A 72089-nucleotide genomic window follows, 5' to 3' on the forward strand; every position below is an offset into this window, starting at 1 on the left:
AGTCAGACCCTCCATCTACAGACCGAATATCATCTGCAACATAGTCTGTGAGAGGGTCCCTCACAGTCAGACCCTCCATCTACAGACAGAATAACATATCCAACATAGTCTGTGAGAGGGTCCCCCACAGTCAGACCCTCCATCTACAGACAAAATATCATCTGCAACATAGTCTTGAGGACAGGCCACACAGTCAGACTCTCCATCTACAGACTGAATATCATCTGCAACATAGTCTGTGAGAGGGTCCCTCACAGTCAGACCCTCCATCTACAGACTGAATATAATCTGCAACATATTCTGTGAGAAGGTCCCTCACAGTCAGACCCTCCATCTACAGACAGAATATCATCTCCATCATAGTCTGTGAGAGGGTCCCTCACAGTGAGACCCTCCATCTACAGACAGAATATCATCTGCAACACAGTCTGTGAGAGGGTCCACAAAGTCAGACCGTCTATCTACAGAGTGAATATCATCTCCATCATAGTCTGTGAGAGGGTCCACAAAGTCAAACCCTCAATCTACAGACTGAATATCATCTCCAACATTGTCTGTGAGAGGGTCCACAAAGTCAGACCCTCCATCTACAGACTGAATATCCTCTGCAACATAGTCTGTGAGAGGGTCCCTCACAGTCAGACCCTCCATCTACAGACAGAATGTCATCTGCAACATAGTCTGTGAGACAGTCCACACAGTCAGACCCTCCATCTACAGACTGAATATCATCTGCAACATAGTCTGTGAGAGGGTCCCTCACTGTCGGACCCTCCATCTACAGACAAAATATCATCTCCATCATAGTCTGTGAGACAGTCCCTCACAGTCAGACCCTCCATCTACAGACTGAATATCATCTCCAACATAGTCTGTGAGAGGGTCCCTCACAGTCAGACCCTCCATCTACAGACAGAATATCATCTGCAACATAGTCTGTGAGAGGGTCCACAGAGTCAGACCCTCCATCTACAGACCAAATATCATCTCCAACATAATCTGTGAGAGGGTCCCACACAGTCAGACCCTCCATCTACAGACAAAATATCATCTCCAACATACTCTGTGAGAGGGTCCCTCACAGTCAGACCCTCAATCTACAGACTGAATATCATCTCCAACATAGTCTGCGAGAAAGTCCCTCACAGTCAGACCCTCCATCTACAGACAGAATATCATCTGCAACATAGTCTGTGAGAGGGTCCCTCACAGTCAGACCCTCCATCTACAGACCGAATATCATCTGCAACATAGTCTGTGATAGGGTCCCTCACAGTCAGACCCTCCATCTACAGACAGAATATCATCTGCAATATAGTCTGTGAGACAGTCCACACAGTCAGACCCTCCATCTGCAGACTGAATATCATCAGCAACATAGTCTGTGAGAGGGTCCACACAGTCAGACCCTCCATCTACAGACTGAATTTCATCAGCAACATAGTCTGTGAGAGGGTCCCTCACAGTCTGAACCTCCATCTACAGACAGAATATCATCTCCATCATAGACTGTGAGAGGGTCCCTCACAGTCAGACCCTCCAACTACAGACTGAATATCATCTGCAACATAGTCTGTGAGAGGGTCCCTCACATTCAGACCCTCCATCGACAGACAGAATATCATCTCCATCATAGTCTGTGAGAGGGTCCCTCACAGTCAGACCCTCCATCTACAGACAAAATATCATCTCCAACATAGTCTGTGAGAGGGTCACTCACAGTCAGACCCTCCATCTACAGACAGAATATCATCTCCAACATAGTCTGTGAGAGGGTCCCTCACAGTTAGTCCATCTACGGACAAAATATCATCTCAAAACATAGTCTGTGAGAGGGTCCCTCACAGTCAGACCTTACATCTACAGACAGAATATCATCTCCAACATAGTCTGTGAGAGGGTCACTCACAGTCAGACCCTCCATCTACAGACATAATACCATGTCCAACATATTCTTTGATAGGGTCCCTCACAGTCAGACCCTCCATCTACAGACCGAATATCATCTGCAACATAGTCTGTGAGAGGGTCCCTCACAGTCAGACCCTCCATCTACAGACAGAATAACATATCCAACATAGTCTGTGAGAGGGTCCCCCACAGTCAGACCCTCCATCTACAGACAAAATATCATCTGCAACATAGTCTTGAGGACAGGCCACACAGTCAGACTCTCCATCTACAGACTGAATATCATCTGCAACATAGTCTGTCAGAGGGTCCCTCACAGTCAGACCCTCCATCTACAGACTGAATATAATCTGCAACATATTCAGTGAGAAGGTCCCTCACAGTCAGACCCTCCATCTACAGACAGAATATCATCTCCATCATAGTCTGTGAGAGGGTCCCTCACAGTGAGACCCTCCATCTACAGACAGAATATCATCTGCAACACAGTCTGTGAGAGGGTCCACAAAGTCAGACCGTCTATCTACAGAGTGAATATCATCTCCATCATAGTCTGTGAGAGGGTCCACAAAGTCAAACCCTCCATCTACAGACTGAATATCATCTCCAACATTGTCTGTGAGAGGGTCCACAAAGTCAGACCCTCCATCTACAGACTGAATATCATCTGCAACATAGTCTGTGAGAGGGTCCCTCACAGTCAGACCCTCCATCTACAGACAGAATGTCATCTGCAACATAGTCTGTGAGACAGTCCACACAGTCAGACCCTCCATCTACAGACTGAATATCATCTGCAACATAGTCTGTGAGAGGGTCCCTCACAGTCAGACATTCCATCTACAGACTGAATATCATCTGCAACATAGTCTGTGAGAGGGTCCCTCACAGTCAGACCCTCCATCTACAGACAGAATATCATCTGCAACATAGTCTGTGAGACAGTCCACACAGTCAGACCCTCCACCTACAGACTGAATATCATCTGCAACATAGTCTGTGAGAGGGTCCCTCACAGTCAGACCCTCCATCTGCAGACAGAATATCATCTGCAACATAGTCTGTGAGAGGGTCCACACAGTCAGACCCTCCATCTACAGACTGAATATCATCTGCAACATAGTCTGTGAGAGGGTCCCTCACAGTCAGACACTCCATCTACAGACAGAATATCATATCCAACATAGTCTGTGAGAGGGTCCCTCACAGTCTGAACCTCCATCTACAGACAGAATATCATCTGCAACATAATCTGTGAGACAGTCCACACAGTCAGACCCTCCATCTACAGACAGAATATCATCTGCAACATAGTCTGTGAGAGGGTCCCTCACAGTCAGACCCTCCATCTACAGACTGAATATCATCTGCAACATAGTCTGTGAGAGGGTCCCTCACAGTCAGACCTTCCATCTACAGACAAAATATCATCTCCATCATAGTCTGTGAGAGGGTCCCTCACAGTCAGACCCTCCATCTACAGACTGAATATCATCTGCAACATAGTCTGTGAGAGGGTCCCTCACATTCAGACCCTCCATCGACAGACAGAATATCATCTCCATCATAGTCTGTGAGAGGGTCCCTCACAGTCAGACCCTCCATCTACAGACAAAATATCATCTCCAACATAGTCTGTGAGAGGGTCACTCACAGTCAGACCCTCCATCTACAGACAGAATATCATTGCCAACATAGTCTGTGAGAGGGTCCCTCACAGTTAGAGCATCTACGGACAAAATATCATCTCAAAACATAGTCTGTGAGAGGGTCCCTCACAGTCAGACCTTACATCTACAGACAGAATATCATCTCCAACATAGTCTGTGAGAGGGTCACTCACAGTCAGACCCTCCATCTACAGACATAATATCATGTCCAACATATTCTGTGATAGGGTCCCTCACAGTCAGACCCTCAATCTACAGACTGAATATCATCTGCAACATAGTGTGTGAGAGGGTCCCTCACAGTCAGACCCTCCATCTACAGACTGAATATCATCTGCAACATAGTCTGTGAGAGGGTCCCTCACAGTCAGACACTCCATCTACAGACAGAATATCATCTGCAACATAGTCTGTGAGAGGGTCCCTCACAGTCAGACCCTCCATCTACAGACTGAATATCATCTGCAACATAGTCTGTGAGAGGGTCCCTCACAGTCAGACCCTCCATCTACAGACAAAATATCATCTCCATCATAGTCTGTGAGAGGGTCCCTCACAGTCAGACCCTCCATCTACAGACTGAATATCATCTGCAACATAGTCTGTGAGAGGGTCCCTCACATTCAGACCCTCCATCGACAGACAGAATATCATCTCCATCATAGTCTGTGAGAGGGTCCCTCACAGTCAGACCCTCCATCTACATACAAAATATCATATCCAACATAGTCTGTGAGAGGGTCACTCACAGTCAGACCCTCCATCTACAGACAGAATATCATCGCCAACATAGTCTGTGAGAGGGTCCCTCACAGTTAGAGCATCTACGGACAAAATATCATCTCAAAACATAGTCTGTGAGAGGGTCCCTCACAGTCAGACCTTACATCTACAGACAGAATATCATCTCCAACATAGTCTGTGAGAGGGTCACTCACAGTCAGACCCTCCATCTACAGACATAATATCATGTCCAACATATTCTGTGATAGGGTCCCTCACAGTCAGACCCTCCATCTACAGACTGAATATCATCTCCAACATAGTCTGTGAGAGGGTCCCCCACAGTCAGACCCTCCATCTACAGACAGAATATCATCTCCAACATACTCTGTGAGAGGGTCCCTCACAGTCAGACCCTCAATCTACAGACTGAATATCATCTCCAACATAGTCTGTGAGACAGTCCCTCACAGTCAGACCCTCCATCTGCAGACAGAATATCATCTGCAACATAGTCTGTGAGAGGGTCCCTCACAGTCAGACCCTCCATCTACAGACCGAATATCATCTGCAACATAGTCTGTGAGAGGGTCCCTCACAGTCAGACCCTCCATCTACAGACAGAATATCATATCCAACATAGTCTGTGAGAGGGTCCCTCACAGTGAGACCCTCCATCTACAGACAGAATATCATCTGCAACATAGTCTGTGAGACAGTCCACACAGTCAGACCCTCCATCTACAGACTGAATATCATCTGCAACATAGTCTGTGAGAGGGTCCCTCACAGTCAGACCCTCCATCTACAGACTGAATATCATCTGCAACATAGTCTGTGAGAGGGTCCCTCACAGTCAGACCCTCCATCTACAGACAGAATATCATCTGCAACATAGTCTGTGAGACAGTCCACACAGTCAGACCCTCCACCTACAGACTGAATATCATCTGCAACATAGTCTGTGAGAGGGTCCCTCACAGTCAGACCCTCCATCTGCAGACTGAATATCATCTGCAACATAGTCTGTGAGAGGGTCCACACAGTCAGACCCTCCATCTACAGACTGAATATCATCTGCAACATAGTCTGTGAGACAGTCCACACAGTCAGACCCTCCATCTACAGACTGAATATCATCTGCAACATAGTCTGTGAGACAGTCCACACAGTCAGACCCTCCACCTACAGACTGAATATCATCTGCAACATAGTCTGTGAGAGGGTCCCTCACAGTCAGACCCTCCATCTACAGACAGAATATCATCTGCAACATAGTCTGTGAGACAGTCCACACAGTCAGACCCTCCACCTACAGACTGAATATCATCTGCAACATAGTCTGTGAGAGGGTCCCTCACAGTCAGACACTCCATCTACAGACAGAATATCATATCCAACATAGTCTGTGAGAGGGTCCCTCACAGTCTGAACCTCCATCTACAGACAGAATATCATCTGCAACATAGTCTGTGAGACAGTCCACACAGTCAGACCCTCCATCTACAGACTGAATATCATCTGCAACATAGTCTGTGAGAGGGTCCCTCACAGTCAGACACTCCATCTACAGACAGAATATCATATCCAACATAGTCTGTGAGAGGGTCCCTCACAGTCTGAACCTCCATCTACAGACAGAATATCATCTGCAACATAATCTGTGAGACAGTCCACACAGTCAGACCCTCCATCTACAGACAGAATATCATCTGCAACATTGTCTGTGAGTGGGTCCCTCACAGTCAGACCCTCCATCTACAGACTGAATATCATCTGCAACATAGTCTGTGAGAGGGTCCCTCACAGTCAGACCTTCCAGCTACAGACAAAATATCATCTCCATCATAGTCTGTGAGAGGGTGCCTCACAGTCAGACCCTCCATCTACAGACTGAATATCATCTGCAACATAGTCTGTGAGAGGGTCCCTCACATTCAGACCCTCCATCGACAGACAGAATATCATCTCCATCATAGTCTGTGAGAGGGTCCCTCACAGTCAGACCCTGCATCTACAGACAAAATATCAGCTCCAACATAGTCTGTGAGAGGGTCACTCACAGTCAGACCCTCCATCTACAGACAGAATATCATCGCCAACATAGTCTGTGAGAGGGTCCCTCACAGTTAGAGCATCTACGGACAAAATACCATCTCAAAACATAGTCTGTGAGAGGGTGCCTCACAGTCAGACCTTACATCTACAGACAGAATATCATCTCCAACATAGTCTGTGAGAGGGTCACTCACAGTCAGACCCTCCATCTACAGACATAATATCATGTCCAACATATTCTGTGATAGGGTCCCTCACAGTCAGACCCTCCATCTACAGACTGAATATCATCTGCAACATAGTCTGTGAGAGGGTCCCTCACAGTCAGACCCTCCATCTACAGACTGAATATCATCTGCAACATAGTCTGTGAGAGGGTCCCTCACAGTCAGACCCTCCATCTACAGACAGAATATCATCTGCAACATAGTCTGTGAGAGGGTCCCTCACAGTCAGACCCTCCATCTACAGACTGAATATCATCTGCAACATAGTCTGTGAGAGGGTCCCTCACAGACAGACCCTCCATCTACAGACAAAATATCATCTCCATCATAGTCTGTGAGAGGGTCCCTCACAGTCAGACCCTCCATCTACAGACTGAATATCATCTGCAACATAGTCTGTGAGAGGGTCCCTCACAATCAGACCCTCCATCGACAGACAGAATATCATCTCCATCATAGTCTGTGAGAGGGTCCCTCACAGTCAGACCCTCCATCTACATACAAAATATCATATCCAACATAGTCTGTGAGAGGGTCACTCACAGTCAGACCCTCCATCTACAGACTGAATATCATCTGCAACATAGTCTGTGAGAGGGTCCACACAGTCAGACCCTCCATCTACAGACTGAATATCATCTCCAACATAGTCTGTGAGAGGGTCCCCCACAGTCAGACCCTCCATCTACAGACAGAATATCATCTCCAACATACTCTGTGAGAGGGTCCCTCACAGTCAGACCCTCAATCTACAGACTGAATATCATCTCCAACATAGTCTGTGAGACAGTCCCTCACAGTCAGACCCTCCATCTACAGACAGAATATCATCTGCAACATAGTCTGTGAGACAGTCCACACAGTCAGACCCTCCATCTACAGACTGAATATCATCTGCAACATAGTCTGTGAGAGGGTCCCTCACAGTCAGACCCTCCATCTACAGACTGAATATCATCTGCAACATAGTCTGTGAGAGGGTCCCTCACAGTCAGACCCTCCATCTACAGACAGAATATCATCTGCAACATAGTCTGTGAGACAGTCCACACAGTCAGACCCTCCACCTACAGACTGAATATCATCTGCAACATAGTCTGTGAGAGGGTCCCTCACAGTCAGACCCTCCATCTGCAGACTGAATATCATCTGCAACATAGTCTGTGAGAGGGTCCACACAGTCAGACCCTCCATCTACAGACTGAATATCATCTGCAACATAGTCTGTGAGAGGGTCCCTCACAGTCAGACACTCCATCTACAGACAGAATATCATATCCAACATAGTCTGTGAGAGGGTCCCTCACAGTCTGAACCTCCATCTACAGACAGAATATCATCTGCAACATAATCTGTGAGACAGTCCACACAGTCAGACCCTCCATCTACAGACAGAATATCATCTGCAACATTGTCTGTGAGAGGGTCCCTCACAGTCAGACCCTCCATCTACAGACTGAATATCATCTGCAACATAGTCTGTGAGAGGGTCCCTCACAGTCAGACCTTCCATCTACAGACAAAATATCATCTCCATCATAGTCTGTGAGAGGGTGCCTCACAGTCAGACCCTCCATCTACAGACTGAATATCATCTGCAACATAGTCTGTGAGAGGGTCCCTCACATTCAGACCCTCCATCGACAGACAGAATATCATCTCCATCATAGTCTGTGAGAGGGTCCCTCACAGTCAGACCCTCCATCTACAGACAAAATATCATCTCCAACATAGTCTGTGAGAGGGTCACTCACAGTCAGACCCTCCATCTACAGACAGAATATCATCGCCAACATAGTCTGTGAGAGGGTCCCTCACAGTTAGAGCATCTACGGACAAAATATCATCTCAAAACATAGTCTGTGAGAGGGTGCCTCACAGTCAGACCTTACATCTACAGACAGAATATCATCTCCAACATAGTCTGTGAGAGGGTCACTCACAGTCAGACCCTCCATCTACAGACATAATATCATGTCCAACATATTCTGTGAGAGGGTCCCTCACAGTCAGACCCTCCATCTACAGACTGAATATCATCTGCAACATAGTCTGTGAGAGGGTCCCTCACAGTCAGACCTTCCATCTACAGACAGAATATCATCTCCAGCATAGTCTGTGAGAGGGTCCCTCACAGTCAGAACCTCCATCTACAGACAAAATATCATTTCCAACATAGTCTGTGAGAGGGTCCCTCACAGTCAGTCCCTCCATCTACAGATGGAATATATTCTCCAACATAGTCTGTGAGAGGGACCCGCACAGTCAGACCCTCCATCTACAGAAATAATATTATCTGCAACATAGTCTGTGAGAGGGTCCCTCACAGTCAGACCCTCCATCTACAGACAGAATATCATCTCCAACATAGTCTGTGAGAGGGTCCCTCACAGTCAGACCCACCATCTACAGACAGAATATCATCTCCAACATAGTCTGTGAGAGGGTCCACACAGTCAGACCCTCCATCTACAGACAGAATATCATCTCCAACATAGTCTGTGAGAGGGTCCCTCACAGTCAGTCCCTGCATCTACAGACTGAATATTATCTCCAACATAGTCTGTGAGAGGGTCCCTCACAGTCAGACCCTCCATCTACAGACAGAATATCATCTCCAACATAGTCTGTGAGAGGGTCCCTGACAGTCAGACCCTCCATCTACAGACTGAATATCATCTGCAACATAGTCTGTGAGAGGGTCCTTCACAGTCAGACCCTCCACGTACAGACAAAATATCATCTCCATCATAGTCTGTGAGAGGGTCCACAAAGTCAGACCCTCCATCTACAGACGGAATATCATCTCCAACATAGTCTGTGAGAGGGTCCCTCACAGTCAAACCCTCCATCTACAGACAGAATAACATCTCCAACATAGTGTGTGAGAGGGTCCCTCACAGTCAGACCCTCCATATACAGACAGAATATCATCTCTAACATAGTCTGTGAGAGGGTCCCTCACAGTCAGACCCTCCATCTACAGACAGAATATCATCTCCAACATAGTCTGTGAGAGGGTCCACAAAGTCAGACCCTCCATCTACAGACTGAATATCATCTCCAACATAGTCTGTGAGAGGGTCCACAAAGTCAGACCCTCCATCTACAGACTGAATATCATCTCCAACATAGTCTGTGAGAGGGTCCACAAAGTCAGACCCTCCATCTACAGACTGAATATCATCTCCAACATAGTCTGTGAGAGGGTCCCTGACAGTCAGACCCTCCATCTACAGACAGAATATCATCTCCAACATAGTCTGTGAGACAGTCCACACAGTCAGACCTTACATCTACAGACAGAATATCATCTCCAACATAGTCTGTGAGACAGTCCACACAGTCAGACCTTACATCTACAGACAGAATATCATCTCCAACATAGGCTGTGAGAGGGTCCCTCACAGTCAGACCCTCCATCTACAGACAGAATATCATCTCCAATATAGTCTGTGAGAGGGTCCCTCACAGTCAGACCCTCCATCTATAGACAGAATATGATCTCCAACATAGTCTGTGAGAGGGTGCACACATTCAGACCCTCCATCTACAGACAGAATATCATCTCCAACATAGTCAGTGAGGGTGTCCACACAGTCAGACCCTCCATCTACAGACAGAATATCATCTCCAACGTAGTCTGTGAGAGGGTCCCTCACAGTCAGACCCTCCATCTACAGACAGAATATCATCTCCAACATAGTCTGTGAGAGGGTCCCTCACAGTCAGACCCTCCATCTACAGACTGAATTTCATCTCCAACATAGTCTGTGAGAGGGTCCCTCACAGTCAGACCCTCCATCTACAGACAGAATATCATCTCCAACATAGTCTGTGAGAGGGTCCCTCACAGTCAGACCCTCCATCTACAGACAGAATATCATCTCCAACATAGTCTGTGAGAGGGTCCCTCACAGTCAGACCCTCCATCTACAGACAAAATATCATCTTCTTCATAGTCTGTGAGAGGCTCTATTATGACTTTTCAACATATTAATGGGGCAAGTACTATCCTTAGCTTTCAAGAACTGGTATCTCGATATAATATTGATAAACACTCTCTTTTCTTCTACTTTATAGTAAGTTCAGCTTGTAAAGCCTAGTGTTCCCTGGGGGTCAGATTTAAAGGACCATCCCATTTTAAGTTGGGTACAGTTTGCTCCAAGACAGATAGTGTCATATATCTATGATAAATTAAACTCCCAGAAATATATGGATACATCAGGAATGAAAGCCTGGGATAGAAACAGATCTGAATTGGGAGAAGACTTAGACTGGGGTGCGATTTGGGTTAATGCTGCCAATGCTTCAAAAAACCCAAATCATCGGTATATACACTTGAGATTTTGTCATAGAGCATATCTAACAGTGAGAATTGGACATCTAATGGGATTGGCTCCTGACCCATATTGCTCATTTTGCCGCCACGGAACCGTTGGCTCTTTTATACATGTTGTATGGGAATGTCCAGGGGTTTTTGGTTTGTGGGGGAAGGTTATCAGTACTCTTACAGAACTAATGGGGGTATAATTACCAATGGACCCCGCTATACATCTTCTAAGTGATGACTCCCACCTTTCCCTCATGGAAAAAAACACACAAATTTCGGCTGGCAGGCTTGACTGCAGCTGAGAAGATTGTAGTCCAGTGTTGGAAACCTCCTCATGATATTTCATGTACTCACTGGCTTCCGAGCTTTTTGGCCATTTCTTACCTGGACTTATCATCAGCAAGAGCAAATGCTGCATGACCAAACACAATCTTAATGTGGACAAATTTGATACCTAACTTAAAAGATCTTCTGTTAAAATAGGAATGCTCTGTCTGTGTATGCACTACTATTCAGTTTGTTGGTGGAGGGCAGAGAGAGGGGTGGAGAGGGAGATAGGGATGATGGTTGGGGGGTGGCTGGGTTACACAGTCAAAATGTAATCGGTAACTGGTTGTATTGAATGTAATTTGTTGGTGTTGCAATAAAAATTAGTGATAAAATTAAAAAACAGTCTGTAAGAGGGGTTCTTCCAATCAGACCCTCCATCTACAGACAGAATATCATTTCCAACATAGTCTGTGAGAGAGTCCCTCACAGTCAGACCCTCCATCTACAGACAGAATATCATCTGCAACATAGTCTGTGAGAGGGTCCACACAGTCAGACCCTCCATCTACAGACTGAATATCATCTCCAACATAGTCTGAGAGGGTCCACACAGTCAGATCCTCCATCTACAGACTGAATATCATCTGCAACATAGTCTGTGAGAGGGTCCACAAAGTCAGACCCTCCATCTACAGACAGAATAACATCTCCAATATAGTCTGTGAGAGGGTCCCTCACAGTCGGACCCTCCATCTACCGACAAAATATCATCTCCATCATAGTCTGTGAGACGGTCCCTCACAGTCAGACCCTCCATCTACAGACTGAATATCATCTCCAACATAATCTGTGAGAGGGTCCACAAAGTCAGACCCTCCATCTACAGACTGAATATCATCTCCAACATAGTCTGTGAGAGCGTCCCTCACAGTCAGACCCTCCATCTACCGACAAAATATCATCTCCATCATAGTCTGTCAGAGAGTCCCTCAGAATCAGACCCTCCATCTACAGAGAGAATATCATGTCCAACATAGTCTGTGAGAGAGTCCCTCACAGTCAGACCCTCCATCTACAGACAGAATATCATCTGCAACATAGTCTGTGAGAGGGTCCCTCACAGTCAGACCCTCCATCTACAGACAGAATATCATCTGCAACATAGTCTGTGAGAGGGTCCCTCACAGTCAGACCCTCCAACTACAGACTGAATATCATCTGCAACATAGTCTGTGAGAGGGTCCCTCTCAGTCAGACCCTCCTTCTACAGACAGAATATCATCTCCAACATAGTCTGTGAGAGGGTCCCTCACAGTCAGACCCTCCATCTACAGGCAGAATATCATCTACAACATAGTCTGTGAGTGGGTCCCTCACAGTCAGACCCACCATCTACAGACAGAATATCCTCCAACATAGTCTGTGAGAGGGTCCACACAGTCAGACCCTCCATCTACAGACGGAATATCATCTCCAACATAGACTGTGAGAGGGTCCCTCACAGTCAGACCCTCCATCTACAGACAAAATATCATCTCCAACATTCTCTGTGAGAGGGTCCCTCACAGTCAGACCCTCCATCTACAGACTGAATATCATCTCCAACATAGTCTGTGAGAGGGTCCCTCACTGTCAGACCCTCCATCTACATACAGAATATCATCTCCAACATAGTCTGTGAGAGGGTCCCTCACAGTCAGACCCTCCATCTGCAGACTGAACATCATCTGCAACATAGTCTGTAAGAGGGTCCTTCACAGTCAGACCCTACATCTACAGACAAAATATCATCTCCATCATAGTCTGTGAGAGAGTCCCTCACAGTCACACCCTCCATCTACAGACAGAATATCATCTCCAACATAGTCTGTGAGAGGTTCCCTCACAGTCAGACCCTCCATCTACAGACTGAATATCATCTCCAACATAGTCTGTGAGAGGGTCCCTCACAGTCAGACCCTCCATCTACAGACAGAATATCATTTCCAACATAGTCTGTGAGAGAGTCCCTCACAGTCAGACCCTCCATCTACAGACAGAATATCATCTGCAACATAGTCTGTGAGAGGGTCCACACAGTCAGACCCTCCATCTACAGACTGAATATCATCTCCAACATAGTCTGAGAGGGTCCACACAGTCAGATCCTCCATCTACAGACTGAATATCATCTGCAACATAGTCTGTGAGAGGGTCCCTAACAGTCAGACCCACCATCTACAGAGAGAATATCATCTCCAACATAGTCTGTGAGAGGTCCCTCACAGTCAGACCCTCCATCTACAGACAGAATATCATTTCCAACATAGTCTGTGAGAGAGTCCCTCACAGTCAGACCCTCCATCTACAGACAGAATATCATCTGCAACATAGTCTGTGAGAGGGTCCACACAGTCAGACCCTCCATCTACAGACTGAATATCATCTCCAACATAGTCTGAGAGGGTCCACACAGTCAGATCCTCCATCTACAGACTGAATATCATCTGCAACATAGTCTGTGAGAGGGTCCACAAAGTCAGACCCTCCATCTACAGACAGAATAACATCTCCAATATAGTCTGTGAGAGGGTCCCTCACAGTCGGACCCTCCATCTACAGACAAAATATCATCTCCATCATAGTCTGTGAGACGGTCCCTCACAGTCAGACCCTCCATCTACAGACTGAATATCATCTCCAACATAATCTGTGTGAGGGTCCACAAAGTCAGACCCTCCATCTACAGACTGAATATCATCTCCAACATAGTCTGTGAGAGCGTCCCTCACAGTCAGACCCTCCATCTACCGACAAAATATCATCTCCATCATAGTCTGTCAGAGAGTCCCTCAGAATCAGACCCTCCATCTACAGAGAGAATATCATGTCCAACATAGTCTGTGAGAGAGTCCCTCACAGTCAGACCCTCCATCTACAGACAGAATATCATCTGCAACATAGTCTGTGAGAGGGTCCCTCACAGTCAGACCCTCCATCTACAGACAGAATATCATCTGCAACATAGTCTGTGAGAGGGTCCCTCACAGTCAGACCCTCCAACTACAGACTGAATATCATCTGCAACATAGTCTGTGAGAGGGTCCCTCTCAGTCAGACCCTCCTTCTACAGACAGAATATCATCTCCAACATAGTCTGTGAGAGGGTCCCTCACAGTCAGACCCTCCATCTACAGGCAGAATATCATCTACAACATAGTCTGTGAGTGGGTCCCTCACAGTCAGACCCACCATCTACAGACAGAATATCCTCCAACATAGTCTGTGAGAGGGTCCACACAGTCAGACCCTCCATCTACAGACGGAATATCATCTCCAACATAGACTGTGAGAGGGTCCCTCACAGTCAGACCCTCCATCTACAGACAAAATATCATCTCCAACATTCTCTGTGAGAGGGTCCCTCACAGTCAGACCCTCCATCTACAGACTGAATATCATCTCCAACATAGTCTGTGAGAGGGTCCCTCACTGTCAGACCCTCCATCTACATACAGAATATCATCTCCAACATAGTCTGTGAGAGGGTCCCTCACAGTCAGACCCTCCATCTGCAGACTGAACATCATCTGCAACATAGTCTGTAAGAGGGTCCTTCACAGTCAGACCCTACATCTACAGACAAAATATCATCTCCATCATAGTCTGTGAGAGAGTCCCTCACAGTCACACCCTCCATCTACAGACAGAATATCATCTCCAACATAGTCTGTGAGAGGTTCCCTCACAGTCAGACCCTCCATCTACAGACTGAATATCATCTCCAACATAGTCTGTGAGAGGGTCCCTCACAGTCAGACCCTCCATCTACAGACAGAATATCATTTCCAACATAGTCTGTGAGAGAGTCCCTCACAGTCAGACCCTCCATCTACAGACAGAATATCATCTGCAACATAGTCTGTGAGAGGGTCCCTCACAGTCAGACCCTCCAACTACAGAGTGAATATCATCTGCAACATAGTCTGTGAGAGGGTCCCTCACAGTCAGACCCTCCATCTACAGGCAGAATATCATCTACAACATAGTCTGTGAGAGGGTCCCTCACAGTGAGACCCACCATCTACAGACAGAATATCATCTCCAACATAGTCTGTGAGAGTGTCCTCACAGTCAGACCCTCCATCTACAGACAGACTATTATCTCTAACATAGTCTGTGAGAGGGTCCCTCACAGTCAGACACTCCATCTACAGACAGAATATCATCTCCAACATAGTCTGTGAGAGGGTCCCTCACAGTCAGACACTCCATCTACAGACAGAATATCATCTCCAACATAGTCTGTGAGAGGGTCCACACAGCCAGACCCTACATCTACAGACAGAATATCATCTCCAACATAGTCTGAGAGGGTCCACACAGTCAGACCCTCCATCTACAGACTGAATATCATCTGCAACATAGTCTGTGAGAGGGTCCACACAGTCAGACCCTCCACCTACAGACAGAATATCATCTCCAACATAGTCTGTGAGAGAGTCCCTCACAGTCAGACCCTCCATCTACAGACAGAATATCATCTGCAACATAGTCTGTGAGAGGGTCCCTCACAGTCAGACCCTCCATCTACAGACAGAATATCATCTGCAACATAGTCTGTGAGAGGGTCCCTCACAGTCAGACCCTCCAACTACAGACTGAATATCATCTGCAACATAGTCTGTGAGAGGGTCCCTCTCAGTCAGACCCTCCTTCTACAGACAGAATATCATCTCCAACATAGTCTGTGAGAGGGTCCCTCACAGTCAGACCCTCCATCTACAGGCAGAATATCATCTACAACATAGTCTGTGAGTGGGTCCCTCACAGTCAGATCCACCATCTACAGACAGAATATCCTCCAACATAGTCTGTGAGAGGGTCCACACAGTCAGACCCTCCATCTACAGACGGAATATCATCTCCAACATAGACTGTGAGAGGATCCCTCACAGTCAGACCCTCCATCTACAGACAAAATATCATCTCCAACATTCTCAGTGAGAGGGTCCCTCACAGTCAGACCCTCCATCTACAGACTGAATATCATCTCCAACATAATCTGTGAGAGGGTCCACAAAGTCAGACACTCCATCTACAGACTGAATATCATCTCCATCATAGTCTGTCAGAGAGTCCCTCAGAATCAGACCCTCCATCTACAGAGAGAATATCATGTCCAACATAGTCTGTGAGAGAGTCCCTCACAGTCAGACCCTCCATCTACAGACAGAATATCATCTGCAACATAGTCTGTGAGAGGGTCCCTCACAGTCAGACCCTCCATCTACAGACAGAATATCATCTGCAACATAGTCTGTGAGAGGGTCCCTCACAGTCAGACCCTCCAACTACAGACTGAATATCATCTGCAACATAGTCTGTGAGAGGGTCCCTCTCAGTCAGACCCTCCTTCTACAGACAGAATATCATCTCCAACATAGTCTGTGAGAGGGTCCCTCACAGTCAGACCCTCCATCTACAGGCAGAATATCATCTACAACATAGTCTGTGAGTGGGTCCCTCACAGTCAGACCCACCAGCTACAGACAGAATATCCTCCAACATAGTCTGTGAGAGGGTCCACACAGTCAGACCCTCCATCTACAGACGGAATATCATCTCCAACATAGACTGTGAGAGGGTCCCTCACAGTCAGACCCTCCATCTACAGACAAAATATCATCTCCAACATTCTCTGTGAGAGGGTCCCACACAGTCAGACCCTCCATCTACAGACTGAATATCATCTCCAACATAGTCTGTGAGAGGGTCCCTCACTGTCAGACCCTCCAACTACATACAGAATATCATCTCCAACATAGTCTGTGAGAGGGTCCCTCACAGTCAGACCCTCCATCTGCAGACTGAACATCATCTGCAACATAGTCTGTAAGAGGGTCCTTCACAGTCAGACCCTACATCTACAGACAAAATATCATCTCCATCATAGTCTGTGAGAGAGTCCCTCACAGTCACACCCTCCATCTACAGACAGAATATCATCTCCAACATAGTCTGTGAGAGGTTCCCTCACAGTCAGACCCTCCATCTACAGACTGAATATCATCTCCAACATAGTCTGTGAGAGGGTCCCTCACAGTCAGACCCTCCATCTACAGACAGAATATCATTTCCAACATAGTCTGTGAGAGGGTCCCTCACAGTCAGACCCTCCAACTACAGACTGAATATCATCTGCAACATAGTCTGTGAGAGGGTCCCTCTCAGTCAGACCCTCCTTCTACAGACAGAATATCATCTCCAACATAGTCGGTGAGAGGGTCCCTCACAGTCAGACCCTCCATCTACAGGCAGAATATCATCTACAACATAGTCTGTGAGAGGGTCCCTCACAGTGAGACCCACCATCTACAGACAGAATATCATCTCCAACATAGTCTGTGAGAGGGTCCTCACAGTCAGACCCTCCATCTACAGACAGAATATCATCTCTAACATAGTCTGTGAGAGGGTCCCTCACAGTCAGACACTCCATCTACAGACAGAATATCATCTCCAACATAGTCTGTGAGAGGGTCCCTCACAGTCAGACACTCCATCTACAGACAGAATATCATCTCCAACATAGTCTGTGAGAGGGTCCACACAGTCAGACCCTACATCTACAGACAGAATATCATCTCCAACATAGTCTGAGAGGGTCCACACAGTCAGACCCTCCATCTACAGACTGAATATCATCTGCAACATAGTCTGTGAGAGGGTCCACACAGTCAGACCCTCCACCTACAGACAGAATATCATCTCCAACATAGTCTGTGAGAGAGTCCCTCACAGTCAGACCCTCCATCTACAGACAGAATATCATCTGCAACATAGTCTGTGAGAGGGTCCCTCACAGTCAGACCCTCCATCTACAGACAGAATATCATCTGCAACATAGTCTGTGAGAGGGTCCCTCACAGTCAGACCCTCCAACTACAGACTGAATATCATCTGCAACATAGTCTGTGAGAGGGTCCCTCTCAGTCAGACCCTCCTTCTACAGACAGAATATCATCTCCAACATAGTCTGTGAGAGGGTCCCTCACAGTCAGACCCTCCATCTACAGGCAGAATATCATCTACAACATAGTCTGTGAGTGGGTCCCTCACAGTCAGATCCACCATCTACAGACAGAATATCCTCCAACATAGTCTGTGAGAGGGTCCACACAGTCAGACCCTCCATCTACAGACGGAATATCATCTCCAACATAGACTGTGAGAGGGTCGCTCACAGTCAGACCCTCCATCTACAGACAAAATATCATCTCCAACATTCTCAGTGAGAGGGTCCCTCACAGTCAGACCCTCCATCTACAGACTGAATATCATCTCCAACATAGTCTGTGAGAGGGTCCCTCACTGTCAGACCCTCCATCTACATACAGAATATCATCTCCAACATAGTCTGTGAGAGGGTCCCTCACAGTCAGGCCCTCCATCTGCAGACTGAACATCATCTGCAACATAGTCTGTAAGAGGGTCCTTCACAGTCAGACCCTACATCTACAGACAAAATATCATCTCCATCATAGTCTGTGAGAGAGTCCCTCACAGTCACACCCTCCATCTACAGACAGAATATCATCTCCAACATAGTCTGTGAGAGGGTCCCTCACAGTCAGACCCTCCATCTACAGACTGAATATCATCTCCAACATAGTCTGTGAGAGGGTCCCTCACAGTCAGACCCTCCATCTACAGACAGAATATCATTTCCAACATAGTCTGTGAGAGAGTCCCTCACAGTCAGACCCTCCATCTACAGACTGAATATCATCTGCAACATAGTCTGTGAGAGGGTCCCTCACAGTCAGACCCTCCAACTACAGACTGAATATCATCTGCAACATAGTCTGTGAGAGGGTCCCTCTCAGTCAGACCCTCCTTCTACAGACAGAATATCATCTCCAACATAGTCTGTGAGAGGGTCCCTCACAGTCAGACCCTCCATCTACAGGCAGAATATCATCTACAACATAGTCTGTGAGAGCGTCCCTCACAGTGAGACCCACCATCTACAGACAGAATATCATCTCCAACATAGTCTGTGAGAGGGTCCTCACAGTCAGACCCTCCATCTACAGACAGAATATCATCTCCAACATAGTCTGTGAGAGGGTCCCTCACAGTCAGACACTCCATCTACAGACAGAATATCATCTCCAACATAGTCTGTGAGAGGGTCCCTCACAGTCAGACACTCCATCTACAGACAGAATATCATCTCCAACATAGTCTGTGAGAGGGTCCACACAGTCAGACCCTACATCTACAGACAGAATATCATCTCCAACATAGTCTGAGAGGGTCCACACAGTCAGACCCTCCATCTACAGACTGAATATCATCTGCAACATAGTCTGTGAGAGGGTCCACACAGTCAGACCCTCCATCTACAGACAGAATATCATCTCCAACATAGTCTGTGAGAGAGTCCCTCACAGTCAGACCCTCCATCTACAGACAGAATATCATCTGCAACATAGTCTGTGAGAGGGTCCCTCACAGTCAGACCCTCCAACTTCAGACTGAATATCATCTGCAACATAGTCTGTGAGAGGGTCCCTCACAGTCAGACCCTCCTTCTACAGACAGAATATCATCTCCAACATAGTCTGTGAGAGGGTCCCTCACAGTCAGACCCTCCATCTACAGGCAGAATATCATCTCCAACATAGTCTGTGAGAGGGTCCCTAACAGTCAGACCCACCATCTACAGAGAGTATATCATCTCCAACATAGTCTGTGAGAGTGTCCACACAGTCAGACCCTCCATCTACAGACAGAATATCATCTCCAACATAGTCTGAGAGGGTCCACACAGTCAGACCCTCCATCTACAGACTGAATATCATCTGCAATATAGTCTGTGAGAGGGTCCACACAGTCAGACCCTCCATCTACAGACTGAATATCATCTCCAACATAGTCTGAGAGGGTCCACACAGTCAGATCCTCCATCTACAGACTGAATATCATCTGCAACATAGTCTGTGAGAGGGTCCTCAAAGTCAGACCCTCCATCTACAGACAGAATAACATCTCCAATATAGTCTGAGAGAGGGTCCCTCACAGTCGGACCCTCCATCTACAGACAAAATATCATCTCCATCATAGTCTGTGAGACGGTCCCTCACAGTCAGACCCTCCATCTACAGACTGTATATCATCTCCAACATAGTCTGTGAGAGGGTCCACAAAGTCAGACCCTCCATCTACAGACTGAATATCATCTCCAACATAGTCTGTGAGAGCGTCCCTCACAGTCAGACCCTCCATCTACCGACAAAATATCATCTCCATCATAGTCTGTCAGAGAGTCCCTCAGAATCAGACCCTCCATCTACATACAGAATATCATCTCCAACATAGTCTGTGAGAGGGTCCCTCACAGTCAGACCCTCCATCTACAGACTGAACATCATCTGCAACATAGTCTGTAAGAGGGTCCTTCACAGTCAGACCCTACATCTACAGACAAAATGTCATCTCCATCATAGTCTGTGAGAGAGTCCCTCACAGTCACAACCTCCATCTACAGACTGAATATCATCTCCAACATAGTCTGTGAGAGGGTCCACACAGTCAGACCCTCCATCTACAGACGGAATATCATCTCCAACATAGACTGTGAGAGGGTCCCTCACAGTCAGACCCTCCATCTACAGACAAAATAACATCTCCAACATACTCTGTGAGAGGGTCCCTCACAGTCAGCCCCTCCATCTACAGACTGAATATCATCTCCAACATAGTCTGTGAGAGGGTCCCTCACTGTCAGACCCTCCATCTACATACAGAATATCATCTCCAACATAGTCTGTGAGAGGGTCCCTCACAGTCAGACCCTCCATCTGCAGACTGAACATCATCTGCAACATAGTCTGTAAGAGGGTCCTTCACAGTCAGACCCTACATCTACAGACAAAATATCATCTCCATCATAGTCTGTGAGAGAGTCCCTCACAGTCACACCCTCCATCTACAGACAGAATATCATCTCCAACATAGTCTGTGAGAGGGTCCCTCACAGTCAGACCCTCCATCTACAGACAGAATATCATCTGCAACATAGTCTGTGAGAGGGTCCCTCACAGTCAGACCCTCCATCTACAGACAGAATATCATCTCCAACATAGTCTGTGAGAGAGTCCCTCACAGTCAGACCCTCCATCTACAGACAGAATATCATCTGCAACTTAGTCTGTGAGAGGGTCCCTCACAGTCAGACCCTCCAACTACAGACTGAATATCATCTGCAAAATAGTCTGTGAGAGGGTCCCTCTCAGTCAGACCCTCCTTCTACAGACAGAATATCATCTCCAACATAGTCTGTGAGAGGGTCCCTCACAGTCAGACCCTCCATCTACAGGCAGAATATCATCTACAACATAGTCTGTGAGAGGGTCCCTCACAGTCAGACCCACCATCTACAGACAGAATATCATCTCCAACATAGTCTGTGAGAGGGTCCTCTCAGTCAGACCCTCCATCTACAGACAGAATATCATCTCCAACATAGTCTGTGAGAGGGTCCCTCACAGTCAGACACTCCATCTACAGACAGAATATCATCTCCAACATAGTCTGTGAGAGGGTCCCTCACAGTCAGACACTCCATCTACAGACAGAATATCATCTCCAACATAGTCTGTGAGAGGGTCCACACAGTCAGACCCTACATCTACAGACAGTATATCATCTCCAACATAGTCTGAGAGGGTCCACACAGTCAGACCCTCTATCTACAGACTGAATATCATCTGCAACATAGTCTGTGAGAGGGTCCACACAGTCAGACCCTACATCTACAGACAGTATATCATCTCCAACATAGTCTGAGAGGGTCCACACAGTCAGACCCTCCATCTACAGACTGAATATCATCTCCAACATAGTCTGAAAGGGTCCACACAGTCAGACCCTCCATCTACAGACTGAATATCATCTGCAACATACTCTGTGAGAGGGTCCACACAGTCAGACCTTCCATCTACAGACAGAATACCATCTCCAACATAGTGTGTGAGAGGGTCCCTCACAGTCAGACCCTCCATCTGCAGACTGAATATCATCTCTAACATAGTCTGTGAGAAGGTCCCTCATAGTCAGAACCTCCATCTACAGACAGAATATCATCTCCAACATAGTCTGTGAGAGGGTCCCTCACAGTCAGACCCTCCATCTACAGACAGAATGTCATCTCCAACATAGTCTGTGAGAGGGTCCCTCACAGTCAGACACTCCATCTACAGACAGAATATCAGCTCCAACATAGTCTGTGAGAGGGTCCCTCACAGTCAGACCCTCCATCTACAGGCAGAATATCATCTCCAAAATAGTCTGTGAGAGGGTCCCTCACAGTCAGACCCACCATCTACAGACAGAATATCATCTCCAACATAGTCTGTGAGAGGGTCCACACAGTCAGACCCTCCATCTACAGACAGAATATCATCTCCAACATAGTCTGTGAGAGGGTCCCTCACAGTCAGACCCTCCATCTACAGACTGAATATCATCTGCAACATAGTCTGTGAGAGGGTCCCTCACAGTCGGACCCTCCATCTACAGACAAAATATCATCTCCATCATAGTCTGTGAGACAGTCCCTCACAGTCAGACCCTCCATCTACAGACTGAATATCATCTCCAACATAGTCTGTGAGAGGGTCCACAAAGTCAGACCCTCCATCTACAGACAATATATGATCTCCATCATAGTCTGTCAGAGAGTCCCTCAGAGTCAGACCATCCATCTACAGAGAGAATATCATCTCCAACATAGTCTGAGAGGGTCCACACAGTCAGACCCTCCATCTACAGACTGAATATCATCTGCAACATAGTCTGTGAGAGGGTCCACACAGTCAGACCCTCCATCTACAGACTGAATATCATCTCCAACATAGTCTGAGAGGGTCCACACAGTCAGACCCTCCATCTACCGACTGAACATCGTCTGCAACATTGTCTGTGAGAGGGTCCACACAGTCAGACCCTCCATCTACCGACTGAATATCATCTGCAACATAGTCTGTGAGAGGGTCCACACAGTCAGACCCTCCATCTACCGACTGTATATCATCTGCAACATAGTCTGTAAGAGGGTCCTTCACATTCAGACCCTACATCTACAGACAAAATATCATCTCCATCATAGTCTGTGAGAGAGTCCCTCACAGTCACACCCTCCATCTACAGACAGAATATCATCTCCAACATAGTCTGAGAGGGTCCACACAGTCAGACCCTCCATCTACAGACTGAATATCATCTGCAACATAGTCTGTGAGAGGGTCCACACAGTCAGACCTTCCATCTACAGACAGAATACCATCTCCAACAGAGTGTGTGAGAGGGTCCCTCACAGTCAGACCCTCCATCTGCAGACTGAATATCATCTCTAACATAGTCTGTGAGACGGTCCCTCACAGTCAGAACCTCCATCTACAGACAGAATATCATCTCCAACATAGTCTGTGAGAGGGTCCCTCACAGTCAGACCCTCCATCTACAGACAGAATGTCATCTCCAACATAGTCTGTGAGAGGGTCCCTCACAGTCAGACACTCCATCTACAGACAGAATATCAGCTCCAATATAGTCTGTGAGAGGGTCCCTCACAGTCAGACCCTCCATCTACAGGCAGAATATCGTCTCCAAAATAGTCTGTGAGAGGGTCCCTCACAGTCAGACCCACCATCTACAGACAGAATATCATCTCCAACATAGTCTGTGAGAGGGTCCACACAGTCAGACCCTCCATCTACAGACAGAATATCATCTCCAACATAGTCTGTGAGAGGGTCCCTCACAGTCAGACCCTCCATCTACAGACAATATATCATCTCCATCATAGTCTGTAAGAGAGTCCCTCAGAGTCAGACCCTCCATCTACAGAGAGAATATCATCTCCAACAAAGTCTGAGAGGGTCCACACAGTCAGACCCTCCATCTACAGACTGAATATCATCTGCAACATAGTCTGTGAGAGGGTCCACACAGTCAGACCCTCCATCTACAGACTGAATATCATCTCCAACATAGTCTGAGAGGGTCCACACAGTCAGACCCTCCATCTACCGACTGAATATCATCTGCAACATAGTCTGTGAGAGGGTCCACACAGTCAGACCCTCCATCTACTGACTGAATATCATCTGCAACATAGTCTGTGAGAGGGTCCACACAGTCAGACCCTCCATCTACCGACTGTATATCATCTGCAACATAGTCTGTAAGAGGGTCCTTCACAGTCAGACCGTACATCTACAGACAAAATATCATCTCCATCATAGTCTGTGAGAGAGTCCCTCACAGTCAAACCCTCCATCTACAGACAGAATATCATCTCCAACATAGTCTGTGAGAGGGGCCCTCACAGTCAGACCCTCCATCTACAGACTGAATATCATCTCCAACATAGTCTGTGAGAGAGTCCCTCACAGTCAGACCCTCCATCTACAGACAGAATATCATCTCCAACATAGTCTGTGAGAGAGTCCCTCACAGTCAGACCCTCCATCTACAGACAGAATATCATCTGCAACATAGTCTGTGAGAGGGTCCCTCACAGTCAGACCCTCCAACTACAGACTGAATATCATCTGCAACATAGTCTGTGAGAGTGTCCCTCAGAGTCAGACCCTCCATCTGCAGGCAGAATATCATCTCCAACCTAGTCTGTGAGAGGGTCCCTAACAGTCAGTCCCACCATCTACAGAGTGAATATCATCTCCAACATAGTCTGTGAGAGGGTCCACACAGTAAGACCCTCCATCTACAGACAGAATACCATCTCCAACATAGTGTGTGAGAGGGTCCCTCACAGTCAGACCCTCCATCTGCAGACTGAATATCATCTCTAACATAGTCTGTGAGACGGTCCCTCACAGTCAGAACCTCCATCTACAGACAGAATATCATCTCCAACATAGTCTGTGAGAGGGTCCCTCACAGTCAGACCCTCCATCTACAGACAGAATGTCATCTCCAACATAGTCTGTGAGAGGGTCCCTCACAGTCAGACACTCCATCTACAGACAGAATATCAGCTCCAATATAGTCTGTGAGAGGGTCCCTCACAGTCAGACCCTCCATCTACAGGCAGAATATCGTCTCCAAAATAGTCTGTGAGAGGGTCCCTCACAGTCAGACCCTCCATCTACAGACAATATATCATCTCCATCATAGTCTGTAAGAGAGTCCCTCAGAGTCAGACCCTCCATCTACAGAGAGAATATCATCTCCAACAAAGTCTGAGAGGGTCCACACAGTCAGACCCTCCATCTACAGACTGAATATCATCTGCAACATAGTCTGTGAGAGGGTCCACACAGTCAGACCCTCCATCTACAGACTGAATATCATCTCCAACATAGTCTGAGAGGGTCCACACAGTCAGACCCTCCATCTACCGACTGAATATCATCTGCAACATAGTCTGTGAGAGGGTCCACACAGTCAGACCCTCCATCTACTGACTGAATATCATCTGCAACATAGTCTGTGAGAGGGTCCACACAGTCAGACCCTCCATCTACCGACTGTATATCATCTGCAACATAGTCTGTAAGAGGGTCCTTCACAGTCAGACCGTACATCTACAGACAAAATATCATCTCCATCATAGTCTGTGAGAGAGTCCCTCACAGTCAAACCCTCCATCTACAGACAGAATATCATCTCCAACATAGTCTGTGAGAGGGGCCCTCACAGTCAGACCCTCCATCTACAGACTGAATATCATCTCCAACATAGTCTGTGAGAGAGTCCCTCACAGTCAGACCCTCCATCTACAGACTGAATATCATCTCCAACATAGTCTGTGAGAGAGTCCCTCACAGTCAGACCCTCCATCTACAGACAGAATATCATCTGCAACATAGTCTGTGAGAGGGTCCCTCACAGTCAGACCCTCCAACTACAGACTGAATATCATCTGCAACATAGTCTGTGAGAGTGTCCCTCAGAGTCAGACCCTCCATCTGCAGGCAGAATATCATCTCCAACCTAGTCTGTGAGAGGGTCCCTAACAGTCAGTCCCACCATCTACAGAGTGAATATCATCTCCAACATAGTCTGTGAGAGGGTCCACACAGTAAGACCCTCCATCTACAGACAGAATATCATCTCCAACATAGTCTGTGAGAGGGTCCCTCACAGTCAGACACTCCATCTACAGACAGAATATCATCTCCAAAATAGTCTGTGAGAGGGTCCCTCACAGTCAGACCCACCATCTACAGACAGAATATCATCTCCAACATTGTCTGTGAGAGGGTCCACACAGTCAGACCCTCCATCTACAGACAGAATATCATCTCCAACATAGAGTGTGAGAGGGTCCCTCACAGTCAGACCCTCCATCTACAGACTGAATATCATCTGCAACATAGTCTGTGAGAGGGTCCCTCACAGTCGGACCCTCCATCTACAGACAAAATATCATCTCCATCGTAGTCTGTGAGACAGTCCCTCCCAGTCAGACCCTCCATCTACAGACTGAATATCATCTCCAACATAGTCTGTGAGAGGGTCCACAAAGTCAGACCCTCCATCTACAGACAATATATCATCTCCATCATAGTCTGTCAGAGAGTCCCTCAGAGTCAGACCCTCCATCTACAGAGAGAATATCATCTCCAACATAGTCTGAGAGGGTCCACACAGTCAGACCCTCCATCTACAGACTGAATATCATCTGCAACATAGTCTGTGAGAGGGTCCACACAGTCAGACCCTCCATCTACAGACTGAATATCATCTCCAACATAGTCTGAGAGGGTCCACACAGTCAGACCCTCCATCTACCGACTGAATATCGTCTGCAACATTGTCTGTGAGAGGGTCCACACAGTCAGACCCTCCATCTACCGACTGAATATCATCTGCAACATAGTCTGTGAGAGGGTCCACACAGTCAGACCCTCCATCTACCGACTGTATATCATCTGCAAGATAGTCTGTAAGAGGGTCCTTCACAGTCAGACCCTACATCTACAGACAAAATATCATCTCCATCATAGTCTGTGAGAGAGTCCCTCACAGTCACACCCTCCATCTACAGACAGAATATCATCTCCAACATAGTCTGAGAGGATCCACACAGTCAGACCCTCCATCTACAGACTGAATATCATCTGCAACATAGTCTGTGAGAAGGTCCACACAGTCAGACCTTCCATCTACAGACAGAATACCATCTCCAACATAGTGTGTGAGAGGGTCCCTCACAGTCAGACCCTCCATCTGCAGACTGAATATCACCTCTAACATAGTCTGTGAGACGGTCCCTCACAGTCAGAACCTCCATCTAGAGACAGAATATCATCTCCAACATAGTCTGTGAGAGGGTCCCTCACAGTCAGACCCTCCATCTACAGACAGAATGTCATCTCCAACATAGTCTGTGAGAGGGTCCTTCACAGTCAGACACTCCATCTACAGACAGAATATCAGCTCCAATATTGTCTGTGAGAGGGTCCCTCACAGTCAGACCCACCATCTACAGACAGAATATCATCTCCAACATAGTCTGTGAGAGGGTCCACACAGTCAGACCCTCCATCTACAGACAGAATATCATCTCCAACATAGTCTGTGAGAGGGTCCCTCACAGTCAGACCCTCCATCTACAGAAAATATATCATCTCCATCATAGTCTGTCAGAGAGTCCCTCAGAGTCAGACCCTCCATCTACAGAGAGAATATCATCTCCAACATAGTCTGAGAGGGTCCACACAGTCAGACCCTCCATCTACAGACTGAATATCATCTGCAACATAGTCTGTGAGAGGGTCCACACAGTCAGACCCTCCATCTACAGACTGAATATCATCTCCAACATAGTCTGAGAGGGTCCACACAGTCAGACCCTCCATCTACCGACTGAATATCATCTGCAACATAGTCTGTGAGAGGGTCCACACAGTCAGACCCTCCATCTACCGACTGAATATCATCTGCAACATAGTCTGTGAGAGGGTCCACACAGTCAGACCCTCCATCTACCGACTGTATATCATCTGCAACATAGTCTGTAAGAGGGTCCTTCACAGTCAGACCCTACATCTACAGACAAAATATCATCTCCATCATAGTCTGTGAGAGTGTCCCTCACAGTCAAACCCTCCATCTACAGACAGAATATCATCTGCAACATAGTCTGTGAGAGGGTCCCTCACAGTCAGACACTCCATCTACAGACAGAATATCATCTCCAACATAGTCTGTGAGAGGGTCCCTCTCAGTCAGACCCTCCTTCTACAGACAGAATATCATCTCCAACATAGTCTGTGAGAGGGTCCCTCACAGTCAGACCCTCCATCTACAGGCAGAATATCATCTACAACATAGTCTGTGAGAGGGTCCCTCACAGTCAGACCCACCATCTACAGACAGAATATCATCTCCAACATAGTCTGTGAGAGGGTCCTCTCAGTCAGACCCTCCATCTACAGACAGAATATCATCTCCAACATAGTCTGTGAGTGGGTCCCTCACAGTCAGACACTCCATCTACAGACAGAATATCATCTCCAACATAGTCTGTGAGAGGGTCCCTCACAGTCAGACACTCCATCTACAGACAGAATATCATCTCCAACATAGTCTGTGAGAGGGTCCACACAGTCAGACCCTACATCTACAGACAGAATATCATCTCCAACATAGTCTGAGAGGGTCCACACAGTCAGACCCTCTATCTACAGACTGAATATCATCTGCAACATAGTCTGTGAGAGGGTCCACACAGTCAGACCCTCCATCTACAGACTGAATATCATCTCCAACATAGTCTGAAATGGTCCACACAGTCAGACCCTCCATCTACAGACTGAATATCATCTGCAACATACTCTGTGAGAGGGTCCACACAGTCAGACCTTCCATCTACAGACAGAATACCATCTCCAACATAGTGTGTGAGAGGGTCCCTCACAGTCAGACCCTCCATCTGCAGACTGAATATCATCTCTAACATAGTCTGTGAGAAGGTCCCTCTTAGTCAGAACCTCCATCTACAGACAGAATATCATCTCCAACATAGTCTGTGAGAGGGTCCCTCACAGTCAGACCCTCCATCTACAGACAGAATGTCATCTCCAACATAGTCTGTGAGAGGGTCCCTCACAGTCAGACACTCCATCTACAGACAGAATATCAGCTCCAACATAGTCTGTGAGAGTGTCCCTCACAGTCAGACCCTCCATCTACAGGCAGAATATCATCTCCAAAATAGTCTGTGAGAGGGTCCCTCACAGTCAGACCCACCATCTACAGACAGAATATCATCTCCAACATAGTCTGTGAGAGGGTCCACACAGTCAGACCCTCCATCTACAGACAGAATATCATCTCCAACATAGTCTGTGAGAGGGTCCCTCACAGTCAGACCCTCCATCTACAGACTGAATATCATCTGCAACATAGTCTGTGAGAGGGTCCCTCATAGTCGGACCCTCCATCTACAGACAAAATATCATCTCCATCATAGTCTGTGAGACAGTCCCTCACAGTCAGACCCTCCATCTACAGACTGAATATCATCTCCAACATTGTCTGTGAGAGGGTCCACAAAGTCAGACCCTCCTTCTACAGACAATATATCATCTCCATCATAGTCTGTCAGAGAGTCCCTCAGAGTCAGACCATCCATCTACAGAGAGAATATCATCTCCAACATAGTCTGAGAGGGTCCACACAGTCAGACCCTCCATCTACAGACTGAATATCATCTGCAACATAGTCTGTGAGAGGGTCCACACAGTCAGACCCTCCATCTACAGACTGAATATCATCTCCAACATAGTCTGAGAGGGTCCACACAGTCAGACCCTCCATCTACCGACTGAACATCGTCTGCAACATTGTCTGTGAGAGGGTCCACACAGTCAGACCCTCCATCTACCGACTGAATATCATCTGCAACATAGTCTGTGAGAGGGTCCACACAGTCAGACCCTCCATCTACCGACTGTATATCATCTGCAACATAGTCTGTAAGAGGGTCCTTCACATTCAGACCCTACATCTACAGACAAAATATCATCTCCATCATAGTCTGTGAGAGAGTCCCTCACAGTCACACCCTCCATCTACAGACAGAATATCATCTCCAACATAGTCTGAGAGGGTCCACACAGTCAGACCCTCCATCTACAGACTGAATATCATCTGCAACATAGTCTGTGAGAGGGTCCACACAGTCAGACCTTCCATCTACAGACAATATATCATCTCCATCATAGTCTGTCAGAGAGTCCCTCAGAGTCAGACCATCCATCTACAGAGAGAATATCATCTCCAACATAGTCTGAGAGGGTCCACACAGTCAGACCCTCCATCTACAGACTGAATATCATCTGCAACATAGTCTGTGAGAGGGTCCACACAGTCAGACCCTCCATCTACAGACTGAATATCATCTCCAACATAGTCTGAGAGGGTCCACACAGTCAGACCCTCCATCTACCGACTGAACATCGTCTGCAACATTGTCTGTGAGAGGGTCCACACAGTCAGACCCTCCATCTACCGACTGAATATCATCTGCAACATAGTCTGTGAGAGGGTCCACACAGTCAGACCCTCCATCTACCGACTGTATATCATCTGCAACATAGTCTGTAAGAGGGTCCTTCACATTCAGACCCTACATCTACAGACAAAATATCATCTCCATCATAGTCTGTGAGAGAGTCCCTCACAGTCACACCCTCCATCTACAGACAGAATATCATCTCCAACATAGTCTGAGAGGGTCCACACAGTCAGACCCTCCATCTACAGACTGAATATCATCTGCAACATAGTCTGTGAGAGGGTCCACACAGTCAGACCTTCCATCTACAGACAGAATACCATCTCCAACATAGTGTGTGAGAGGGTCCCTCACAGTCAGACCCTCCATCTGCAGACTGAATATCATCTCTAACATAGTCTGTGAGACGGTCCCTCACAGTCAGAACCTCCATCTACAGACAGAATATCATCTCCAACATAGTCTGTGAGAGGGTCCCTCACAGTCAGACCCTCCATCTACAGACAGAATGTCATCTCCAACATAGTCTGTGAGAGGGTCCCTCACAGTCAGACACTCCATCTACAGACAGAATATCAGCTCCAATATAGTCTGTGAGAGGGTCCCTCACAGTCAGACCCTCCATCTACAGGCAGAATATCGTCTCCAAAATAGTCTGTGAGAGGGTCCCTCACAGTCAGACCCACCATCTACAGACAGAATATCATCTCCAACATAGTCTGTCAGAGGGTCCACACAGTCAGACCCTCCATCTACAGACAGAATATCATCTCCAACATAGTCTGTGAGAGGGTCCCTCACAGTCAGACCCTCCATCTACAGACAATATATCATCTCCATCATAGTCTGTCAGAGAGACCCTCAGAGACAGACCCTCCATCTACAGACAGAATATCATCTCCAACATAGTCTGAGAGGGTCCACACAGTCAGACCCTCCATCTACAGACTGAATATCATCTGCAACATAGTCTGTGAGAGGGTCCACACAGTCAGACCTTCCATCTACAGACAATATATCATCTCCATCATAGTCTGTCAGAGAGTCCCTCAGAGTCAGACCATCCATCTACAGAGAGAATATCATCTCCAACATAGTCTGAGAGGGTCCACACAGTCAGACCCTCCATCTACAGACTGAATATCATCTGCAACATAGTCTGTGAGAGGGTCCACACAGTCAGACCCTCCATCTACAGACTGAATATCATCTCCAACATAGTCTGAGAGGGTCCACACAGTCAGACCCTCCATCTACCGACTGAACATCGTCTGCAACATTGTCTGTGAGAGGGTCCACACAGTCAGACCCTCCATCTACCGACTGAATATCATCTGCAACATAGTCTGTGAGAGGGTCCACACAGTCAGACCCTCCATCTACCGACTGTATATCATCTGCAACATAGTCTGTAAGAGGGTCCTTCACATTCAGACCCTACATCTACAGACAAAATATCATCTCCATCATAGTCTGTGAGAGAGTCCCTCACAGTCACACCCTCCATCTACAGACAGAATATCATCTCCAACATAGTCTGAGAGGGTCCACACAGTCAGACCCTCCATCTACAGACTGAATATCATCTGCAACATAGTCTGTGAGAGGGTCCACACAGTCAGACCTTCCATCTACAGACAGAATACCATCTCCAACATAGTGTGTGAGAGGGTCCCTCACAGTCAGACCCTCCATCTGCAGACTGAATATCATCTCTAACATAGTCTGTGAGACGGTCCCTCACAGTCAGAACCTCCATCTACAGACAGAATATCATCTCCAACATAGTCTGTGAGAGGGTCCCTCACAGTCAGACCCTCCATCTACAGACAGAATGTCATCTCCAACATAGTCTGTGAGAGGGTCCCTCACAGTCAGACACTCCATCTACAGACAGAATATCAGCTCCAATATAGTCTGTGAGAGGGTCCCTCACAGTCAGACCCTCCATCTACAGGCAGAATATCGTCTCCAAAATAGTCTGTGAGAGGGTCCCTCACAGTCAGACCCACCATCTACAGACAGAATATCATCTCCAACATAGTCTGTGAGAGGGTCCACACAGTCAGACCCTCCATCTACAGACAGAATATCATCTCCAACATAGTCTGTGAGAGGGTCCCTCACAGTCAGACCCTCCATCTACAGACAATATATCATCTCCATCATAGTCTGTCAGAGAGTCCCTCAGAGTCAGACCCTCCATCTACAGAGAGAATATCATCTCCAACATAGTCTGAGAGGGTCCACACAGTCAGACCCTCCATCTACAGACTGAATATCATCTGCAACATAGTCTGTGAGAGGGTCCACACAGTCAGACCCTCCATCTACAGACTGAATATCATCTCCAACATAGTCTGAGAGGGTCCACACAGTCAGACCCTCCATCTACCGACTGAATATCATCTGCAACATAGTCTGTGAGAGGGTCCACACAGTCAGACCCTCCATCTACTGACTGAATATCATCTGCAACATAGTCTGTGAGAGGGTCCACACAGTCAGACCCTCCATCTACCGACTGTATATCATCTGCAACATAGTCTGTAAGAGGGTCCTTCACAGTCAGACCCTACATCTACAGACAAAATATCATCTCCATCATAGTCCGTGAGAGAGTCCCTCACAGTCAAACCCTCCATCTACAGACAGAATATCATCTCCAACATAGTCTGTGAGAGGGGCCCTCACAGTCAGACCCTCCATCTACAGACTGAATATCATCTCCAACATAGTCTGTGAGAGGGTCCCTCACAGTCAGACACTCCATCTACAGACAGAATATCAGCTCCAATATAGTCTGTGAGAGGGTCCCTCACAGTCAGACCCTCCATCTACAGGCAGAATATCGTCTCCAAAATAGTCTGTGAGAGGGTCCCTCACAGTCAGACCCACCATCTACAGACAGAATATCATCTCCAACATAGTCTGTGAGAGGGTCCACACAGTCAGACCCTCCATCTACAGACAGAATATCATCTCCAACATAGTCTGTGAGAGGGTCCCTCACAGTCAGACCCTCCATCTACAGACAATATATCATCTCCATCATAGTCTGTCAGAGAGTCCCTCAGAGACAGACCCTCCATCTACAGACAGAATATCATCTCCAACATAGTCTGAGAGGGTCCACACAGTCAGACCCTCCATCTACAGACTGAATATCATCTGCAACATAGTCTGTGAGAGGGTCCACACAGTCAGACCTTCCATCTACAGACAATATATCATCTCCATCATAGTCTGTCAGAGAGTCCCTCAGAGTCAGACCATCCATCTACAGAGAGAATATCATCTCCAACATAGTCTGAGAGGGTCCACACAGTCAGACCCTCCATCTACAGACTGAATATCATCTGCAACATAGTCTGTGAGAGGGTCCACACAGTCAGACCCTCCATCTACAGACTGAATATCATCTCCAACATAGTCTGAGAGGGTCCACACAGTCAGACCCTCCATCTACCGACTGAACATCGTCTGCAACATTGTCTGTGAGAGGGTCCACACAGTCAGACCCTCCATCTACCGACTGAATATCATCTGCAACATAGTCTGTGAGAGGGTCCACACAGTCAGACCCTCCATCTACCGACTGTATATCATCTGCAACATAGTCTGTAAGAGGGTCCTTCACATTCAGACCCTACATCTACAGACAAAATATCATCTCCATCATAGTCTGTGAGAGAGTCCCTCACAGTCACACCCTCCATCTACAGACAGAATATCATCTCCAACATAGTCTGAGAGGGTCCACACAGTCAGACCCTCCATCTACAGACTGAATATCATCTGCAACATAGTCTGTGAGAGGGTCCACACAGTCAGACCTTCCATCTACAGACAGAATACCATCTCCAACATAGTGTGTGAGAGGGTCCCTCACAGTCAGACCCTCCATCTGCAGACTGAATATCATCTCTAACATAGTCTGTGAGACGGTCCCTCACAGTCAGAACCTCCATCTACAGACAGAATATCATCTCCAACATAGTCTGTGAGAGGGTCCCTCACAGTCAGACCCTCCATCTACAGACAGAATGTCATCTCCAACATAGTCTGTGAGAGGGTCCCTCACAGTCAGACACTCCATCTACAGACAGAATATCAGCTCCAATATAGTCTGTGAGAGGGTCCCTCACAGTCAGACCCTCCATCTACAGGCAGAATATCGTCTCCAAAATAGTCTGTGAGAGGGTCCCTCACAGTCAGACCCACCATCTACAGACAGAATATCATCTCCAACATAGTCTGTGAGAGGGTCCACACAGTCAGACCCTCCATCTACAGACAGAATATCATCTCCAACATAGTCTGTGAGAGGGTCCCTCACAGTCAGACCCTCCATCTACAGACAATATATCATCTCCATCATAGTCTGTCAGAGAGTCCCTCAGAGTCAGACCCTCCATCTACAGAGAGAATATCATCTCCAACATAGTCTGAGAGGGTCCACACAGTCAGACCCTCCATCTACAGACTGAATATCATCTGCAACATAGTCTGTGAGAGGGTCCACACAGTCAGACCCTCCATCTACAGACTGAATATCATCTCCAACATAGTCTGAGAGGGTCCACACAGTCAGACCCTCCATCTACCGACTGAATATCATCTGCAACATAGTCTGTGAGAGGGTCCACACAGTCAGACCCTCCATCTACTGACTGAATATCATCTGCAACATAGTCTGTGAGAGGGTCCACACAGTCAGACCCTCCATCTACCGACTGTATATCATCTGCAACATAGTCTGTAAGAGGGTCCTTCACAGTCAGACCCTACATCTACAGACAAAATATCATCTCCATCATAGTCCGTGAGAGAGTCCCTCACAGTCAAACCCTCCATCTACAGACAGAATATCATCTCCAACATAGTCTGTGAGAGGGGCCCTCACAGTCAGACCCTCCATCTACAGACTGAATATCATCTCCAACATAGTCTGTGAGAGGGTCCCTCACAGTCAGACCCTCCATCTACAGACAGAATATCATCTCCAACATAGTCTGTGAGAGAGTCCCTCACAGTCAGACCCTCCATCTACAGAGAGAATATCATCTGCAACATAGTCTGTGAGAGGGTCCCTCACAGTCAGACCCTCCAACTACAGACTGAATATCATCTGCAACATAGTCTGTGAGAGTGTCCCTCAGAGTCAGACCCTCCATCTGCAGGCAGAATATCATCTCCAACATAGTCTGTGAGAGGGTCCCTAACAGTCAGACCCACCATCTACAGAGTGAATATCATCTCCAACATAGTCTGTGAGTGGGTCCACACAGTAAGACCCTCCATCTACAGACAGAATATCATCTCCAACATAGTCTGTGAGAGGGTCCCTCACAGTCAGACACTCCATCTACAGACAGAATATCATCTCCAAAATAGTCTGTGAGAGGGTCCCTCACAGTCAGACCCACCATCTACAGACAGAATATCATCTCCAACATAGTCTGTGAGAGGGTCCACACAGTCAGACCCTCCATCTACAGACAGAATATCATCTCCAACATAGAGTGTGAGAGGGTCCCTCACAGTCAGACCCTCCATCTACAGACTGAATATCATCTGCAACATAGTCTGTGAGAGGGTCCCTCACAGTCGGACCCTCCATCTACAGACAAAATATCATCTCCATCATAGTCTGTGAGACAGTCCCTCCCAGTCAGACCCTCCATCTACAGACTGAATATCATCTCCAACATAGTCTGTGAGAGGGTCCACAAAGTCAGACCCTCCATCTACAGACAATATATCATCTCCATCATTGTCTGTCAGAGAGTCCCTCAGAGTCAGACCCTCCATCTACAGAGAGAATATCATCTCCAACATAGTCTGAGAGAGTCCACACAGTCAGACCCTCCATCTACAGACTGAATATCATCTGCAACATAGTCTGTGAGAGGGTCCACACAGTCAGACCCTCCATCTACAGACTGAATATCATCTCCAACATAGTCTGAGAGGGTCCACACAGTCAGTCCCTCCATCTACCGACTGAATATCGTCTGCAACATTGTCTGTGAGAGGGTCCACACAGTCAGACCCTCCATCTACCGACTGAATATCATCTGCAACATAGTCTGTGAGAGGGTCCACACAGTCAGACCCTCCATCTACCGACTGTATATCATCTGCAACATAGTCTGTAAGAGGGTCCTTCACAGTCAGACCCTACATGTACAGACAAAATATCATCTCCATCATAGTCTGTGAGAGAGTCCCTCACAGTCACACCCTCCATCTACAGACAGAATATCATCTCCAACATAGTCTGAGAGGGTCCACACAGTCAGACCCTCCATCTACAGACTGAATATCATCTGCAACATAGTCTGTGAGAAGGTCCACACAGTCAGACCTTCCATCTACAGACAGAATACCATCTCCAACATAGTGTGTGAGAGGGTCCCTCACAGTCAGACCCTCCATCTGCAGACTGAATATCATCTCTAACATAGTCTGTGAGAAGGTTCCTCACAGTCAGAACCTCCATCTACAGACAGAATATCATCTCCAACATAGTCTGTGAGAGGGTCCCTCACAGTCAGACCCTCCATCTACAGACAGAATGTCATCTCCAACATAGTCTGTGAGAGGGTCCTTCACAGTCAGACCCACCATCTACAGACAGAATATCATCTCCAACATAGTCTGTGAGAGGGTCCACACAGTCAGACCCTCCATCTACAGACAGAATATCATCTCCAACATAGTCTGTGAGAGGGTCCCTCACAGTCAGACCCTCCATCTACAGACAATATATCATCTCCATCATAGTCTGTCAGAGAGTCCCTCAGAGTCAGACCCTCCATCTACAGAGAGAATATCATCTCCAACATAGTCTGAGAGGGTCCACACCGTCAGACCCTCCATCTACAGACTGAATATCATCTGCAACATAGTCTGTGAGAGGGTCCACACAGTCAGACCCTCCATCTACAGACTGAATATCATCTCCAACATAGTCTGAGAGGGTCCACACAGTCAGACCCTCCATCTACCGACTGAATATCATCTGCAACATAGTCTGTGAGAGGGTCCACACAGTCAGACCCTCCATCTACCGACTGAATATCATCTGCAGCATAGTCTGTGAGAGGGTCCACACAGTCAGACCCTCCATCTACCGACTGTATATCATCTGCAACATAGTCTGTAAGAGGGTCCTTCACAGTCAGACCCTACATCTACAGACAAAATATCATCTCCATCATAGTCTGTGAGAGAGTCCCTCACAGTCAAACCCTCCATCTACAGACAGAATATCATCTCCAACATAGTCTGTGAGAGGGGCCCTCACAGTCAGACCCTCCATCTACAGACTGAATATCTTCTCCAACATAGTCTGTGAGAGGGTCCCTCACAGTCAGACCCTCCATCTACAGACAGAATATCATCTCCAACATAGTCTGTGAGAGAGTCCCTCACAGTCAGACCCTCCATCTACAGACAGAATATCATCTGCAACATAGTCTGTGAGAGGGTCCCTCACAGTCAGACCCTCCAACTACAGACTGAATATCATCTGCAACATAGTCTGTGAGAGGGTCCCTCAGAGTCAGACCCTCCATCTGCAGGCAGAATATAATCTCCAACATAGTCTGTGAGAGGGTCCCTAACAGTCAGACCCACCATCTACAGAGTGAATATCATCTCCAACATAGTCTGTGAGAGGGTCCACACAGTAAGACCCTCCATCTACAGACAGAATATCATCTCCAACATAGTCTGTGAGAGGGTCCCTCACAGTCAGACACTCCATCTACAGACAGAATATCATTTCCAACATAGTCTGTGAGAGGGTCCACACAGTCAGACCCTGCATCTACAGACTGAATATCATCTGCAACATAGTCTGTGAGAGGGTCCACACAGTCAGACCCTCCATCTACAGACTGAATATCAGCTCCAACATAGTCTGAGAGGGTCCACACAGTCAGACCCTCCATCTACAGACAGAATAGCATCTCCAACATAGTCTGTGAGAGGGTCCCTCACTGTCAGACCCTCAATCTATAGACTGAATATCATCTCCAACATAGTCTGTGAGAAGGTCCCTCACAGTCAGACCCTCCATCTGCAGACTGAATATCATCTGCAACATAGTCTGTGAGAGGGTCCCTCACAGTCAGACCCTCCATCTACAGACAGTATATCATCTGCAACATAGTCTGTGAGACAGTCCACACAGTCAGACCCTCCATCTACAGACTGAATATCATCTGCAATATAGTCTGTGAGAGGGTCCCTCACAGTCAGACCCTCCATCTACAGACTGAATAGCATCTGCAACATAGTCTGTGAGAGGGTCCCTCACAGTCAGAGCCTCCATCTACAGTCAAAATATCATCTCCAACATAGTCTGTGAGACGGTCCCTCACAGTCAGACCCTCCATCTACAGACAGAATATCATCTCCAACATAGTCTGAGAGGGTCCACACAGTCAGACCCTCCATCTACAGACTGAATATCATCTGCAACTTAGTCTGTGAGAGGGTCCACACAGTCAGACCCTCCATCTACAGACTGAATATCATCTCCAACATAGTCTGAGAGGGTACATACAGTCAGACCCTCCATCTACAGACAGAATATCAGCTCCAACTTAGACTGTGAGAGGGTCCCTCACAGTCAGACCCTCCATCTACAGACCGAATATCATCTGCAACATAGTTTGTGAGAGGGTCTCTCACAGTCAGACCCTCCATCTACAGACAGAACATCATCTCCAACATAGTCTGTGAGAGGGTCCCTCACAGTCAGTCCCACCATCTACAGACAGAATATCATCTCCAACAAAGTCTGTGAGAGGGTCCACACAGTCAGACCCTCCATTAACAGACGGAATATCATCTCCAATATAGTCTGTGAGAGGGTCCCTCACAGTCAGACCCTCCATCTACAGACAAAATATCATCGCCATCATAGTCTGTGAGTGAGTCCCTCACAGTCAGACCCTCCATCTACAGACAAAATATCATCTCCAACATACTCTGTGAGAGGGTCCCTCACAGTCAGACCCTCCATCTACAGACAGAATATCATCTCCATCATTGTCTGTGAGAGTGTCCCTCACTGTCAGACCCTCCATCTATAGACTGAATATCATCTCCAACATAGTCTGTGAGACGTCCCTCACAGTCAGACCCTGCATCTACAGACAGAATATCATCTGCAACATAGTCTGTGAGACAGTCCACACAGTCAGACCCTCCATCTACAGACTGAATATCATCTGCAACATAGTCTGTGAGAGGGTCCCTCACAGTCAGACCCTCCATCTACAGACTGAATAGCATCTGCAACATAGTCTGTGAGAGGGTCCCTCACAGTCAGAGCCTCCATCTACAGTCAAAATATCATCTCCAACATAGTCTGTGAGACGGTCCCTCACAGTCAGACCCTCCATCTACAGACAGAATATCATCTCCAACATAGTCTGAGAGGGTCCACACAGTCAGACCCTCCATCTACAGACTGAATATCATCTGCAACTTAGTCTGTGAGAGGGTCCACACAGTCAGACCCTCCATCTACAGACTGAATATCATCTCCAACATAGTCTGAGAGGGTACATACAGTCAGACCCTCCATCTACAGACTGAATATCAGCTCCAACTTAGACTGTGAGAGGGTCCCTCACAGTCAGACCCTCCATCTACAGACCGAATATCATCTGCAACAGAGTTTGTGAGAGGGTCTCTCACAGTCAGACCCTCCATCTACAGACAGAACATCATCTCCAACATAGTCTGTGAGAGGGTCCCTCACAGTCAGTCCCACCATCTACAGACAGAATATCATCTCCAACAAAGTCTGTGAGAGGGTCCACACAGTCAGACCCTCCATTAACAGACGGAATATCATCTCCAATATAGTCTGTGAGAGGGTCCCTCACAGTCAGACCCTCCATCTACAGACAAAATATCATCGCCATCATAGTCTGTGAGTGAGTCCCTCACAGTCAGACCCTCCATCTACAGACAAAATATCATCTCCAACATACTCTGTGAGAGGGTCCCTCACAGTCAGACCCTCCATCTACAGACAGAATATCATCTCCATCATAGTCTGTGAGAGTGTCCCTCACTGTCAGACCCTCCATCTATAGACTGAATATCATCTCCAACATAGTCTGTGAGAAGGTCCCTCACAGTCAGACCCTGCATCTACAGACAGAATATCATCTGCAACATAGTCTGTGAGACAGTCCACACAGTCAGACCCTCCATCTACAGACTGAATAGCATCTGCAACATAGTCTGTGACAGGGTCCCTCACAGTCAGAGCCTCCATCTACAGTCAAAATATCATCTCCAACATAGTCTGTGAGACGGTCCCACACAGTCAGACCCTCCATCTACAGACTGAATATCATCTGCAACTTAGTCTGTGAGAGGGTCCACACAGTCAGACCCTCCATCTACAGACTGAATATCATCTCCAACATAGTCTGAGAGGGTATATACAGTCAGACCCTCCATCTACAGACAGAATATCATCTCCAACTTAGTCTGTGAGAGGGTCCCTCACAGTCAGACCCTGCATCTACAGACCGAATATCATCTGCAACATAGTCTGTGAGAGGGTCTCTCACAGTCAGACCCTCCATCTACAGACAGAACATCATCTCCAACATAGTCTGTGTGAGGGTCCCTCACAGTCAGACCCACCATCTACAGACAGAATATCATCTCCAACAAAGTCTGTGAGAGGGTCCACACAGTCAGACCCTCCATTAACAGACGGAATATCATCTCCAATATAGTCTGTGAGAGGGTCCCTCACAGTCAGACCCTCCATCTACAGACAAAATATCATCGCCATCATAGTCTGTGAGTGAGTCCCTCACAGTCAGACCCTCCATCTACAGACAAAATATCATCTCCAACATACTCTGTGAGAGGGTCCCTCACAGTCAGACCCTCCATCTACAGACAGAATATCATCTCCAACATAGTCTGTGAGAGGGTCCCTCACAGTCAGACCCTCCATCTACAGACTGAATATCATCTCCAACATAGTCTGTGAGAAGGTCCCTCACAGTCAGACCCTGCATCTACAGACAGAATATCATCTGCAACATAGTCTGTGAGACAGTCCACACAGCCAGACCCTCCATCTACAGACTGAATATCATCTGCAACATAGTCTGTGAGAGGGTCCCTCACAGTCAGACCCTCCATCTACAGACAGTATATCATCTGCAACATAGTCTGTGAGACAGTCCACACAGTCAGACCCGCCATCTACAGACTGAATATCATCTGCAATATAGTCTGTGAGAGGGTCCCTCACAGTCAGACCCTCCATCTACAGACTGAATAGCATCTGCAACATAGTCTGTGAGAGGGTCCATCACAGTCAGAGCCTCCATCTAGTCAAAATATCATCTCCAACATAGTCTGTGAGAGGGTCCCTCACAGTCAGACACTCCATCTACAGAAAAAATATCATCTCCAACATAGTCTGTGAGAGGGTCCCACCCAGTCAGACCCGCCATCTACAGACAGAATATCATATCCAACATAGTCTGCGATAGGGTCCCTCACAGTCAGACCGTCCATCTACAGACAGAATATTATCTGCAACATAGTCTGTGAGAGGGTCCCTCACAGTCAGACCTTCCATCTACAGACAGAATATCATCTTCAACTTAGTCTGTGAGAGGGTCCCTCACAGTCAGACCCACCATCTACAGACAGAATATCATCTCCAAAATAGTCTGTTTGAGGGTCCACACAGTCAGACCCTCCATCTATAGACGGAATATCATCTCCAACATAGTCTGTGAGACGGTCCCTCACAGTCAGAACCTCCATCTACAGACAAAATATCATCTCCAACATACTCTGTGAGAGGGTCCCTCACAGTCAGACCCTCCATCTACCGACTGAATATCATCTCCAACATAGTCTGTGAGAGTGTCCCTCACAGTCAGACCCTCCATCTACAGACAGAATATCATCTGCAACATAGTCTGTGAGACAGTCCACACAGTCAGACCCTCCATCTACAGACTGAATATCATCTGCAACATAGTCTGTGAGAGGGTCCCTCACAGTCAGACCCTCCATCTACAGACAGAATATCATCTGCAACATAGTCTGTGAGAGGGTCCATCACAGTCAGACCCTCCATCTACAGACAGAATATCATCTCCAACATAGTCTGTGAGAGGGTCCCTCACAGTCAGACCCTCCATCTACAGACTGAATATCATCTCCAACATAGTCTGTGAGAAGGTCCCTCACAGTCAGACCCTGCATCTACAGACAGAATATCATCTGCAACATAGTCTGTGAGACAGTCCACACAGTCAGACCCTCCATCTACAGACTGAATATCATCTGCAACATAGTCTGTGAGAGGGTCCCTCACAGTCAGACCCTCCATCTACAGACAGTATATCATCTGCAACATAGTCTGTGAGACAGTCCACACAGTCAGACCCGCCATCTACAGACTGAATATCATCTGCAATATAGTCTGTGAGAGGGTCTTCACAGTCAGACCCTCCATCTACAGACTGAATAGCATCTGCAACATAGTCTGTGAGAGGGTCCATCACAGTCAGAGCCTCCATCTAGTCAAAATATCATCTCCAACATAGCCTGTGAGACGGTTCCTCACAGTCAGACCCTCCATCTACAGACTGAATATCATCTCCAACATAGTCTGTGAGAGGGTCCCACCCAGTCAGACCCGCCATCTACAGACAGAATATCATATCCAACATACTCTGCGATAGGGTCCCTCACAGTCAGACCGTCCATCTACAGACAGAATATTATCTGCAACATAGTCTGTGAGAGGGTCCCTCACAGTCAGACCTTCCAGCTACAGACAGAATATCATCTCCAACTTAGTCTGTGAGAGGGTCCCTCACAGTCAGACCCACCATCTACAGACAGAATATCATCTCCAAAATAGTCTGTTTGAGGGTCCACACAGTCAGACCCTCCATCTATAGACGGAATATCATCTCCAACATAGTCTGTGAGACGGTCCCTCACAGTCAGACCCTCCATCTACAGACAAAATATCATCTCCAACATACTCTGTGAGAGGGTCCCTCACAGTCAGACCCTCCATCTACCGACTGAATATCATCTCCAACATAGTCTGTGAGAGGGTCCCTCACAGTCAGACCCTCCATCTACAGACAGAATATCATCTGCAACATAGTCTGTGAAAGGGTCCCTCACAGTCAGACCCTCCATCTACAGACAAAATATCATCTCCATGATAGTCTGTGAGACGGTCCATCACAGTCAGACCCTCCATCTACAGACTGAATATCATCTCCAACATAGTCTGTGAGAGGGTCCACAAAGTCAGACCCTCCATCTACAGACTGAATATCATCTCCAACATAGTCTGTGAGAGGGTCCCTCACAGTCAGACCCTCCATCTACAGGCAAAATATCATCTCCATCATAGTCTGTGAGAGAGTCCCTCAGAGTCAGACCCTACATCTACAGACAGAATATCATCTCCAACATAGTCTGAGTGGGTCCACACAGTCAGACCCTCCATCTACAGACTGCATATCATCTGCAACATAGTCTGTGAGAGGGTCCACACAGTCAGACCCTCCATCTACAGACTGAATATCATCTCCAACATAGTATGAGAGGGTCCACACAGTCAGACCCTCCATCTACAGACTGAATATCATCTGCAACATAGTCTGTGAGAGGGTCCCTCACAGTCAGACCATCCATCTACAGACTGAATATCATCTGCAACATAGTCTGTGAGAGGGTCCCTCACAGTCGGACCTTCCATCTACCAACAAAATATCATCTCCATTCATAGTCTGTGAGACAGTCCCTCACAGTCAGACCCTCTATCTACAGACTGAATATCATCACCAACATAGTCTGTGAGAGGGTCCCTCACAGTCAGACACTCCATCTACGGACAGAATATCTTATCCAACATAGTCTGTCTGAGGGTCCCTCACAGTCAGACCCTCCATCTACAGACAGAATATTATCTGCAACATAAACTGTGAGAGGGTCCCTTACAGTCAGACACTCCATCTACAGACCGAACATCATCTCCAACATAGTCTGTGAGAGGGTCCCTCACAGTCAGACCCACCATCTACAGACAGAATATCTTCTCCAACATAGTTTGTGAGAGGGTCCACACAGTCAGACCCTCCTTCTACAGACTGAATATCATCTGCAACATAGTTTGTGAGAGGGTCCCTCACAGTCAGACCTAACATCTACAGACTGAATATCATCTGCAACATAGTCTGTGATAGGGTCCACACAGTCAGACCCTCCATCTACAGACTGAATATCATCTGCAACATAGTCTGTGATAGGGTCCACACAGCCAGACCCTCCATCTACAGACTGAATATCATCTGCAACATAGTCTGTGAGAGGGTCTCTCACAGTCAGACCCTCCATCTACAGACAGAATATCATCTCCAACATAGTCTGTGAGAGGGTCCCTCACAGTCAGACCCACCATCTACAGACAGAATATCATCTCCAACATAGTCTGTGAGAGGGTCCCGCACAGTCAGACCCTCCATCTACAGACAGAATATCATCTGCAACATAGTCTGCGAGACAGTCCACACAGTCAGACCCTCCATCTAAAGACTGAATATCATCTGCAACATAGTCTGTGAGAGGGTCCCTCACAGTCAGACCCTCCATCTACAGACTGAATAGCATCAGCAACATAGTCTGTGTGAGGATCCCTCACAGTCAGACCCTCCATCTACAGACAGAATATCATCTCCATCATTTTCTGTGAGACGGTCCCTCACAGTCAGACCCTCCATCTACAGACTGAATATCATCTCCAACTTAGTCTGTGAGAGGGTCCCTCACAGTCAGACACTCCATCTACAGACAGAATATCATCTCCAACATAGTCTGTGAGAGGGTCCCTCACAGTCAGACCCTCCATCTACAGACAAAATATCATCTCCAACATAGTCTGTGAGAGGGACCCTCACAGTCAGACCCTCCATCTACAGACAGAATATCATCTCCAACATAGTCTGAGAGGGTCCACACAGTCAGACCCCCCATCTACAGACTGAATATCATCTGCAACATAGTCTGTGAGAGGGTCCACACAGTCAGACCCTCCATCTACAGACTGAATATCATCTCCAACATAGTCTAAGAGGGTACATACAGTCAGACGCTCCATCTACAGACAGAATATCATCTCCAACATAGTCTGTGAGAGGGTCCCTCACAGTCAGACCCTCCATCTACAGACTGAATGTCATCTCCAACATAGTCTGTGAGAAGGTCCCTCACAGTCAGACCCTCCATCTACAGACAGAGTATCATCTGAACATAGTCTGTGAGACAGTCCACACAGTCAGACCCTCCATCTACAGACTGAATATCATCTGCAACATAGTCTGTGAGAGGGTCCCTCACAGTCAGACCCTCCATCTGCAGACTGAATATCATCTGCAACATAGTCTGTGAGAGGGTCCCTCACAGTCAGACCCTCCAACTACAGACAGAATATCATCTGCAACATAGTCTGAGAGATAGTCCACACAGTCAGACCCTTCATCTACAGACTGAATATCATCTGCAACATAGTCCGTGAGAGGGTCCCTCACAGTCAGACCCTCCATCTACAGACTGAATATCATCTGCAACATAGTCCGTGAGAGGTTCCCTCACATTCAGACCCTCCACCTACAGTCAAAATATCATCACCAACATAGTCCAAGAGACGGTCCATCACAGTCACACCCTCCATCTACAGACTGAATATCATCTCCAACGTAGTCTGTGAGAGGGTCCCTCACAGTCAGACACTCCATCCACAGACAGAATATGATCTCCAACATAGTCTTTGAGAGGGTCCCTCACAGTCAGACCCTACATCGACAGACAAAATATCATCTCCAACATAGTCTGTGAGAGGGTCCCACACAGTCAGACCCTCCATCTACAGACAAAATATCATCTCCATCATAGTCTGTGAGACAGTCCCTCACAGTCAGACCCTCCATCTACAGACTGAATATCATCTGCAACATAGTCTGTGAGAGAGTCCGCACAGACAGACCCTCCATCTCCAGACTGAATATCATCTCCAACATAGTCTGAGAGGGTACATACAGTCAGACGCTCCATCTACAGACAGAATATCATCTCCAACATAGTCTGTGAGAGGGTCCCTCACAGTCAGACCCTCCATCTACAGACTGAATATCATCTCCAACATAGTCTGTGAGAAGGTCCCTCACAGTCAGACCCTCCATCTGCAGACAGAGTATCATCTGAACATAGTCTGTGAGACAGTCCACACAGTCAGACCCTCCATCTACAGACTGAATATCATCTGCAACATAGTCTGTGAGAGGGTCCCTCACAGTCAGACCCTCCATCTGCAGACTGAATATCATCTGCTACATAGTCTGTGAGAGGATCCCTCACAGTGAGACCCTCCAACTACAGACAGAATATCATCTGAACATAGTCTGTGAGACAGTCCACACAGTCAGACCCTCCATCTGCAGACTGAATATCATCTGCAACATAGTCTGTGAGAGGTTCCCTCACATTCAGATCCTCCATCTACAGTCAAAATATAATCACCAACATAGTCCAAGAGACGGTCCATCACAGTCAGACCCTCCATCTACAGACTGAATATCATCTCCAACGTAGTCTGTGAGAGGGTCCCTCACAGTCAGACACTCCATCCACAGACAGAATATGATCTCCAACATAGTCTGTGAGAGGGTCCCTCACAGTCAGACCCTCCATCTACAGACAAAATATCATCTCCAACATAGTCTGTGAGAGGGTCCCACACAGTCAGACCCTCCATCTACAGACAAAATATCATCTCCATCCTAGACTGTGAGACGGTCCCTCACAGTCAGACCCTCCATCTACAGACTGAATATCATCTCCAAAATAGTCAGTGAGAGGGTCCCTCACAGTCAGACACTCCATCTACAGACAGAATATCATCTACAACATAGTCTGTGAGAGGGTCCCTCACAGTCAGACCCTCCATCTACAGACAAAATATCATGTCCAACATAGTCTGTGAGAGGGACCCTCACAGTCAGACCCTCCATCTACAGACAGAATATCATCTCCAACATAGTCTGAGAGGGACCACACAGTCAGACCCTCCATCTACAGACTGAATACCATCTGCAACATAGTCTGTGAGAGGGTCCCTCACAGTCAGACCCTCCATCTACAGACTGAATATCATCTCCAACATAGTCTGTGAGAAGGTCCATCACAGTCGGACCGTCCATCTACAGACAGGATATCATCTGCAACATAGTCTGTGAGACAGTCCACAAAGTCAGACCCTCCATCTACAGACTGAATATTATCTGCAACATAGTCTGTGAGAGGGTCCCTCACAGTCAGACCCTCCATCTGCAGACTGAATATCATCTGCAACATAGTCTGTGAGAGGGTCCCTCACAGTCAGACCCTCCATCTACAGACAGAATATCATCTGCAACATAGTCTGTGAGATAGTCCACACAGTCAGACCCTCCATCTACAGACTGAATATCATCTGCAACGTAGTCTGTGAGAGGGTCCCTCACAGTCAGACCCTCCATCTACAGACTGAATAGCATCTGCAACATAGTCTGTGAGAAGGTCCCTCACAGTCAGACCCTCCATCTACAGACAGAGTATCATCTGAACATAGTCTGTGAGACAGTCCACACAGTCAGACCCTCCATCTACAGACTGAATATCATCTGCAACATAGTCTGTGAGAGGGTCCCTCACAGTCAGACCCTCCATCTGCAGACTGAATATCATCTGCTACATAGTCTGTGAGAGGATCCCTCACAGTGAGACCCTCCAACTACAGACAGAATATCATCTGAACATAGTCTGTGAGACAGTCCACACAGTCAGACCCTCCATCTGCAGACTGAATATCATCTGCAACATAGTCTGTGAGAGGTTCCCTCACATTCAGATCCTCCATCTACAGTCAAAATATAATCACCAACATAGTCCAAGAGACGGTCCATCACAGTCAGACCCTCCATCTACAGACTGAATATCATCTCCAACGTAGTCTGTGAGAGGGTCCCTCACAGTCAGACACTCCATCCACAGACAGAATATGATCTCCAACATAGTCTGTGAGAGGGTCCCTCACAGTCAGACCCTCCATCTACAGACAAAATATCATCTCCAACATAGTCTGTGAGAGGGTCCCACACAGTCAGACCCTCCATCTACAGACAAAATATCATCTCCATCCTAGACTGTGAGACGGTCCCTCACAGTCAGACCCTCCATCTACAGACTGAATATCATCTCCAAAATAGTCAGTGAGAGGGTCCCTCACAGTCAGACACTCCATCTACAGACAGAATATCATCTACAACATAGTCTGTGAGAGGGTCCCTCACAGTCAGACCCTCCATCTACAGACAAAATATCATGTCCAACATAGTCTGTGAGAGGGACCCTCACAGTCAGACCCTCCATCTACAGACAGAATATCATCTCCAACATAGTCTGAGAGGGACCACACAGTCAGACCCTCCATCTACAGACTGAATACCATCTGCAACATAGTCTGTGAGAGGGTCAACACAGTCAGACCCTCCATCTACAGACTGAATATCATCTCCAACATAGTCTGAGAGGGTACATACAGTCAGACCCTCCATCTACAGACAGAATATCATCAACATAGTCTGTGAGAGGGTCCCTCACAGTCAGACCCTCCATCTACAGACTGAATATCATCTCCAACATAGTCTGTGAGAAGGTCCATCACAGTCGGACCGTCCATCTACAGACAGGATATCATCTGCAACATAGTCTGTGAGACAGTCCACAAAGTCAGACCCTCCATCTACAGACTGAATATTATCTGCAACATAGTCTGTGAGAGGGTCCCTCACAGTCAGACCCTCCATCTGCAGACTGAATATCATCTGCAACATAGTCTGTGAGAGGGTCCCTCACAGTCAGACCCTCCATCTACAGACAGAATATCATCTGCAACATAGTCTGTGAGATAGTCCACACAGTCAGACCCTCCATCTACAGACTGAATATCATCTGCAACATAGTCTGTGAGAGGGTCCCTCACAGTCAGACCCTCCATCTACAGACTGAATAGCATCTGCAACATAGTCTGTGAGAGGGTCCCTCACATTCAGACCCTCCATCTACAGTCAAAATATCCTCACCAACATAGTCTGTGAGACGGTCCCTCACAGTAAGACCCTCCATCTACAGACTGAATATCATCTCCAACGTAGTCTGTGAGAGGGTCCCTCACAGTCAGACACTCCATCTACAGACCGAATATCATCTCCAACATAGTCTGTGAGAGGATCCCTCACAGTCAGACCCACCATCTACAGACAGAATATCATCTCCAACATAGTCTGTGAGAGGGTCCACACAGTCGGACCCTACATCTACAGACGGAATATCATCTCCAACATAGTCTGTGAGAGGGTCCCTCACAGTCAGACCCTCCTTCTACAGACAAAATATCATCTCCAACATAGTCTGAGTGGGTCCCTCACAGTCAGACCCTGCATATACAGACTGAATATCATCTCCAACATAGTCCGTGAGAGGGTCCCTCACAGTCAGACCCTCCATCCACAGATAGAATATCATCTGCAACATAGTCTGTGAGACAGTCCACACAGTCAGACCCTCCATCTACAGACTGAATATCATCTGCAACATAGTCTGTGAGAGGGTCCCTCACAGTCAGACCCTCCATCTACAGACTGAATATCATCTGCAACATAGTCTGTGAGATGGTCCCTCACAGTCAGACCCTCCATCTGCAGACTGAATATCATCTGTAACATAGTCTGTGAGAGGGTCCCTCACAGTCAGACCCTCCATCTACAGACAGAATATCATCTGCAACATAGTCTGTGAGACAGTCCACACAGTCAGACCCTCCATCTACAGACTGAATATCATCTGCAACATAGTCTGTGAGAGGATCACTCACAGTCAGAACCTCCATCTACAGACAGAATATCATATCCAACATAGTCTGTGAGAGGGTCCCTCACAGTCAGACCCTCCATCTACAGACTGAATATCATCTGCAACATAGTCCGTGAGAGGTTCCCTCACATTCAGACCCTCCACCTACAGTCAAAATATCATCACCAACATAGTCCAAGAGACGGTCCATCACAGTCACACCCTCCATCTACAGACTGAATATCATCTCCAACGTAGTCTGTGAGAGGGTCCCTCACAGTCAGACACTCCATCCACAGACAGAATATGATCTGCAACATAGTCTGTGAGAGGGTCCCTCACAGTCAGACCCTACATCGACAGACAAAATATCATCTCCAACATCGTCTGTGAGAGGGTCCCACACAGTCAGACCCTCCATCTACAGACAAAATATCATCTCCATCATAGTCTGTGAGACGGTCCCTCACAGTCAGACCCTCCATCTACAGACTGAATATCATCTGCAACATAGTCTGTGAGAGGGTCCACACAGACAGACCCTCCATCTCCAGACTGAATATCATCTCCAACATAGTCTGAGAGGGTACTTACAGTCAGACGCTCCATCTACAGACAGAATATCATCTCCAACATAGTCTGTGAGAGGGTCCCTCACAGTCAGACCCTCCATCTACAGACTGAATATCATCTCCAACATAGTCTGTGAGAAGGTCCCTCACAGTCAGACCCTCCATCTACAGACAGAGTATCATCTGAACATAGTCTGTGAGACAGTCCACACAGTCAGACCCTCCATCTACAGACTGAATATCATCTGCAACATAGTCTGTGAGAGGGTCCCTCACAGTCAGACCCTCCATCTACAGACAAAATATCATCTCCAGCATAGTCTGTGAGAGGGACCCTCACAGTCAGACCCTCCATCTACAGACAGAATATCATCTCCAACATAGTCTGAGAGGGTCCACACAGTCAGACCCCCCATCTACAGACTGAATATCATCTGCAACATAGTCTGTGAGAGGGTCCACACAGTCAGACCCTCCATCTACAGACTGAATATCATCTCCAACATAGTCTAAGAGGGTACATACAGTCAGACGCTCCATCTACAGACAGAATATCATCTCCAACATAGTCTGTGAGAGGGTCCCTCACAGTCAGACCCTCCATCTACAGACTGAATGTCATCTCCAACATAGTCTGTGAGAAGGTCCCTCACAGTCAGACCCTCCATCTACAGACAGAGTATCATCTGAACATAGTCTGTGAGACAGTCCACACAGTCAGACCCTCCATCTACAGACTGAATATTATCTGCAACATAGTCTGTGAGAGGGTCCCTCACAGTCAGACCCTCCATCTGCAGACTGAATATCATCTGCAACATAGTCTGTGAGAGGGTCCACACAGACAGACCCTCCATCTCCAGACTGAATATCATCTCCAACATAGTCTGAGAGGGTACTTACAGTCAGACGCTCCATCTACAGACAGAATATCATCTCCAACATAGTCTGTGAGAGGGTCCCTCACAGTCAGACCCTCCATCTACAGACTGAATATCATCTCCAACATAGTCTGTGAGAAGGTCCCTCACAGTCAGACCCTCCATCTACAGACAGAGTATCATCTGAACATAGTCTGTGAGACAGTCCACACAGTCAGACCCTCCATCTACAGACTGAATATCATCTGCAACATAGTCTGTGAGAGGGTCCCTCACAGTCAGACCCTCCATCTACAGACAAAATATCATCTCCAACATAGTCTGTGAGAGGGACCCTCACAGTCAGACCCTCCATCTACAGACAGAATATCATCTCCAACATAGTCTGAGAGGGTCCACACAGTCAGACCCCCCATCTACAGACTGAATATCATCTGCAACATAGTCTGTGAGAGGGTCCACACAGTCAGACCCTCCATCTACAGACTGAATATCATCTCCAACATAGTCTAAGAGGGTACATACAGTCAGACGCTCCATCTACAGACAGAATATCATCTCCAACATAGTCTGTGAGAGGGTCCCTCACAGTCAGACCCTCCATCTACAGACTGAATGTCATCTCCAACATAGTCTGTGAGAAGGTCCCTCACAGTCAGACCCTCCATCTACAGACAGAGTATCATCTGAACATAGTCTGTGAGACAGTCCACACAGTCAGACCCTCCATCTACAGACTGAATATTATCTGCAACATAGTCTGTGAGAGGGTCCCTCACAGTCAGACCCTCCATCTGCAGACTGAATATCATCTGCAACATAGTCTGTGAGAGGGTCCCTCACAGTCAGACCCTCCATCTACAGACAGAATATCATCTGCAACATAGTCTGTGAGATAGTCCACACAGTCAGACCCTCCATCTACAGACTGAATATCATCTGCAACATAGTCTGTGAGAGGGTCCCTCACAGTCAGACCCTCCATCTACAGACTGAATAGCATCTGCAACATAGTCTGTGAGAGGGTCCCTCACATTCAGACCCTCCATCTACAGTCAAAATATCCTCACCAACATAGTCTGTGAGACGGTCCCTCACAGTAAGACCCTCCATCTACAGACTGAATATCATCTCCAACGTAGTCTGTGAGAGGGTCCCTCACAGTCAGACACTCCATCTACAGACCGAATATCATCTCCAACATAGTCTGTGAGAGGATCCCTCACAGTCAGACCCACCATCTACAGACAGAATATCATCTCCAACATAGTCTGTGAGAGGGTCCACACAGTCGGACCCTACATCTACAGACGGAATATCATCTCCAACATAGTCTGTGAGAGGGTCCCTCACAGTCAGACCCTCCTTCTACAGACAAAATATCATCTCCAACATAGTCTGAGTGGGTCCCTCACAGTCAGACCCTGCATATACAGACTGAATATCATCTCCAACATAGTCCGTGAGAGGGTCCCTCACAGTCAGACCCTCCATCCACAGACAGAATATCATCTGCAACATAGTCTGTGAGACAGTCCACACAGTCAGACCCTCCATCTACAGACTGAATATCATCTGCAACATAGTTTGTGAGAGGGTCCCTCACAGTCAGACCCTCCATCTACAGACAGAATGTCATCTGCAACATAGTCTGTGAGAGGTTCCCTCACAGACAGATCCTCCATCTACAGACAGAACATTATATCCAACTTAGTCTGTGAGAGGGTCCTCAGAGTCAGACCCTCCATCTGCAGACAGAATATCATCTGCAACATAGTCCGTGAGACAGTCCACACAGTCAGACCCTCCATCTACAGACTGAATATCATCTGCAACATAGTCTGTGAGAGGGTCCCTCACAGTCAGACCCTCCATCTACAGACTGAATATCATCTGCAACATAGTCTGTGAGATGGTCCCTCACAGTCAGACCCTCCATCTGCAGACTGAATATCATCTGTAACATAGTCTGTGAGAGGGTCCCTCACAGTCAGACCCTCCATCTACAGACAGAATATCATCTGCAACATAGTCTGTGAGACAGTCCACACAGTCAGACCCTCCATCTACAGACTGAATATCATCTGCAACATAGTCTGTGAGAGGATCACTCACAGTCAGAACCTCCATCTACAGACAGAATATCATATCCAACATAGTCTGTGAGAGGGTCCCTCACAGTCAGACCCTCCATCTACAGACTGAATATCATCTGCAACATAGTCCGTGAGAGGTTCCCTCACATTCAGACCCTCCACCTACAGTCAAAATATCATCACCAACATAGTCCAAGAGACGGTCCATCACAGTCACACCCTCCATCTACAGACTGAATATCATCTGCAACGTAGTCTGTGAGAGGGTCCCTCACAGTCAGACACTCCATCCACAGACAGAATATGATCTGCAACATAGTCTGTGAGAGGGTCCCTCACAGTCAGACCCTACATCGACAGACAAAATATCATCTCCAACATAGTCTGTGAGAGGGTCCCACACAGTCAGACCCTCCATCTACAGACAAAATATCATCTCCATCATAGTCTGTGAGACGGTCCCTCACAGTCAGACCCTCCATCTACAGACTGAATATCATCTGCAACATAGTCTGTGAGAGGGTCCACACAGACAGACCCTCCATCTCCAGACTGAATATCATCTCCAACATAGTATGAGAGGGTACATACAGTCAGACGCTCCATCTACAGACAGAATATCATCTCCAACATAGTCTGTGAGAGGGTCCCTCACAGTCAGACCCTCCATCTACAGACTGAATATCATCTCCAACATAGTCTGTGAGAAGGTCCCTCACAGTCAGACCCTCCATCTACAGACAGAGTATCATCTGAACATAGTCTGTGAGACAGTCCACACAGTCAGACCCTCCATCTACAGACTGAATATCATCTGCAACATAGTCTGTGAGAGGGTCCCTCACAGTCAGACCCTCCATCTACAGACAAAATATCATCTCCAACATAGTCTGTGAGAGGGACCCTCACAGTCAGACCCTCCATCTACAGACAGAATATCATCTCCAACATAGTCTGAGAGGGTCCACACAGTCAGACCCCCCATCTACAGACTGAATATCATCTGCAACATAGTCTGTGAGAGGGTCCACACAGTCAGACCCTCCATCTACAGACTGAATATCATCTCCAACATAGTCTAAGAGGGTACATACAGTCAGACGCTCCATCTACAGACAGAATATCATCTCCAACATAGTCTGTGAGAGGGTCCCTCACAGTCAGACCCTCCATCTACAGACTGAATATCATCTCCAACATAGTCTGTGAGAAGGTCCCTCACAGTCAGACCCTCCATCTACAGACAGAGTATCATCTGAACATAGTCTGTGAGACAGTCCACACAGTCAGACCCTCCATCTACAGACTGAATATTATCTGCAACATAGTCTGTGAGAGGGTCCCTCACAGTCAGACCCTCCATCTGCAGACTGAATATCATCTGCAACATAGTCTGTGAGAGGGTCCCTCACAGTCAGACCCTCCATCTACAGACAGAATATCATCTGCAACATAGTCTGTGAGATAGTCCACACAGTCAGACCCTCCATCTACAGACTGAATATCATCTGTAACATAGTCTGTGAGAGGGTCCCTCACAGTCAGACCCTCCATCTACAGACAAAATATCATCTCCAACATAGTCTGTGAGAGGGTCCCACACAGTCAGACCCTCCATCTACAGACAAAATATCATCTCCATCCTAGTCTGTGAGATGGTCCCTCACAGTCAGACCCTCCATCTACAGACTGAATATCATCTCCAACATAGTCAGTGAGAGGGTCCCTCACAGTCAGACACTCCATCTACAGACAGAATATCATCTACAACATAGTCTGTGAGAGGGTCCCTCACAGTCAGACCCTCCATCTGCAGACTGAATATCATCTGTAACATAGTCTGTGAGATGGTCCCTCACAGTCAGACCCTCCATCTACAGACAGAATATCATCTGCAACATAGGCTGTGAGATAGTCCACACAGTCAGACCCTCCATCTACAGACTGAATATCATCTGCAACATAGTCTGTGAGAGGGTCCCTCACAGTCAGACCCTCCATCTACAGACTGAATAGCATCTGCAACATAGTCTGTGAGAGGGTCCCTCACATTCAGACCCTCCATCTACAGTCAAAATATCATCACCAACATAGTCTGTGAGACGGTCCCTCACAGTAAGACCCTCCATCTACAGACTGAATATCATCTCCAACGTAGTCTGTGAGAGGGTCCCTCACAGTCAGACACTCCATCTACAGACCGAATATCATCTCCAACATAGTCTGTGAGAGGATCCCTCACAGTCAGACCCACCATCTACAGACAGAATATCATCTCCAACATAGTCTGTGAGAGGGTCCACACAGTCGGACCCTCCATCTACAGACGGAATATCATCTCCAACATAGTCTGTGAGAGGGTCCCTCACAGTCAGACCCTCCTTCTACAGACAAAATATCATCTCCAACATAGTCTGAGTGGGTCCCTCACAGTCAGACCCTACATATACAGACTGAATATCATCTCCAACATAGTCCGTGAGAGGGTCCCTCACAGTCAGACCCTCCATCCACAGACAGAATATCATCTGCAACATAGTCTGTGAGACAGTCCACACAGTCAGACCCTCCATCTACAGACTGAATATCATCTGCAACATAGTTTGTGAGAGGGTCCCTCACAGTCAGACCCTCCATCTACAGACCGAATATCATCTGCAACATAGTCTGTGAGAGGTTCCCTCACAGTCAGATCCTCCATCTACAGACAGAACATTATATCCAACTTAGTCTGTGAGAGGGTCCTCAGAGTCAGACCCTCCATCTGCAGACAGAATATCATCTGCAACATAGTCCGTGAGACAGTCCACACAGTCAGACCCTCCATCTACAGACTGAATATCATCTGCAACATAGTCTGTGAGAGGGTCCCTCACAGTCAGACCCTCCATCTACAGACTGAATATCATCTGCAACATAGTCTGTGAGATGGTCCCTCACAGTCAGACCCTCCATCTGCAGACTGAATATCATCTGTAACATAGTCTGTGAGAGGGTCCCTCACAGTCAGACCCTCCATCTACAGACAGAATATCATCTGCATCATAGTCTGTGAGACAGTCCACACAGTCAGACCCTCCATCTACAGACTGAATATCATCTGCAACATAGTCTGTGAGAGGATCACTCACAGTCAGAACCTCCATCTACAGACAGAATATCATATCCAACATAGTCTGTGAGAGGGTCCCTCACAGTCGGACCCTCCATCTACAGACAGAATATTATCTGCAACATAGTCTGTGAGAGGGTCCCTCACAGTCAGACACTCTATCTACAGACAGAATATCATCTCCAACTTAGTCTGTGAGAGGGTCCCTCACAGTCAGACCCACCATTTACAGACAGAATATCATCTGCAACATAGTCTGTGAGAGGGTCCCTCACAGTCAGACCCTCCATCTACAGACAGAATGTCATCTGCAACATAGTCTGTGAGACAGTCCACACAGTCAGACCCTCCATCTACAGACTGAATATCATCTGCAACATAGTCTGTGAGAGGGTCCCTCACAGTCAGACCCTCCATCTACAGACTGAATATCATCTGCAACATAGTCTGTGAGAGGGTCCCTCACAGTCAGACCCTCCATCTACAGACAGAATATCATCTGCAACATAGTCTGTGAGACAGTCCACACAGTCAGACCCTCCACCTACAGACTGAATATCATCTGCAACATAGTCTGTGAGAGGGTCCCTCACAGTCAGACCCTCCATCTGCAGACTGAATATCATCTGCAACATAGTCTGTGAGAGGGTCCACACAGTCAGACCCTCCATCTACAGACTGAATATCATCGGCAACATAGTCTGTGAGAGGGTCCCTCACAGTCAGACACTCCATCTACAGACAGAATATCATATCCGACATAGTCTGTGAGAGGGTCCCTCACAGTCTGAACCTGCATCTGCAGTCAGAATATCATCTGCAACATAATCTGTGAGACAGTCCACACAGTCAGACCCTCCATCTACAGACAGAATATCATCTGCAACATAGTCTGTGAGAGGGTCCCTCACAGTCAGACCCTCCATCTACAGACTGAATATTATCTGCAACATAGTCTGTGAGAGGGTCCCTCACAGTCAGACCCTCCATCTACAGACAAAATATCATCTCCATCATAGTCTGTGAGAGGGTCCCTCACAGTCAGACCCTCCATCTACAGACTGAATATCATCTGCAACATAGTCTGTGAGAGGGTCCCTCACATTCAGACCCTCCATCGACAGACAGAATATCATCTCCATCATAGTCTGTGAGAGGGTCCCTCACAGTCAGACCTTACATCTACAGACAGAATATCATCTCCAACATAGTCTGTGAGAGGGTCACTCACAGTCAGACCCTCCATCTACAGACATAATATCATGTCCAACATATTCTGTGATAGGGTCCCTCACAGTCAGACCCTCCATCTACAGACTGAATATCATCTGCAACATAGTCTGTGAGAGGGTCCCTCACAGTCAGACCCTCCATCTACAGACTGAATATCATCTGCAACATAGTCTGTGAGAGGGTCCCTCACAGTCAGACCCTCCATCTACAGACAGAATATCATCTGCAACATAGTCTGTGAGAGGGTCCCTCACGTTCAGAGCCTCCATCTACAGACAGAATATCAACTCCAACATAGTCTGTGAGAGGGTCCCTTACAGTCAGACCCTCCATCTACAGACTGAATATCATCTCCAACATCGTCTGTGAGTGAGTCCCTCACAGTCAGACCCTCCATCTACAGACAGACTATCATCTCCAATATAGTCTGTGAGAGGGTCCCTCACAGTCAGACCCTCCATCTACAGACAGAATATCAACTCCAACATAGTCTGTGAGAGAGTCCACAAAGTCAGACGCTCCATCTACAGACAGATTATAATCTCCAACATAGTCTGTGAGAGGGTCAACACAGTCAGACCCTCCATCTACAGACGAAATATCATCTCCAACATAGTCTGTGAGGGTCCCACACAGTCAGACCCTCCATCGACAGACAGAATATCATCTGCAACATAGTCTGTGAGATAGTCCACACAGTCAGACCACCCATCTACAGACTGAATATCATCTCCAACATCGTCTGTGAGTGAGTCCCTCACAGTCAGACCCTCCATCTACAGACAGACTATCATCTCCAATATAGTCTGTGAGAGGGTCCCTCACAGTCAGACCCTCCATCTACAGACAGAATATCAACTCCAACATAGTCTGTGAGAGGGTCCACACAGTCAGACCCTCCATCTACAGACTGAATTTCATCAGCAACATAGTCTGTGAGAGGGTCCCTCACAGTCTGAACCTCCATCTACAGACAGAATATCATCTCCATCATAGTCTGTGAGAGGGTCCCTCACAGTCAGACCCTCCAACTACAGACTGAATATCATCTGCAACATAGTCTGTGAGAGGGTCCCTCACATTCAGACCCTCCATCGACAGACAGAATATCATCTCCATCATAGTCTGTGAGAGGGTCCCTCACAGTCAGACCCTCCATCTACAGACAAAATATCATCTCCAACATAGTCTGTGAGAGGGTCACTCACAGTCAGACCCTCCATCTACAGACAGAATATCATCTCCAACATAGTCTGTGAGAGGGTCCCTCACAGTTAGTCCATCTACGGACAAAATATCATCTCAAAACATAGTCTGTGAGAGGGTCCCTCACAGTCAGACCTTACATCTACAGACAGAATATCATCTCCAACATAGTCTGTGAGAGGGTCACTCACAGTCAGACCCTCCATCTACAGACATAATATCATGTCCAACATATTCTGTGATAGGGTCCCTCACAGTCAGACCCTCCATCTACAGACTGAATATCATCTCCAACATAGTCTGTGAGAGGGTCCCCCACAGACAGACCCTCCATCTACAGACAGAATATCATCTCCAATATAGTCTGTGAGAGGGTCCCTCACAGTCAGAGCCTCCATCTACAGACAGAATATCAACTCCAACATAGTCTGTGAGAGGGTCCCTTACAGTCAGACCCTCCATCTACAGACTGAATATCATCTCCAACATCGTCTGTGAGTGAGTCCCTCACAGTCAGACCCTCCATCTACAGACAGACTATCATCTCCAATATAGTCTGTGGGAGGGTCCCTCACAGTCAGACCCTCCATCTACAGTGAGAATATCAACTCCAACATAGTCTGTGAGAGAGTCCACAAAGTCAGACCCTCCATCTACAGACAGAATATAATCTCCAACACAGTCTGTCAGACCCTCCATCTACAGACAGAATATAATCTCCAACACAGTCTGTGAGAGGGTCAACACAGTCAGACCCTCCATCTACAGACGAAATATCATCTCCAACATAGTCTGTGAGGGTCCCACACAGTCAGACCCTCCATCAACAGACAGAATATCATCTGCAACATAGTCTGTGAGACAGTCCACACAGTCAGACCATCCATCTACAGACTGAATATCATCTGCAACATAGTCTGTGAGAGGGTCCCTCACAGTCAGACCCTCTATCTACAGACTGAATATCAACTGCAACATAGTATGTGAGAGGGTCCCTCACAGTCAGACACTCCATCTACAGACAAAATATCATCTCCAGCATAGTCTGTCAGAGGGTCCCTCACAGTCAGACCCTCCATCTACAGACAAAATATCATCTCCAACATACTCTGTGAGAGGGTCCCACACAGTGAGACCCTCCATCTTCAGACAGAATATCATATCCAACATAGTCTGTGAACGGTTCCCTCACAGTCAGACCCTCCATCTACAGACAGAATATTATCTGCAACATAGTCTGTGAGAGGGTCCCTCACAGTCAGACCCTCCATCTACAGACAGAATATCATCTCCAACATAGTCTGTGAGAGGGTCCACAGAGTCAGACCCTCCATCTACAGACCCAATATCATCTCCAACATAATCTGTGAGAGGGTCCCACACAGTCAGACCCTCCATCTACAGACAAAATATCATCTCCAACATACTCTGTGAGAGGGTACCTCACAGTCAGACCCTCAATCTACAGACTGAATATCATCTCCAACATAGTCTGTGAGGGTCCCACACAGTCAGACCCTCCATCGACAGACAGAATATCATCTCCAACATCGTCTGTGAGTGAGTCCCTCACAGTCAGACCCTCCATCTACAGACAGACTATCATCTCCAATATAGTCTGTGAGAGGGTCCCTCACAGTCAGACCCTCCATCTACAGACAGAATATCAACTCCAACATAGTCTGTGAGAGAGTCCACAAAGTCAGACCCTCCATCTACAGACAGAATATAATCTCCAACATAGTCTCTGAGAGGGTCAACACAGTCAGACCCTCCATCTACAGACGAAATATCATCTCCAACATAGTCTGTGAGGGTCCCAGACAGTCAGACCCTCCATCGACAGACAGAATATCATCTGCAACATAGTCTGTGAGACAGTCCACACAGTCAGACCCTCCATCTACAGACTGAATATCATCTGCAACATAGTCTGTGAGAGGGTCCCTCACAGTCAGACCCTCCATCTACAGACTGAATATCATCTGCAACATAGTCTGTGAGAGGGTCCCTCACAGTCGGACCCTCCATCTACAGACAAAATATCATCTCCATCATAGTCTGTGAGACAGTCCCTCACAGTCAGACCCTCCATCTACAGACTGAATATCATCTCCAACATAGTCTGTGAGAGTGTCCCTCACAGTCAGACACTCCATCTACAGACAAAATATCATCTCCAACATAGTCTGTCAGAGGGTCCCTCAGAGTCAGACCCTCCATCTACAGACAAAATATCATCTCCAACATAGTCTGTGAGAGGGTCCCACACAGTGAGACCCTCCATCTTCAGACAGAATATCATATCCAACATAGTCTGTGAAAGGGTCCCTCACAGTCAGACCCTCCATCTACAGACAGAATATTATCTGCAACATAGTCTGTGAGAGGGTCCCTCACAGTCAGACCCTCCATCTACAGACAGAATATCATCTGCAACATAGTCTGTGAGAGGGTCCACAGAGTCAGACCCTCCATCTACAGACCCAATATCATCTCCAACATAATCTGTGAGAGGGTCCCACACAGTCAGACCCTCCATCTACAGACAAAATATCATCTCCAACATACTCTGTGAGAGGGTCCCTCACAGTCAGACCCTCAAACTACAGACTGAATATCATCTCCAACATAGTCTGCGAGAAAGTCCCTCACAGTCAGACCGTCCATCTACAGACAGAATATCATCTGCAACATAGTCTGTGAGAGGGTCCCTCACAGTCAGACCCTCCATCTACAGACCGAATATCATCTGCAACATAGTCTGTGATAGGGTCCCTCACAGTCAGACCCTCCATCTACAGACAGAATATCATCTGCAATATAGTCTGTGAGACAGTCCACACAGTCAGACCCTCCATCTACAGACTGAATATCATCTGCAACATAGTCTGTGAGAGGATCGCTCACAGTCAGACCCTCCATCTGCAGACTGAATATCATCAGCAACATAGTCTGTGAGAGGGTCCACACAGTCAGACCCTCCATCTACAGACTGAATTTCATCAGCAACATAGTCTGTGAGAGGGTCCCTCACAGTCTGAACCTCCATCTACAGACAGAATATCATCTCCATCATAGTCTGTGAGAGGGTCCCTCACAGTCAGACCCTCCAACTACAGACTGAATATCATCTGCAACATAGTCTGTGAGAGGGTCCCTCACATTCAGACCCTCCATCGACAGACAGAATATCATCTCCATCATAGTCTGTGAGAGGGTCCCTCACAGTCAGACCCTCCATCTACAGACAAAATATCATCTCCAACATAGTCTGTGAGAGGGTCACTCACAGTCAGACCCTCCATCTACAGACAGAATATCATCTCCAACATAGTCTGTGAGAGGGTCCCTCACAGTTAGTCCATCTACGGACAAAATATCATCTCAAAACATAGTCTGTGAGAGGGTCCCTCACAGTCAGACCTTACATCTACAGACAGAATATCATCTCCAACATAGTCTGTGAGAGGGTCACTCACAGTCAGACCCTCCATCTACAGACATAATATCATGTCCAACATATTCTGTGATAGGGTCCCTCACAGTCAGACCCTCCATCTACAGACTGAATATCATCTCCAACATAGTCTGTGAGAGGGTCCCCCACAGACAGACCCTCCATCTACAGACAGAATATCATCTCCAATATAGTCTGTGAGAGGGTCCCTCACAGTCAGAGCCTCCATCTACAGACAGAATATCAACTCCAACATAGTCTGTGAGAGGGTCCCTTACAGTCAGACCCTCCATCTACAGACTGAATTTCATCTCCAACATCGTCTGTGAGTGAGTCCCTCACAGTCAGACCCTCCATCTACAGACAGACTATCATCTCCAATATAGTCTGTGGGAGGGACCCTCACAGTCAGACCCTCCATCTACAGTGAGAATATCAACTCCAACATAGTCTGTGAGAGAGTCCACAAAGTCAGACCCTCCATCTACAGACAGAATATAATCTCCAACACAGTCTGTCAGACCCTCCATCTACAGACAGAATATAATCTCCAACACAGTCTGTGAGAGGGTCAACACAGTCAGACCCTCCATCTACAGATGAAATATCATCTCCAACATAGTCTGTGAGGGTCCCACACAGTCAGACCCTCCATCAACAGACAGAATATCATCTGCAACATAGTCTGTGAGACAGTCCACACAGTCAGACCATCCATCTACAGACTGAATATCATCTGCAACATAGTCTGTGAGAGGGTCCCTCACAGTCAGACCCTCTATCTACAGACTGAATATCATCTGCAACATAGTCTGTGAGAGGGTCCCTCACAGTCAGACACTCCATCTACAGACAAAATATCATCTCCAGCATAGTCTGTCAGAGGGTCCCTCACAGTCAGACCCTCCATCTACAGACAAAATATCATCTCCAACATACTCTGTGAGAGGGTCCCACACAGTGAGACCCTCCATCTTCAGACAGAATATCATATCAAACATAGTCTGTGAACGGGTCCCTCACAGTCAGACCCTCCATCTACAGACAGAATATTATCTGCAACATAGTCTGTGAGAGGGTCCCTCACAGTCAGACCCTCCATCTACAGACAGAATATCATCTCCAACATAGTCTGTGAGAGGGTCCACAGAGTCAGACCCTCCATCTACAGACCCAATATCATCTCCAACATAATCTGTGAGAGGGTCCCACACAGTCAGACCCTCCATCTACAGACAAAATATCATCTCCAACATACTCTGTGAGAGGGTCCCTCACAGTCAGACCCTCAATCTACAGACTGAATATCATCTCCAACATAGCCTGTGAGGGTCCCACACAGTCAGACCCTCCATCGACAGACAGAATATCATCTGCAACATAGTCTGTGAGATAGTCCACACAGTCAGACCCCCCATCTACAGACTGAATATCATCTCCAACATCGTCTGTGAGTGAGTCCCTCACAGTCAGACCCTCCATCTACAGACAGACTATCATCTCCAATATAGTCTGTGAGAGGGTCCCTCACAGTCAGACCCTCCATCTACAGACAGAATATCAACTCCAACATAGTCTGTGAGAGAGTCCACAAAGTCAGACCCTCCATCTACAGACAGAATATAATCTCCAACATAGTCTCTGAGAGGGTCAACACAGTCAGACCCTCCATCTACAGACGAAATATCATCTCCAACATAGTCTGTGAGGGTCCCAGACAGTCAGACCCTCCATCGACAGACAGAATATCATCTGCAAGATAGTCTGTGAGACAGTCCACACAGTCAGACCCTCCATCTACAGACTGAATATCATCTGCAACATAGTCTGTGAGAGGGTCCCTCACAGTCAGACCCTCCATCTACAGACTGAATATCATCTGCAACATAGTCTGTGAGAGGGTCCCTCACAGTCGGACCCTCCATCTACAGACAAAATATCATCTCCATCATAGTCTGTGAGACAGTCCCTCACAGTCAGACCCTCCATCTACAGACTGAATATCATCTCCAACATAGTCTGTGAGAGGGTCCCTCACAGTCAGACACTCCATCTACAGACAAAATATCATCTCCAACATAGTCTGTCAGAGGGTCCCTCAGAGTCAGACCCTCCATCTACAGACAAAATATCATCTCCAACATAGTCTGTGAGAGGGTCCCACACAGTGAGACCCTCCATCTTCAGATAGAATATCATATCCAACATAGTCTGTGAAAGGGTCCCTCACAGTCAGACCCTCCATCTACAGACAGAATATCATCTGCAACATAGTCTGGGAGAGGGTCCCTCACAGTCAGACCCTCCATCTACAGACAGAATATCATCTGCAACATAGTCTGGGAGAGGGTCCACAGAGTCAGACCCTCCATCTACAGACCAAATATCATCTCCAACATAATCTGTGAGAGGGTCCCACACAGTCAGACCCTCCATCTACAGACAAAATATCATCTCCAACATACTCTGTGAGAGGGTCCCTCACAGTCAGACCCTCAATCTACAGACTGAATATCATCTCCAACATAGTCTGCGAGAAAGTCCCTCACAGTCAGACCCTCCATCTACAGACAGAATATCATCTGCAACATAGTCTGTGAGAGGGTCCCTCACAGTCAGACCCTCCATCTACAGACCGAATATCATCTGCAACATAGTCTGTGATAGGGTCCCTCACAGTCAGACCCTCCATCTACAGACAGAATATCATCTGCAATATAGTCTGTGAGACAGTCCACACAGTCAGACCCTCCATCTGCAGACTGAATATCATCAGCAACATAGTCTGTGAGAGGGTCCACACAGTCAGACCCTCCATCTACAGACTGAATTTCATCAGCAACATAGTCTGTGAGAGGGTCCCTCACAGTCTGAACCTCCATCTACAGACAGAATATCATCTCCATCATAGACTGTGAGAGGGTCCCTCACAGTCAGACCCTCCAACTACAGACTGAATATCATCTGCAACATAGTCTGTGAGAGGGTCCCTCACATTCAGACCCTCCATCGACAGACAGAATATCATCTCCATCATAGTCTGTGAGAGGGTCCCTCACAGTCAGACCCTCCATCTACAGACAAAATATCATCTCCAACATAGTCTGTGAGAGGGTCACTCACAGTCAGACCCTCCATCTACAGACAGAATATCATCTCCAACATAGTCTGTGAGAGGGTCCCTCACAGTTAGTCCATCTACGGACAAAATATCATCTCAAAACATAGTCTGTGAGAGGGTCCCTCACAGTCAGACCTTACATCTACAGACAGAATATCATCTCCAACATAGTCTGTGAGAGGGTCACTCACAGTCAGACCCTCCATCTACAGACATAATACCATGTCCAACATATTCTTTGATAGGGTCCCTCACAGTCAGACCCTCCATCTACAGACTGAATATCATCTCCAACATAGTCTGTGAGAGGGTCCCCCACAGACAGACCCTCCATCTACAGACAGAATATCATCTCCAATATAGTCTGTGAGAGGGTCCCTCACAGTCAGAGCCTCCATCTACAGACAGAATATCAACTCCAACATAGTCTGTGAGAGGGTCCCTTACAGTCAGACCCTCCATCTACAGACTGAATATCATCTCCAACATCGTCTGTGAGTGAGTCCCTCACAGTCAGACCCTCCATCTACAGACAGACTATCATCTCCAATATAGTCTGTGGGAGGGTCCCTCACAGTCAGACCCTCCATCTACAGTGAGAATATCAACTCCAACATAGTCTGTGAGAGAGTCCACAAAGTCAGACCCTCCATCTACAGACAGAATATAATCTCCAACACAGTCTGTCAGACCCTCCATCTACAGACAGAATATAATCTCCAACACAGTCTGTGAGAGGGTCAACACAGTCAGACCCTCCATCTACAGACGAAATATCATCTCCAACATAGTCTGTGAGGGTCCCACACAGTCAGACCCTCCATCAACAGACAGAATATCATCTGCAACATAGTCTGTGAGACAGTCCACACAGTCAGACCATCCATCTACAGACTGAATATCATCTGCAACATAGTCTGTGAGAGGGTCCCTCACAGTCAGACCCTCTATCTACAGACTGAATATCATCTGCAACATAGTCTGTGAGAGGGTCCCTCACAGACGGATCCTCCATCTACAGACAAAATATCATCTCCATCATAGTCTGTGAGACAGTCCCTCACAGTCAGACCCTCCATCTACAGACTGAATATCATCTCCAACATAGTCTGTGAGAGGGTCCCTCACAGTCAGACACTCCATCTACAGACAAAATATCATCTCCAGCATAGTCTGTCAGAGGGTCCCTCACAGTCAGACCCTCCATCTACAGACAAAATATCATCTCCAACATACTCTGTGAGAGGGTCCCACACAGTGAGACCCTCCATCTTCAGACAGAATATCATATCCAACATAGTCTGTGAACGGGTCCCTCACAGTCAGACCCTCCATCTACAGACAGAATATTATCTGCAACATAGTCTGTGAGAGGGTCCCTCACAGTCAGACCCTCCATCTACAGACAGAATATCATCTCCAACATAGTCTGTGAGAGGGTCCACAGAGTCAGACCCTCCATCTACAGACCCAATATCATCTCCAACATAATCTGTGAGAGGGTCCCACACAGTCAGACCCTCCATCTACAGACAAAATATCATCTCCAACATACTCTGTGAGAGGTTCCCTCACAGTCAGACCCTCAATCTACAGACTGAATATCATCTCCAACATAGTCTGTGAGACAGTCCCTCACAGTCAGACCCTCCATCTGCAGACAGAATATCATCTGCAACATAGTCTGTGAGAGGGTCCCTCACAGTCAGACCCTCCATCTACAGACCGAATATCATCTGCAACATAGTCTGTGAGAGGGTCCCTCACAGTCAGACACTCCATCTACAGACAGAATAACATATCCAACATAGTCTGTGAGAGGGTCCCCCACAGTCAGACCCTCCATCTACAGACAAAATATCATCTGCAACATAGTCTTGAGGACAGGCCACACAGTCAGACTCTCCATCTACAGACTGAATATCATCTGCAACATAGTCTGTGAGAGGGTCCCTCACAGTCAGACCCTCCATCTACAGACTGAATATAATCTGCAACATATTCTGTGAGAAGGTCCCTCACAGTCAGACCCTCCATCTACAGACAGAATATCATCTCCATCATAGTCTGTGAGAGGGTCCCTCACAGTGAGACCCTCCATCTACAGACAGAATATCATCTGCAACACAGTCTGTGAGAGGGTCCACAAAGTCAGACCGTCTATCTACAGAGTGAATATCATCTCCATCATAGTCTGTGAGAGGGTCCACAAAGTCAAACCCTCCATCTACAGACTGAATATCATCTCCAACATTGTCTGTGAGAGGGTCCACAAAGTCAGACCCTCCATCTACAGACTGAATATCATCTGCAACATAGTCTGTGAGAGGGTCCCTCACAGTCAGACCCTCCATCTACAGACAGAATGTCATCTGCAACATAGTCTGTGAGACAGTCCACACAGTCAGACCCTCCATCTACAGACTGAATATCATCTGCAACATAGTCTGTGAGAGGGTCCCTCACAGTCAGACCCTCCATCTACAGACTGAATATCATCTGCAACATAGTCTGTGAGAGGGTCCCTCACAGTCAGACCCTCCATCTACAGACAGAATATCATCTGCAACATAGTCTGTGAGACAGTCCACACAGTCAGACCCTCCACCTACAGACTGAATATCATCTGCAACATAGTCTGTGAGAGGGTCCCTCACAGTCAGACCCTCCATCTGCAGACTGAATATCATCTGCAACATAGTCTGTGAGAGGGTCCACACAGTCAGACCCTCCATCTACAGACTGAATATCATCTGCAACATAGTCTGTGAGAGGGTCCCTCACAGTCAGACACTCCATCTACAGACAGAATATCATATCCAACATAGTCTGTGAGAGGGTCCCTCACAGTCAGAACCTCCATCTACAGACAAAATATCATTTCCAACATAGTCTGTGAGAGGGTCCCTCACAGTCAGTCCCTCCATCTACAGATGGAATATATTCTCCAACATAGTCTGTGAGAGGGACCCGCACAGTCAGACCCTCCATCTACAGACATAATATTATCTGCAACATAGTCTGTGAGAGGGTCCCTCACAGTCAGACCCTCCATCTACAGACAGAATATCAACTCCAACATAGTCTGTGAGAGAGTCCACAAAGTCAGACCCTCCATCTACAGACAGAATATAATCTCCAACATAGTCTCTGAGAGGGTCAACACAGTCAGACCCTCCATCTACAGACGAAATATCATCTCCAACATAGTCTGTGAGGGTCCCAGACAGTCAGACCCTCCATCGACAGACAGAATATCATCTGCAACATAGTCTGTGAGACAGTCCACACAGTCAGACCCTCCATCTACAGACTGAATATCATCTGCAACATAGTCTGTGAGAGGGTCCCTCACAGTCAGACCCTCCATCTACAGACTGAATATCATCTGCAACATAGTCTGTGAGAGGGTCCCTCACAGTCGGACCCTCCATCTACAGACAAAATATCATCTCCATCATAGTCTGTGAGACAGTCCCTCACAGTCAGACCCTCCATCTACAGACTGAATATCATCTCCAACATAGTCTGTGAGAGGGTCCCTCACAGTCAGACACTCCATCTACAGACAAAATATCATCTCCAACATAGTCTGTGAGAGGGTCCCACACAGTGAGACCCTCCATCTTCAGATAGAATATCATATCCAACATAGTCTGTGAAAGGGTCCCTCACAGTCAGACCCTCCATCTACAGACAGAATGTTATCTGCAACATAGTCTGTGAGAGGGTCCCTCACAGTCAGACCCTCCATCTACAGACAGAATATAATCTCCAACACAGTCCGTCAGACCCTCCATCTACAGACAGAATATAATCTCCAACACAGTCTGTGAGAGGGTCAACACAGTCAGACCCTCCATCTACAGACGAAATATCATCTCCAACATAGTCTGTGAGGGTCCCACACAGTCAGACCCTCCATCAACAGACAGAATATCATCTGCAACATAGTCTGTGAGACAGTCCACACAGTCAGACCATCCATCTACAGACTGAATATCATCTGCAACATAGTCTGTGAGAGGGTCCCTCACAGTCAGACCCTCTATCTACAGACTGAATATCATCTGCAACATAGTCTGTGAGAGGGTCCCTCACAGACGGATCCTCCATCTACAGACAAAATATCATCTCCATCATAGTCTGTGAGACAGTCCCTCACAGTCAGACCCTCCATCTACAGACTGAATATCATCTCCAACATAGTCTGTGAGAGGGTCCCTCACAGTCAGACACTCCATCTACAGACAAAATATCATCTCCAGCATAGTCTGTCAGAGGGTCCCTCACAGTCAGACCCTCCATCTACAGACAAAATATCATCTCCAACATACTCTGTGAGAGGGTCCCACACAGTGAGACCCTCCATCTTCAGACAGAATATCATATCCAACATAGTCTGTGAACGGGTCCCTCACAGTCAGACCCTCCATCTACAGACAGAATATTATCTGCAACATAGTCTGTGAGAGGGTCCCTCACAGTCAGACCCTCCATCTACAGACAGAATATCATCTCCAACATAGTCTGTGAGAGGGTCCACAGAGTCAGACCCTCCATCTACAGACCCAATATCATCTCCAACATAATCTGTGAGAGGGTCCCACACAGTCAGACCCTCCATCTACAGACAAAATATCATCTCCAACATACTCTGTGAGAGGTTCCCTCACAGTCAGACCCTCAATCTACAGACTGAATATCATCTCCAACATAGTCTGTGAGACAGTCCCTCACAGTCAGACCCTCCATCTGCAGACAGAATATCATCTGCAACATAGTCTGTGAGAGGGTCCCTCACAGTCAGACCCTCCATCTACAGACCGAATATCATCTGCAACATAGTCTGTGAGAGGGTCCCTCACAGTCAGACCCTCCATCTACAGACAGAATAACATATCCAACATAGTCTGTGAGAGGGTCCCCCACAGTCAGACCCTCCATCTACAGACAAAATATCATCTGCAACATAGTCTTGAGGACAGGCCACACAGTCAGACTCTCCATCTACAGACTGAATATCATCTGCAACATAGTCTGTGAGAGGGTCCCTCACAGTCAGACCCTCCATCTACAGACTGAATATAATCTGCAACATATTCTGTGAGAAGGTCCCTCACAGTCAGACCCTCCATCTACAGACAGAATATCATCTCCATCATAGTCTGTGAGAGGGTCCCTCACAGTGAGACCCTCCATCTACAGACAGAATATCATCTGCAACACAGTCTGTGAGAGGGTCCACAAAGTCAGACCGTCTATCTACAGAGTGAATATCATCTCCATCATAGTCTGTGAGAGGGTCCACAAAGTCAAACCCTCAATCTACAGACTGAATATCATCTCCAACATTGTCTGTGAGAGGGTCCACAAAGTCAGACCCTCCATCTACAGACTGAATATCCTCTGCAACATAGTCTGTGAGAGGGTCCCTCACAGTCAGACCCTCCATCTACAGACAGAATGTCATCTGCAACATAGTCTGTGAGACAGTCCACACAGTCAGACCCTCCATCTACAGACTGAATATCATCTGCAACATAGTCTGTGAGAGGGTCCCTCACTGTCGGACCCTCCATCTACAGACAAAATATCATCTCCATCATAGTCTGTGAGACAGTCCCTCACAGTCAGACCCTCCATCTACAGACTGAATATCATCTCCAACATAGTCTGTG

This window comes from Hypanus sabinus, unplaced genomic scaffold (genome assembly GCF_030144855.1).
Source record: "Hypanus sabinus isolate sHypSab1 unplaced genomic scaffold, sHypSab1.hap1 H_9, whole genome shotgun sequence".
Classification (NCBI taxonomy): domain Eukaryota; kingdom Metazoa; phylum Chordata; class Chondrichthyes; order Myliobatiformes; family Dasyatidae; genus Hypanus; species Hypanus sabinus.